Source organism: Protopterus annectens, chromosome 4.part0 (assembly GCF_019279795.1).
Source record: "Protopterus annectens isolate FY-2018-M chromosome 4.part0, PAN1.0, whole genome shotgun sequence".
Classification (NCBI taxonomy): Eukaryota; Metazoa; Chordata; order Ceratodontiformes; family Protopteridae; genus Protopterus; species Protopterus annectens.
The window spans coordinates 1,340,547,048-1,340,619,136 of NC_056733.1; positions in this window are offsets into that span (position 1 = coordinate 1,340,547,048).

Below are 72,089 nucleotides of genomic sequence, written 5' to 3' on the forward strand. Positions count from 1 at the left end.
ACAGACACAGAAACAGGATCAGAAAAAATGAAAAACAACCAAAAAGCAAGGAAATAAAAAAATCATTTTATCATACAGTAAATTAAAACATCTCTGGAAATGTTCAGTACACTGTTCCTGCTTGCATTTTAATAATGCAACTGGCTGAAAATGTCAATGCAATGTAACAAAAATTAAATATAGTCAATTATATTTCATGAAGCATAAATTGATATATTATATACATAGATACATATGTGTAGATGAATACATACTTGCATACATCAGACAAAGAACTGTAGTTCTTGAACTTGTGCCATAATCAATACTAAACATATTTAATACCATCCACATGCATTTCTGTCTTACGTCTTCGTGAATTATTTTAGTTGTGTTGCAGATTTATTAGTATATAGTAGGTTATTCAGCAATTCTGAAACATTATTAAGCAAAGAGTTCTTCTTAACTGAATTTTTAATATTCTATTCTATATTTGTTTGTAACATTTCTTGGCCACTTCAGATATATAAGTCTGAGTCAATCAACAGAAAATAACTTTGGCATTCACAATTTATTAAAACTACAATATAAATTACACTAATGGCACAGACTGAAATAAAATATTTTTCCAAGGTGGCATGACCCACTTCCACAATGGCTATATATATATATATATATATATATATATATATATATATATATATATATATATATATATATTTTTTTTTTTTTTTTCAAATAAAAAAAAAGTACAAGATAACCATTCTGGGCCATATTAATCCTGAATAAGAAAGCATCTCATCATGTTAGAATGCTTTACAAACCATCCATTATTAAAACACTGCTTTTTCTGTTAAATATTATGATCACAAATACAGACCTCTAAACCTCAAGAACATTGGTTTATAGTTAATATTGAAAAAAAATGAATTCCCTTTTCATTAGTTTAAAATACAGACATTATACATGTAACTGTTAAGTAAAATTTTGCAGTCAGACCATCTGCAAGCATGCTACTCAGGACAAGCTTCCCAAATGCACACCAATAGGACATTTAGAGGAAGACACTCAAACAACTTTTTTGCCCGATAGTTTGCTCAGTGCATCCACCATTTAGGGAACTTTGCCCCCAAGCACCTGTTAGTATATGTGCTAACTCTACAGTCACACACCATTAGGGAAAATAGAAAACACCCATTAAGAAGGAAACATCACAGTAGCGGCAAAGCTATAAACCACTCCTGGAGTTGCCACTTAAGGGAAATTTGTCGCTGGTGCTATGCTTGTAGATGATCTACAATGAAAAGGATAAAGATTGCCATTCCATTATATTTAGAACATTTATATATAGGTCACATTAAAGCATACTCTAATTTGAAAACAACTGAATAAAATAACAGTTTATAATTAGTAGGCATGGAATGAAATGCAAGCTGTGAGTAGTGACTGGAATAGGCAAAAACTTTAAATTCCATTTAATCTCGTGTGTTTTTTCAGTTAATCAAACAAATAGCAATAATACCCCAGATGGTAAATGCCTTAATATGCAATGCACAATCATTGATTCTTCATTACATGCTTCCTATGCTTTCGAATCCACTCTCAAATTTTCTTTACTAATGTTTCTTAAGTGCAAACATTCCACTGCAGTTTCCTTTATTTCAATTCCATTACATCATATCCCATAAAAATATAAACAATCATCCATTACACCTTCTAAAAACAAATGCACCAGCAGCATACAGATGCTATACAAATGGATTTAATGAACTCAGATTTGACCAACGTATAACAAAACAATTTATGTGTTAATAGTACAGCTTCATAGGGGTGTCCAAATGGCTTCTTCTAACCCAATTAAATAAATCTCATGATCCAGTTAAAAATGTGTAATGTAAAAGGTGCTTAACATAACACAGAGAAAACTGTCTCACAATAAATACTTGCTTCCTGAACTAAAGATTGCATCTCTAAAAAAATATTGCACAACAGTATTGTCATGAAGACATGAAAACCCTTTTATGTCACCCTACTGGCATCGGTCATATATTTGTTTGCTTTTGTTGACTAGGAAAGCCCTACTAGGCAGAGACCATTTTCAGTAGAGGCCTGTGGAGAAAAGCTCCAATAAAATTATGTTTTATACAAATGAGATATAGTACAGAAAAACAGGCAAGTTAACATAACATTCAGTATGTGCATTCTAAAATAACATGTGCATGGTAAACATTAATTTGCATTATATATAATAAAAAAAAAACACTGTGTGGGACTCACAGTTATGTGCAAAGTGGGCAGGTGTAAGGCGCAAAGGTTAACTATCATAACAGAAAAATGTGTCAGTGAGTAGGCTTTTGATGGTTATTACATTTTTAAGCATAGACATAAATTTAGGCTTGAGATAAAAGGATTGTTATCTGTTCTAATGGGGTGTTTGGTCTGATTTCTCAGTTGTCTAAACTTATCAAGGTATTTTTGTGTTTTGTGTTAGTGCCATGCTTTCCATGCTTTGTCATTCTGTAACATGAGCCTTTGATCTGTTTTAACAACAAAGGTCATGGGTTTGAATCCCTCTTTTAATGCTTAAAGTTAGGGTGAATGTTCAGTTCCAAAAGTTGGTGCATTTGTAAAACTTGGTTGGGTTTACATGTAGTGAGAAGGATTTCAAGCTGTTATGGCAATAATTTTATACTGGTAATAGGCAAGCATTACAAAGAAAAATATTTTCACCAGAATCGAAGGGGAAATGTGGAAAAACAGAGGGTAGTATAGCACCGTGAGAGGATGTAAAGATTTGTAGGAGAAATGCATAGGACTTTATAGCATTTTGAGGGGATGAACAAGATTTTATACCAATAAGTAAGTTCTAAGCAAAGCTTTAAATGTCAAGTAATCATGGTATTAAGTTTGTACAATCTGCAAAGTAGATAGTTTTACTGAAGAGCTTTATGCATGTGGTAGGTGTCTGGATGTGGGTATGCAGGCTATCCTGGTGAGGAATATGAGCATAGCCAGATCTTTTAGTTTTGAAATGGATGGGTTTCTCTGCCTGTTTTAACTGTGATTGAATATTAGAGATTTTAGACATAATGTGAGTACAGTTACTCTCCAGCTTTATTGTTTGATTTAGTAATATTTTGATAAAATTTGGCACTTGAGCATAGGTACCTAACAAAACTATAATATGCAGGGCATTTGTCAGGTGTATTAATTAGGTTGTAGGCAGTTACTATTTCTGCATTAGCTAGTAGGGTTTACTATCAATATGTCAAATGACAAAATAATCTGCATCTGACATATTGAAAGTAAACCTTGACATTAAAAAAAAAATAGAACGAGTCACAATGTTGAATCCGCTGATCGAATTCAGCAGATTCAACATTGTTTTCGAAAACATCACGTGATATCTGTATAGGAGCTCATGTAAACTCCTATAATGAGAATTCCGTTTTTGCAGGGAGTCAAGCCCCCCTGCACCCCTCACACCCCCTGCTAACTATTCCAACTCCAAGATTGCACTACAGTGAGGAAAGGGATGAATTTCCCTAACCACACTGTACCGTGATCTCTGTACAATTCTTCGAATTTATATTAGAGAATGTACACTGCATTTGCTAATATAAACTTTCAAACATTGAGATGTTCACCCATATGAAAAGTCAAACATCTGTACTTTGAAGTTTTCATATGGGTACATATCAACTCGAAATTTTAATAGTAAACCGGCTAGTAGTTATGAAGTGTAAGCAAATTTAGTTCTTTTAGTTGCAAACAGTAATGTGTTTTATAGGGAGCATTGCTGGCAAATTTAAACATTTTGTTGTAGCATGTGCCCAGTTTTACTTTAAAGTTGTCATTCATGTTTGTTAGAACTGGGGATGTAAAAAGGAAAAAGAGTAGCCGGTAAGTTGATGCAATGGTTGTCCTAGCAGTATCTCTGAGATGCTGTTTAATTTTGTATATTAAACCAAACTTTTGGTATGTTTTGTATGGCTTGTTGGATATGATGGTCAGATTTGAGGAATTATCTCTCTGAATGTTTTTGTATGAGCTGAAGTTTTGCATTTGTGCAGTCTGATGAGGTTATATTAAATGTCTTTTCCTCAATGAGGTGTATTATATTTTGCGGAGGGTTAGAGGCAATTGAGCATTTCCAAGCCAAGATTTGATAGATGCAAAAGTGTCTTGGGTGATTTGCTGAAGTTTGTGTAAGGCAGGGGCTGAACAGATGAGGGTTGACTCATAAGCATATTGTATTTTGGTGCCAAGTTCATTGCAGCCATATGTTTAGTTATGAAAATGCTAAATAAGACCGGGCCTAGGATTGATCTTTATGAAATACCAACAGTGAAAGGCCGGAAGGATAGTTTGTGTCTTTCGGCTTTTCCAGGTTAGGCAGTAGAGTTTTATGTGCTGGCTTGCCGGGCCTAACGCACAACCTTCAATGAAGGAACACCCATTCACGCATGTCGCCACACAGAAGACACTCTGAGAATCGAATGGGCAACGTCTAACTGTGAGGCGACAACACTACTGCAGCACCACCACCGCAGTGTGAAAGGCTGGAAGGATAAGAAATGTTACTTGCATTTAACTACCTGCTCTCTCAGAGATATGTAGCTATAGGATCAGGAGAGAGGTGACTAGCTGAAGCCATGGGAAAAGAGATCATTGAGGAGGTTTTGTGGAGATACATTGATAAAAACTTTGTAAAGTTCTAGAAAAAAAAGGTGAAATTAGGTAACCTTCATTCCTATTATGGCTAATGATTTTGATGAAGTTTAGCAGAGCAGTTATATTAGTGTGGTTGGGTTGGAATCCATGTTGGGTTTTGGGGAGAAGGTTATTGTTGATGAGATATCTCACAAGTTAAATCTGTATATGTTTCTCAAGGATTTTATATAGCAGTGACAGAATTGCAATGGTTCTGTAATTAGCAAATTCTGTTGAACCTCCTTCTTTCTGCAGAGGAATGATGAAAGAAAAAAATCAGATGGGTGGGACAATAGCTTTCCATGACAGACTATTTTATGAGGATGGAGATAGGGTAGCTTAGAGCAGCTGCTTCATTTTTTATATATTCTGCTACTAAATTGTCAGTGACTGTGTTGTCTCTACTTTAGACTAAGTAGATACATTTGATTGGTAGAGGTGGGGGAAAGGGTGAAAGTTTTGTGAAGGGTATCAGTCATCTTGTGCTGTGGGGACATGGAAAGGGGGAGAAGGAGGAGGTGTTGTCTTTTCTTAAAGACAGAACTGTCCATATAAAATGTTGGTTGAATTGTGAAGCAATGGAATATGTGTTATTTGTTGAGTTATTTGAGGATGTTATCATTTGCCAGGCTGTAGTACCTTCTTTAGTGATGACTAGAAATGTTTTGGGTTGTTAAGAGTATTTGTGTTGGGGCCTGAGACAGAAGGATTTCTTATTCATTCCAATCTTGTATTTGGTCTGTTTTTGAAGTTTTCTGATATTATCAAAATTGTTTTGTATTTTGATTTTGTGCAAGTCTTTCCATGCTTTGTCTCTCTGTAACATTTTTTGATCTGTTTTGACAACTAAGGTCTCAGGTTTGATTTGACTCTTCTAGTTCTTACAGGTCTCTTTTCATTTAGTTTATTCAAGGAGGTTCTTTTGAAATGGCATACAGCGTCATCTAGAAACATGATTTTTAGAAAATTCCAGTTACAGTGAAATAGGGTTTAAATGAATGATTGTCTTTTCAATTTGGAAGCATTACATAGCTGATTATATAAGTACCTGTTTTAATTGAAACTGTTACTTGCTTATTCCATATGTTGGAAAGTATTCAGTAATACTGTGAGGCAATGAAACATAGGAAGTTAACCTGTTTATTTTGTTTGTAAGAGTCCAGTCTAGTACGGACTTCCTGTTGCTATCTGTATTGAGCCTAGTAGTGGAATTAATTATTTGGTTGAAACCACCTAAGTTTAATGGGTCAATGGGGGTTGGGGAATTGGTGATGTTCTAGACAATATTGAGGTCTCCTAGTATGAAGGTTTCTTTGTGGATATTGTGAGCTACCAGTGGACAAAATTTCTTCTGTTCTCATTAATGTTTTTCATGGTGTAATGCATAATGCTGTAATGTATATAGCCTTTCTGTTGTTTATTTTTAGATAGGGTACAAGTAGTTTGACAGTGTTGAATATGGGTATATGTAATGGGGCAACATGTTGCTTCAAGAGTGTTTTTATATATGATGAAAATGCTGCCTCCTCATTTGTTTTTCTTGCCATTTCTGTGGTTATTTTAATGTGGAAGTATGATTTCATTATCACTTAGTTCCTGCTTTTGTGAAGTTTATGTGGCAAACACTATATCTGGAGAGTAAAATGCCATGGATGCACGGATGCCTTGTATCTTATTACAAATACTTTTTGGGGTTCATATTAAGAATGAGTAAGTTGGGTACTTTATTTGAGTGGGATCATGGGATGGGGGTTTTGTACATTTACCATGGTTCTGCATGTAGATATTGTTTTATGGGACCAATGATAAGGGTGAATATTTCCATTGAGTTTATGGATAGATATGGTGCACTGATAAACATAGTTTAAACCCAAAGGAAGTACTCTGGCAGTGCACGGTATTCCACACATTTAGACCATCAGCCACACAGACAAGGACTAAAGATGGAGATGTCTTGATCTTCATAAGCAAAATGTATACCTCCAGTTTGGTTAAACAGGGTGATACCCTGAAATTCATCCATGTGCACATCACCTTAGATAAACTCCCTTACCATATCTTAGCACTTGACTTGGGTTAAGGAGGAACTCTGCTTCACATAGATCGGGATCCTGTTCCATAGATGGGATCTCTGGGATACATACCTGTGTTTCCAGCATGTCCTGTTTATATCACAGCAAGGTTTAAGTCTTTAGAATGGGTAATTCCTGGTGCTGTTTATTTTATGGATATGCAGGAGGTTCATCAGAGTGGAGTTTGTCAATGCCTTGTATGCCAGGCATAGATCTCCCCTCAAAAGCCTGTAGAAGACTGAATACAGGGATAAAGCCTTGAGTTGGTCTACATAGGACATTTTACTTATGCTCTGTATTGTTTTACTGAGTAATCCCTGTGGAAATTCTAATTCTTAGATAAGCCTGGTAAGGTACATACCAAAGGGGACATTGTACTCAATGACAGGTCTGATGAATGCCAAATACAGTGGAATAGTGACTTCCTTGGACTTAAACGCCATACCTTTGTTTATAAGTTGCACAACATAGAATGATTTTCTCACTACTGTAGACACATGATGGTTAAAGGCTAGATTACTATCTATGAGTGTCCCTAAGTCCCTGATTACTGGGTCAAGATTAAGGGGTGTGTTGTCAATATGATAGTTACCAGGGGTGGATGACTTCACAAAGGATACTATTATGCATTTCTTGGCATTTAGTTTTAGTCCATAGCTCTGACATTAGATGTTTGTGTCAGCCCCTCCTGGAGAACATTTGTGTCAGTGTGGAAATCATTGACAGCTCCTAATTTGCAACCATCTGCAAATTTAGTCAGCCAGAGACTACTGACATTGACCTCGACTTCAGAGAAGTAAATGCCAAAAAGGAAAGGACCAAGGACTTATGAGGGACTCCACCTGTGACTGGCCTCTTTGTAGAGGTGGACTCCCCAATTCTAACTTCATGGGTCCTGTCTGTGAGCCAGTTTTCTATCCACTGGGTGACATATGAATTTGTGCCTAACCTCTTCAGTTTCTCAATAATTCTTGAGTGGGTTATCATGTCAAATGCCTTGGCCAGGTCAAGGCAAGCAGTGTGAACCATTTTCCCTCTTCTGTTGCATTGGTTACCTTCTTAAAGAAGTCCACCAGGTTGAGTTGATATGATCTGCCCTTGATGAAACCAAATTGGGTTGAGTCCAGTGTGTGGAGGTTTACTATATCTCTATTGATCATTTCCATAATTATTTCCATGGCTTTACATATAAGACTACTGAAACTTAAGGGTCTGTAGTTGACAGGATCTGTAGATGGCCCACCTTTGTGCACAGGGTTGACTGTTGCTGTTTTCCATTCTTGAGGCACAAAGCCTGTTTGGAGGCTACAGTTAAATAGTAATTCCAGAGGCCCTAATAGGTCATGTTTCATGCTATTTAGAAGGCATCTTGGGATGCTGTCTGGGCCTATTGATGCAGTGTTCTTGGTCTTAGAGAGAGCATTAAGGGCTTTTTCCTTAGTGATAGTAGGGTAGTTATATTTGATGGTATTTCATGATGGGAGGTTGAAGAGGAGAGAAGAGTAAAGTTGGAGCTGAATTTATCAACCAGAAAGTTTGCTATATCTTCTGGCTCAGTATAGGTGGCTCCATTTACACTGAGCACTGTACACAATTGTGCATTACCTTTGAGGTTGTGGACATAGCTAAAGAATGCTTTGCGGTTGTCCTTGGCCTGGGAGGCCAAACATACCCTCCAGTATGGCTTTGGTAGACTTTATTTGCCCTCTGAGTTGTTTATTTAGTTTGATGTGAGTGCTTTTACCCTGCTGGGTGCTGCATCTCCTAATTTTTGCATGCTTTTCTTCCTTCTGTTATACATCCTATTGATTTTGTGATTCCACCAGGTTGGCTTACTTTTTGAGTTACTTCTGCACTTCTTCCTGGTGGGTACAGCTGCCTCTATGCAGCTATTAACATACTTGTACAGGGTTTCTCTGAACAGTTCTGCATAGGCAGCAGTGTTCTCAGGGTTTATGGGGCTTGACATTTTGCCAGATTATCATTCAATAGTAGGAACTTAGTCTTAGAGTAGTTCCTGAATATTCCGGGGTTAGCTGGGGGTCCAGGTTTTATTTTTAATTCAAATCAGACCATTTTGTGGTCTGACCTTAGCAGGGAAGACATTGCATTAGGGGGTGTGCAACAACTCTCATATTATCAATAACTACCAGTTTGGCACAAAGATGGGCCTTCCCTTTTAGGTTACATATGTAACTAAAGAATTCCTTATGGTTGTCCTTAGCTGAGGAAGTTAATTTGGATTTGTACTTTGCTTTGGAGGACTTCACAAGAAGTCTTACTTGCTTGTTTAAGCTGAGGAGGGAGTGTTTCCAGTTTAGGGCTTGCTCCTTCTTACTCTTAGATAGCAATTTCTTCCTCTTATTGTAAAGCCTGTTAATGGCAGTTGTCCACAATGCAGGTTTTCTCTTCCTTGAGAAGCTTGTTTTGGTCCTGTCAGGCATATCCACGTCAATGCAGTTATGAAAGACATTTATATAAAGCACTGGGTGTAGAACTTGGCATAGTTGCCAGTTCCATCTTAAGGGGAGGTGCAGTGAAGCTATTTATACCATCTCATAAAAGGTTATTATCTACTTTGGAGAAGTTTTTTAGTTAAGTTGCTGCTAGGGAGGGTCAGGTGTGATAGTTACTTTGAATGAGACTGGTTTGTGGTCAGATCTCTCCAGGAAAGACCTCACAGTGGGGGGAGGACGCTACAGTTGTCTCCCATACTGGTAAACACCAGATCCAAGATGCTGGCATGCACTGTGGTGTGTCAATCAGCTGGTCCAGTGTACTGGAATTAACGAAGTTGAGGAACTTTTGGGCAATTGAGGTTGAGCACGAGTAATTTATCCAGTCAATGGATGTGTAGTTAAAGTCACCCAAAACCATGATGTTCAGATGTATCTTAATAGACTCAGTTAGATCCAAGTAGGCAGAGTGGGTGTCCTGATTCATGGAGGGGGGGGGGGGTCCTGTAGCTGGCAATGACTTGAAAAGGTGTCCTACCAACAGTTAATTGCACCTGAACTATCTCCTGGGAATCATACTGTTTAAATAATCTGGAGGTGTATTTATCTTTAATGGACATTGATACACTGCCTCTTTTAGTTTTCAAGCTTTCAGTTTGTTGCCTGAACATGTGGAAGGTGGTATAACCCAATACAGATGGGGTGCTCTCCACAGCTTTGAACCAGGTCTCCATGACTGCACAAATTCTCTGTCCTCCATGGTGGGGACTGCTTACAGTGACTGTAGTTTCATGTTATGACTCATATCATTAAGCAGCATAACCATGAAGCTGTTTTTAGATAGAATTTTTATGTTGGAAATTCTTTCCTTGAGACACGGTTTAAAAAAGGCACTATAGGTTGTGTCAAGACCCTTAGCCAGTAGTCAAAATCCCAGGGGTGAGAGATGAAGACAATCTCTCGCAAAGCATTGAGGTCTGTCGATCATGTCATCCCAGGCTGACAGATACTGGATCCCCTTAGAATGACACTAGAAATTAAGCAAATTATTGAAGTCAATCATTTCTTATTTGTATTGAGGCATCATCCTAGGTGAAGATAAAATGCTACTTAAGGATAGACGCATACCACCCTGAGACACATAGTCTGAGAGCTCAGTCATATCTCTCTTCATATAGTCCAGAGAGGTACATCTCAAGTTGTTCACACCAACATGGACTATGAAAGAATCATAACAGTAACTGTTGTTCAGAGACTTGAGTGGATGTGTGATGTGGTAGATCCTGGCCCCTGACAGACAACTGACCATGGCCTTTTCCTTATCCAGCCTGGTGAGAGGGACATATGTGTGTCTCTCAATGGAATCAGCTATGACTAATATGTTTGGTTTTGTGTTTTGCCTTAAGGATATGACATGTTAGACACTGGTGGGTGAGATATTATGTGCATTGTGTTTTGCAGAGGAAGTGTTATGTGTAGTGTGCTTGTGTTTCTGTTTGGGAGATCTCTGGAGTTAGGTATGTTTCTGGTGAGGACCTCCACATATTAGGTATGTGTGATGTGGATTTGGGTGGAGTAAGAAGTGAGGTGTGCATGCTGACCTCCCGCTCATTGTCATTTGTACTGACTGATGTGTGAGAGAGCATGGATTCAAGATTCTTAATATAGTTGCATCTCTCACATGTTGAGTTTGTGTGGACTAGGAGTAGGAGGTTGTCAGTGAACATGAGGCAGTTGCTACACTGCCTCAGCATGCCCAGGTCAACCAAGCTAGCTGGAGAAACTGTGGGAAATTGTCTGTCCATAGTGTTAGGAAAATTGATATGGTCAGGAAAAGAGGTCACATTTAGGAATGACTAGTGGGTGAGAGGTGTGTTGGTGCCTCTGAAGCTAGCCTTAGTGTTGCACCTGACAGTAGAGCAGGGCTGTGGCAAACCTATGGAGGACCACAAGCAAAGTGCTAAGGAAAGATTTAACAAGTAAAACATTTGCATCTATAACTACTAATGGTAACCACTGCTACACGGCAGTGCACAATGGTGTGCTACATGCAAACAAGTGCAAAAAATAGACTTAAATAATACAAGAAATAACACTTTTAACTCAAAATAGCCAATAAGGAGAGTCTCTATGAACTCTAGTCCAATCACACTTGATTAGATGGGACCCAGACAACACTCTCCTCTCACAGGATGCAGAAGGGCCTTCATCAACAAAGACAGCTTGAATTTGATCTCAGATGTTACAAAAGAGACCCCGAAACAGCAAACCTAGAACTGGGCTATGCTACAGCTTAACTAGTACAATATACAGTAAAATGTGACAAAAATGTTCAAACAATTCAAACAGACAGTAGAATGCAAATACAATTTAAAAGTGCAATGTAAGACCAAAAACAGGCACTTACAGTTAGTTGGAAGCAACAGATGCTTCAGATCTTTCAGTATCTCAGTGAAAAGCTGGCGTTAGTGCTCAAGTGATACCAGTCTAGATTCAGCAAGTCTGAATTTGGCCTATGCTGTAAAATGCAGAAGTTCTATACATTCAAAGTGCATAAAATCAGTCACAACAGCAAAAAATCTGTTTAAATAAAGCAGCAATTCACCAGCAATTCCCAGTTTAGAAAGGTGTAGGCCACATTCTCCCACCACAAGAGTCTAGACAACAAACCTTCATAACTGGTTTTCTAGCTTAAGTGCTTAAGTCAGGACTAAGACACTTCAGAATAACAGATACAATAGACCTTCAACCAGCAATTTCCTGCTTAGAAGAGTGTAGGCTATCATCTCCTGCCACAAGAGTTTAGACCACAAATCTTCCTAATGTAAAGTAATTGGTTTGGCATCCAAGTTTTCACCAGCAATTCCCATCTTAGAAGGTTGTAGGCCACACCTCCTGTCACAAGAGTCTAGACCACAACCCTTCTAAAGTAAAATAACTGGTCTGGAGCCCACATGCTTAAATTAGAACTAAGACACTTTCAAAATAACAGACACAATGAGCCTGCAACCAGCAATTCCCAGTTTAGAAAGATGTATGCTATCCTCTCCTGCCACAACAGTTTAGACCACAAATCTTCATAATGTAAAATAACTTGTTTGGAACCTAAGTGCTTCAACCAGAACAAAGATGCTTAGAACAACAGGCACAATAAGCCATCACCCAGCAATTCCCAACCCAGAAGGACAGAGACTACCCTCTCCTTCCACAAAAAGTATAGACCACAAACCTTCTTAATGTAAAATAACTGGCCTGAAGCCCAAGTCCTTAAACCAAAACTAAGAGGCTTAGAATAACAATTACAATTTTCTTCTTGTGCCTGTGGCTACGAGAATTAGATTGCTTCTAAAACCATTTGGAAATACAAAGCTTTTATAAGTATGTATTTTATTTATTTTATTGCACTTGCTTTAATATTTCAGTAAGATTTAATAATTCTGGGAGAATTTATCATGGTTTTTCAGCCTGCAGTTGTTAAAGAAACTCCATCTGCTTGTTACTATACTGCTTCAGCTGTTTTTTTAAACAGTATTCTACAAAAGCTGTTCTGAGTTTGCCAAAATATTTCTAAATTTTGCAAAGGTTTTGGGTGTTGTGAAGATTTATCAAGGTTAGTGAACTTATTTCCAAGGACTCTTGATATTGTAGGAATCCTTACTTCTTGATCTCTGTATCCATTTTATGTAAGTGGGAATTACTGGTCAATAGCTTTTTGTATTTTTATCTGATTGGTACGAGCTGTTTCCACATGCACTACCTGCATACACTACGCCCACACTGCTCCCGGGCCCTGTATGCTAATTACCCCAGTTGCAGCAGTGTAGCATGCAAATGAAGGTATTTAGCAATACAGGAAGTGGTGCAGGCTTAGTGTAAGCACGCAGAAATGTAAACCATAAAAAACGTATTACATTTTTGCAAACATAAAATCGGAGCCATGACAGCCGGCCAAACACATGTATTATATCATTAATATATGCCAATGGTTAAATACATAGCCACTGACATAAAAAAATGTACAAAATATAAAAAGAACATTTAATTTCATTTTTCGCACTATTGCAAAGTTTAAGTGCATGGCAGCTGCATGCAAACCGGATCACAAGAAAAAATAGAAAAATATAGAATAAAACTGCAATGTAACATATATCATGATTTTCCCATAATAGTCAATGGCAGGCACGTAACACTACACCATGGTGCAAGGACTGCTAAGGGGCTGTGACAGTGTTTTGCACGGTAGCTAGGAATTAGTAGACAATGCCATGCAAATGAGAGGAGTAATAGTGAATCACAGATTCCCCTCTGGTGTAAGGATGCACCTCACAGTGTAGCGTTATAACACCGAGGTGTGCCCTTGAGATAAAGATGACATCAAGAGAGGGGTGTGTCACCTTTGCTGTAAGCACAGTGGAACATTGCTAATCCAGTTTGCCCATAGCTAAGCAAAGCTGCAGGATAGGGGTGTGTCGAACTGGCTATAGCTTGGCTGAGAGTACACAAGGTAACCGAGTATGCATGTGAATGGAGATGAAAACATGCTTAAACCTGGTAAACGGGTTTGCGCGCCATGCACCGGAGCTGAAACAGGAAGGATAAAGGAAAGAAATAAGGAAATGCTGCAGCAGGGAAATTGGAGTACAAATGACAAATTAACACCTAGGAACCTACAGTGGGCCATTGACAATTTATTTATTTATTTATTTTACATTTGTTAACCGGGCTAGTCTGGCTGGATACATGTCCATTTTCAGCAGAGGCCCGAGGAGAAAAGCTCCACTATCAGAATAAGACAATACATTTCAAAAACATTTCTAAAATAAAAATTTTTTACCAAAAGTGTACAGAGACAAAAATACAGTTTGCCTGGACTAATTTAAGTGGGTAACAAACAGAGTTCAGATTAAGTGGCTAAGGAGTTAAGCTCAGGCATAAAAATACAAAGTTGAGTTAAAGGACATCACTAGTCTAGTTAAAACAGTTTAGTCGTCGGTCAGTAGACATAATGACAGAATAGGTAATTTACATAAGGAAGGAAACAGATGGTAATAAATGTTTAAAGAGCATGTTAGAAGATATAACAGGTAGAAATGGTAGTTAAAGTTGAAGGATAAAGGGAAAAGATAGACAGAAAGTGGGGAATAAAATATAGTTAGTTGGGTATTAGTATTATGACAAAGTTACAGGTTGGGGATGTCAAATTTGAAAGGAGAGTGAGGAAACAGGATAGAGATGCAATGCCAAGGTAGTAGGATGAAGATGGTCAGCTATGGGTAGAAAGAGAGTAGAGAAGATAGCTAGAAAGGAAGTAAGCAAAAGAATGGAAAAAAAAGGAGTGAAGGTCCAGTAAAGGGGCTGCGATGTTAGTCTCAGTAAGAATGGGAGTGGAAAGAATTACACAAGTAGCAGACTGGAGAGTAATGAAGAGTGCTGAGCTCAGTCAGGATTGGAGCAGGGACATAGCCAGTGAATTAGTAGGTAGGTTTTCATCTGTTTTTTGAAAAGGTGACATGAGGTTAGGGAGGTCAGTTCACTGGGAAGTTTATTCCAGTAAGAACCGATAATGTTTGCAAATAGGGAATCACCTGATTTGTTATGAGATTTCACAGTAGTAACTAGTAGCTTGTTGGCTGATCTGAGTGTTGTAAGATTTTTATAAGGTGTGATAAGTTTATTTAGTATGGGTGTACTGGAGGGGTGGTGAAGAATTTTGAAAGTGATGATTAGTTGTTGTAGGAGTATAAGGTTCGGGAGTTCAAGCCAGTTGAGTTTCTTTAAGTTAAGACAGTGGTGAGTTTGGAAAGGTGAGCCAGTGTCAAATCTGGCTATACTGTGGTAGGCAGTATTCAGTTTCTGAAGATTAGCTTTAGATAAATTGACAAAGGAGGGGGTAAGTTAATGTAGAGATAAGGTGAGTTTGGGCAAGGGCTACTTGGGAAGTTGTAGTGAGATAGGGCTTTAGTCTGTATAGGGCACCAATCTTTTATTGACAGTCTTGATAGTTAAATCAATGTGATAGTCAAAATTTAGCTGGTTATCTATGGTGACGCCTAGGAGTTTAGTGCAGTTGTCAGGTTTGATGACAGTGCCATTACAGGATGTTATTGAAAAGAGATTGGGGTGGATTTAGAGGTAGGGGTAAAGAGTAGTAGTTTGGTTTTTTTGGGATTTAGGAGGAGACAGATATGTTGAAACCATTTTTCTGCTGCAGTGAAGACTACTTGGGTAGTAGAGTGGAGTTCTGCTGGGGTAGAGGCAGAGCAGATGAGAGTGGAATCATCTGCATATTGTATACATGTGGATGTTGGTAGGGAATTGGGCAGATTATTGATGAAAATGGAGAAAAGTAAGGGGCCTAGGATGGATCCTTGTGGGACTCCAATAGTAATTGGGAGTTGAGTGGATAGGTGGCTGTCCCATAGGACAGCTTGTTTTCTATTAGTCAAATAAGAGTTGAACCATTGCAATGCTTGAGAATCCAGTGATAGGGACTTTAAAGTGTCAAGGAGAAGTTGATGGTTGACCATATCGAATGCTTTTGAGAGGTCCAAGAATAGTGCCGATGAGAACAGATTTTTATTTCGATTTTTATTTATAGTGTCAGAGAAGGAGAGCAGGGCAGTAGTAGTACTGTGGTACGGTCTAAAACCATGTTGAGAGTCCACAAGCAAGCAGCTACCTGCAGGACAGGAAAGGGGAGGGGCTGTACTGCAACGAAAACAGTAAAGTGTCACAGCAGAACAAAGCGGATTTGCAGTACATCAGCTACAAGACACATTTTGCAACACATAACTGGGTAGGGAAAGTACAAAACAAGAAAGACGGCAGGTGGATGCATGCCTGATAATGGGAGGGGATCCAGGTTTAAAAGTGAATCTAAGGGCAACAGATTAATCAAGGCAGGCAAACATAACTCCACACTAAAGGCCCCACACTTGCAGTACTCACTGTAAAACACATAAATAAGATACCCTGCAGATGGAATTGCTGATACACACCCAATGACATCAGCAGCATCCATAGCAAAATAGTATAAAGTGTGAAAGCACCTCACACACACTTGTGTATTCCCATACACTCTGCACCATTGGTGTATAGAGATGGGGAACTTTTAATATGTACATGTCAGGGGCTGCCATAGCTTTGATCCACCAGCATGTGTTGGAGACTGAAGGTGGTGTGGAGGATGATGCACACTACCACCTCAGGCACCAGAGGAGGAGAAGAGTGTTCAGACCCAGGGTAACCTACCAGGGGCTACATGATCTGGAGATAGTAGAGCATTACAGGGTGGACAGAGACACCCTACAGCAACTTGAGGAGCTGTGCCTGCCACACCTCAGAGCCAGAACAAACAGAGGGGAATCCATCCCAGTGGATACGAAGGTATGTGTAAGCCTGAAAATAATAGCTATGGGTACCTTTCAAAGGCCAACTGAGGATATCATGGGAATCTCACAGGCATCAGCATCCAGGGTACTTCACCAGTTCCTGGATGTTATGTTACCACATGCCAATGAGCACATATACTTCCCCCGAATGCAGGAGGAGTTGGCCAGCAATATGCGTCTCTTCCACCATGTGGCAAAATACCTGGAGGTACCGGGTGCAATAGACTGTACACACATATACATCAAGTCACCACCTAGTGAGTAGGGTAGACACTACATAAACCACAAGGGATACACCTCCATCAACTGCCAGGTCATGTGCAATGCCCAGGGCATTATCATGGATGTGTGTGCTGGCAGCCCTGGAAGCTATCATGACTCCCACATCTGGCATGCCTCACAGCTGTATCAGGTATTTCCCAGGGGGGACATCCCATATGTCCACCTGGTGGGGGATGCTGGCTATGCACTGGAATCATGGATGATGACTCCCATCAGAAATGCACACACACCCATGCAGGAACGCCATAAAGAGGCACACACACAAACCAGAATCATCACAGAGAGTGTGCTTGGGATGCTTAAATCACGCTTCTGTTGCTTGGACATATCTGGTAGAGCCTTGCAGTACTCTCCAGGCACATGTGCCCACATCTTCATAGTATGTGCCATGCTAAACAATATGATCCTGCGGAAACAGCTGCAGCAGGGACTGAATGGTGAAGGCCCTCACAGCCCACCACCATTGCCAAGGGCCCCACAGGCACAGAGGTACTCAGACCATGCACACCCTGAGCCAGCCCCAGTAGGCAGACAGAGGCATGCCCAGTATGCCTATACATTGGCAAGGAGGAAATGTATAGCACACACACTGACAGTGTAGGCACCTAGGGACTGACACCTTTCTCCACCTGCACACACAGTAAAAATGGATGGCACACACACAAGACTACCTGTAAATTGTCATGTATAGGCAGTCTACTGTGTGCATCCAACATAGGCAGCCCTCAACTATTGCACACACAACAGCTATTGGCACAAGGTAAGTTAATACCTGAACAGTAAATTAAACTATCAGCATGTGCTGATACTGTATGTATAGGTTTATAGGTTCATATGTAGGTACTTGGCTAACTGCCTGAGGGCATTCATAAGCCTAGCCAAAATGTTTCAGCTTTTGCCCCCCATTGATTCATTAACTGTCCCTAAGTGGAGCAGAGCCAATGACGGGATCCCTGGGGTGTATCTGCTGTTCCCCATCCACTCTTCAAGGTTTCTCTTGAAGAGTGTTAGTGAGGGGCTCTGTATAATGTAATTAGGGATGTTGTTTCAAAGTATGAGGAGTTTCTGTGACAGGAATCCATCCCTCCAGCATCTTACAGTTATTGTTGTGGCAAGGTTCAGCTCACTACAGCGTGTGGCTCACTGTGACATGGATTCCCATAGGTGGAGCACATCCATTAAGCCGGAGTTCGACATGGCTTTGTTGGCCAGCAGAGATCATCTCCAAGTAAACGAGATGCCACTGAGTAAAGTAGGAGTTTATTCAGTCTGGCTGCATAGGACATATGTTTGAGGCCAGTAATCCTCTTGGCGAGGTACATTCGTGGAATTTCCAGCTGTTGGATGTGTCTTCTGAGGTACATCCAAAATGGGTTACTATACTCTATGATGGGACTGATGAGTGATGAGTAAAGGGGCACTATAACCTCAGTATGTCTAGATGTGAACCCTTTAGTAATCAGATGGTTTACATAGAAGGATGTCCTAACTACTTTGGAGATATGATTGTTAAAGGAGAGATCACTGTCTATCTTAGTCCCCAGATACCCTATTACCTCATCTGTATTTAAGTGGCTGCCACTTATGTGTTACTATGTGGGTGCTTAATATTCCACAATGGAATGACCATGCAGTTTGTGGCACTTAGCTGGAGGCCATGATTTTGACACCCTGTGTTGGTCTCTGTGAGGCCCCTTGAAGGATGTCTGTGTCAGCTGGACTGTCGAGTATGGCTCCCAGTATGCCGTCATTGCCAAATATGGTCTGCCGTAGTCCACCTGTGTTTGCCTGTACCTCTGAGAAGTATAAGCCAAACAGTAGGGGTCCCAGGACAGAGTCCTGTGGGACACCAGTCATGACTGGTTAAAAGTTGGACCTGGAGACCGCTAGTCGTACCATGTGGGTTCTGTGTGTAAGCCCGTTGGTAACCCATCCGGTGATGTATGGGTGTATGTACAGGCTGGTGAGTTTATCAATAATACCTGAGTGGAAAATGGTGTCAAAAGCCTTGGCGAGGTCCAGGTAGTATGTGTGAACAACCTTTCCCCTTATCTAATGTTTTGGTGACTGTCTGTAAGATATCAAACAGGTTCAGTAGGCATGACCTGCACTCAACTAAGCTGACTTGGGTTGGGTCAAGTGTTTGAAAGTTACAATGTCTTTGTTAATGAGTGCCATGAGGATGCGCTCCATAGCTTGGCATACCAGGCTAATCAGGCTTATGGGGTAGTTGTTACCATGGTCAGTTGTGTTTCCACCTTGGTGGAGTGGAATACCCATTGCCACGTGCCAGTGTATGGGCATGTAGCCTGTGGAGAGGCTGAAGTTGAAAAGCTTAATTAGGTGGGGGGTCAGTTTGTCTTGTAGTGTTTGCAAGATGCAGTCTGGGATACCATTTGCCTCCATTGAACCTGTGTATTGCTGTTAGAGAGGGCCATTTCCACCTGTGTGTCTCTGATGTCTGTGATACTGTACTTTTTGGGTATTGTTGTGGGCTCTTTAGGGGGTGAAGTTTGCACTGAATGTATCTGCAAGGATGTTGGTGATATCAGTAGGGTCAGTATATTTTGTGCTATATTACACCGGCACAGTGCAAATCTGTGTGTTACCACTTAGATCCTTGACATAGCCAAATAAGGCTTTGTGGTTATCTTTCGAATCCTTGCCTATTTTCCTGTTGATGTTAGCCTTGGATGATTTCATGAGGGACCTACGTTCCTTACTAATACTGGTCATGGATGTCTGTCCTTCTTGGGATTTGCTGTTTTTATGGACTACTGTCCTACTTCTGTTGTATAGGCTGTTTATTGCAGGGGTCCACCAGACTGGTGTCCTTGTCTAGGAGGAGTGAGTTTTGGTTTACCAGTGATGGCACAATCCATACATCCTTGTAGGTGCTTATAGAATGCATTTATAAATCTGTCTGTATCTTGAGCAGTGTTTTCCCTTAGCGTGGGGGTTGCAAAACCCCCCACCCTTGTCTCTAGTAGTGTGAAATTAGGTGTAGGAAAGATATACACTGCGGTTTCCATGGGTGAGGGAGATGGCTGGGTGTGGAAAAAGTGAATAGTTCATGGTCAGATCTAACCAGTGACCGGATTACCTCCACTGTGATGCACCTGTCATCCATGTTGGTGATTACCACTTCTAGTATGTTTCCACCTCTCGTTAGGGAGTTTACCATCTGATACAGGGCATATGAGGTGATAAATTCCAGGAAGTGCTGGGCCTGGAAGTGAGTACTTGAGTAAGTTTCCCAGTTAATGGTAGGGTAGTTGACATCGACCAATGCCAGGGTGTGCGGTAGACTGTCATGTTTTCAACTGTCTCCAGGTAGTGGAGTGGTGGTCCTGGGTCATGGAGGGTGATCTGTATCAGGCCACAGTTTGCATTGCAGTTTTGGCTGATGTTAGCTGCACATGGATGATCTCAGAGGTATCATGCTGCCCCACTAACCTGGAGGTGTAGGTATCCCTGATGAATATGGATACACCCCCTCCATGTCTGTGTCAGTCCATGTTCTGTTTCCAAAATGTGTGGTATGGGTTGTAGTCTGGTAGTGCTGGTGTGCTCTCAGGAGCCTTAAAACAGGTCTCAGTTACTGCACAGATGTTGACGTTGTCCATACTGAGGAGTGCTGTGAGTGCGTGCATGCTGTGATCACAACCCCTGGTGTTGAGTAGCATAACCCTCATTGATTCTACTATTGTGCTGTTTACAGAGGTGGGATTCACATTTGAGACTTCCCTAAAAAAGGCACCATGGGGGGTGCAAATAGCCTTGGCCAGTATTCCAAAGCCTAAGGCTGACACATAAGCCAGTATGGTAGTGTTGCATGCATGTTTCCCATTTGTGCTTGTTTCTCATCTTTCCTGTAGATAACCTACTGGTAAGCAATAGAATGCCTTAAACTTATACAAGTCTTCTAGCTTCCAGGATAGGCTTTTGGGGTGATTAAGTATCAGTGTTCTGTATGTTCTTGCTGTACTTAACTGTTTTCTGACTACATGGTGATATTTCTCTGTATATTGTGATCTGAAAGCTCTGTTTATTCACATATTATGGCTGTGATGGCCTGCACTTTAGAGGTTCACAGATAGGTAGTAGGCTATCTGCCCAAGGGCAAGTAGAAGCATAGCTACAGTGTGGTGACTTTCTCCACACCATTGATGATGTAACTGAGCCTCTGTCAAGCATAGTCAATGAAGTGATTACAGGCAGACCTGCCAGAAGCTGTTGAAGACTGGGGTAGTGGAGGGTGATGGGGCACTTAGTGATCTAACGAGGGCATGTTAACGTGAAAAATCAACACCATTCAATTTACCCAACAGGTCTTGCAGCTATAAAACTGGAGGGGCTCCCCCACCCCCTGGCTGTATGGTTCTGGGACATATGATCCCAGGGGTGTATATTCTGTTACCCATTCACACATCAAGATTTCCCTTGAAGTGTGTCAGTGAGGGGCTATGCCTAATGTAGTTAGGAATGTAATTTATAGTCTCTCATTTCATTTGTTATATGTTTTTATTTCAAGAGTAAGTGAAGCTCAGTGGGTTTGGGTGCCTTCGCCATTTGCTTAGCCTAATTTACACATAGAAATCATCTAAATAGGAAATAGGTGGAAACAAGGTTAATGTCAATAGTGTAATGGTTACAGCATTTGCATAGTATCTGTGCATTTGAGGTTCAAATCCCAATAAAATCAGGGATGTTTATCATGTTAAAAAGTATACCTTAACCACAGCTTGCATAAATAGGTAGTATTCATCAGTATAATAAACATTTGAAACACCCATATAAACCACGTGCGCTGGAGACTAAAGTCAACAGAAAATGTAATGTTATGTAAGCACATAGTGAGATGTTACTTCACTGAAATGTATATATCCTGAGTAGTTAGCAGATATGGCCATGTTTGCGTGCACAAGTTATACCTTTTAAAGTTTGTTTAACTGTTTAACTGCTGCTTTAATGTCACACAAACACTTTTAAACATGCTTACAACTGCTTACATGTGCCTTATTCCGAAGTAAAAAACAATTTTAAAGCATCACAGGTGTTGAACCCTGGACCTCGCACACTATAGTCATGGGACTTACCACTATGCCATCTGAGCTGTATACATGTTTCATGGTCTTTAGACTACACCTTATACTACAGGCATTCCACAGTACTGATCACAGATGGGATAGTCACTTTGTGTACATATGTACAGTACATTGTAATCTACTGTAGTTTGTGAATCAACATATACAAGTCTACATATGTATAACTGTTACAAAGTAATACTAAATATATACACATATATATATATATATATATATATATATATATATATATGTATGACTGTCAGTGATGTCTGCACATAGATATAAACATATATATATATATATATATATATATATATATATATATATATATATATATAGTTACATCTATAGCCATATATATAAACATCTATGAACACACTACGTGACACAGAAGCAATCCAAAGGAATTGAAGTGTACACAAAACACATGCAGCTCTGGTATTATAACTATTAATATTAACCTAATTCACCATAGAAGGGATGGTTGTTGTGTATGTGGAGATTGTGGTGGGGGAGGAATGATGGGTAATGAGATCATGCATCAAGGAGAGCTTGGGTTGGATGTTCAATAAGTGAACTGGAGGGGTATACATGGAGTATGGGGACAATATAAAAAGGACACAAAACAAGAACCATTCTCATCCATAATACACCCAGTCATGTCACTTTGCAACACCTAATTCCACAAACATATGAACATTAACATGTATCATACATATGTGCACCAACTGACTGTCACGTTTGTTTTCAGTAGTGAGGAATGCCTGTAGTAAAATGTATATTCTAAACACCATAACATTTGTACATATCTCAGATGCCTTAGTGGCAAAGTCTGTGACTGTGGTATTCATGGTCCCAGTTTCAAGACCTTCAAGAGATGGTAATTTATTTTGAGGGCCAGAATAAGGGCTGTTGAATGCAGGTGGAGTAAAGCACTTTTAAGCAGTTGTAAGTGGATTTGCATGGGTTTGCCCAATGGTAAGCAGCGCTTAAACATGGTTAAACAGATAAGTGCTTCACAGGTTTAATCTTTGCTTAACATTGAGCAGTCCATGGGCAAACCTGCCTACAACCATTTAAATGTGCGTTATTCACACTTTCCCTACCAGTGCCTACACTGAGAGGTAAAATAATAACCCCTTCCAGGATTAGAATCCGCAACCATGTACACCAACCTACCACTAAGCAACCTGAGATGTACCTATGCCAATTGTGTATTCAGACAGCTTAAAACACAAAAAGGAGGATTGTGTGGAAATAGGACAAACCGCCATGTACCCAATGAAAGGTGTATGCTGGATATATATATATATATATATATATATATATATATATATATATATATATATATATATATATACAGAGGGAGAGAGAGATACATAGCTACATGTCAATATATAGAGATATACATATATATGTAAATATATATCAATAGGTTAAAAACATCTACACATCTATGGAGGTACAGATTAATGTATTCAATAATATATATTATATATCTATATTATATCTAAACACATATATATATATATATATATATATATATATATATATATATATATATACATACATACATACATGTGTGCATACAGCATCTGAAGTGTTCATATCTGAGTATAACATGGACCATAGCAATCACACATTCTGCCCCCCAAACAATATGAACATAACATATGAAGAGTATATGCCAATACACTATTACAAATATGTTCTATGGACACAGTCACCAACACAACTACAGTGACTGCAAATATCCATGACAGAAATACACAGACAGCTTTCATTTAGCAAAACTTTATTACATTCTGAAGTATTGCCAAAAGGATTCAGGGACTAACAGTGCCTGCATGCTATACAGGAAGCATTTAACAGTTTCTTAATGAATCAGCCTGCAATTACCATAGTATTAGTCCACTAAGGGATAGGTGTTCACATAGGGAAAAAAAACCCACACACATATAGAAGATGTATAAGAGCAGTTCCTACACACCTGCATCTGCTATGTACACCCACCAACATCTCTCCCACATCCAAACTAATTACAATAATACATACTGTCATACCATAACCAATTATTCACCCATTGTACGACATCTGCTGAAACCTTAACATACCTGGACACAGACATACTAACAGCTGCTGATGCTACAGGGTTTGTTTGAACTATTCCCGTTTTAGGCGGTTAAAAAGTAATTACACTAGGAAGTGTTACCGAGTGCTGATTATCAGCACAGTATGATACACATTAACACTAAAGATGCCTGGTGAGCACACTGTAAACCTCCTAACATTATATGCATAGCCATGCAGCCTTGAGCTGGACAAACATCCTGGCCAGACTGAAACATATGCAGAAGTATTAGGTACAGACAAACCCTGCACAAGTAGCAATGTTCAGAAATATAACAGCAGAACTCACATTTAGACCAAATCTTCTAGGCATTACACCCAATATATTAGTGTTTGTCTCCATACAGCTGTTGCAATAGATTTCAAACAACACTTCCAGGCTGTCTTCCTCACAAGTAAGGCAAAGGGACAATGCCCAAGTTGAGTATTCAGTTATACTCCACTGTTGCCATGGTATTGGCTAAGGCAGTAGCTGCACAACTGATGTTCATGTAATTAACTACTTTGGAACACCAATTGGTTATCAGGATAGCACATGTTACTGATCTCTAACTATAAATGGATGCCTTGTCACACATTTAAACCATCTGTATCTACCTGTAGAACAGTACAAAATGCTGAAACACAAACCGAAAACGAGTAATATACCAGTCAATAACACCTCCAATTACTAAGAAGGTATGTATAACATTTAGTATGTCTGTGTATGTAGTACCTGTTCTGTAAGAATTACAGTGTAATCAATGCATATAGTGGAAATAACAATCTTGTAGCGATGTATTGTTGAGCAGTAGTAATGCTTGTAGTATTCTATGTGTGTACTGCTGTGGCTCACAAGGCAAACTCATCATACACCACAAGGGATGATATATATATATATGGGCTTGGAACTCACCAATTCTCTTCCAGCCACTGTCAGTGTCAGGGTTGGTCCAACAAGTATGTGCTATAACAGGGGATAGTATATGTCAATATATTGTAACAGTAGACATATGTATGGGAGTATAAGTAAGATGAACATGTCTAAGGTGGGCTTACTGTGCAAATATGGTTTGCATTGTGGAATATTGTACCAATAACTGTGTAATGTACAGTATTTTAGGAAGATCTGTATTCCATTTTACATAGCATTTCTGTTATGTTATGTTATGCAAGCATTAGTTATGTCTATTGGCAATTACAATACTCAGTAACAGGATACATATGACTTGTTTTCATCTGACAGTTTAGCAGCATGATAGCAAAGATAATTGGAAGAGATAGGTAACTATCCATGCACATAACACATGTAATATCCACCTCTTTAGTATTGTTAGCAAGCAATAACAACTGTGCATGTGTACATGTTATTCAAATGTGTAGTGACCCTTGTTACAGGGCTGGGCCAAATGGCTATGCACATGCCTACATAGAGTGGATATTGAGAGTAGCGACACACTGGTTGAACTTTCAGGTTTGTATAGCCTAACCTCTCATTGCCAACCTAACAGCCACTTGCACATACTGTTTGTAAGGTAGTGCACAGTACTGGTAATGAAACAGGCTGCATATCATCTTTAACTCCAGTGTGACATCTGCAGTAGGAGTGTAAGATGTAGGAGACTGCTGCCCATGTGTAATAGCTGCTTCATAGGTGATGGCTTACACTATCTGATTATATCCTGATCATGTTGATATTGGCAGCAGAGTCTATTGATACATGACTCTGTTAGGGGAGTGGGTGTCTGTGCCCAACAGAGCTCATGGTTCTGGTGGATATGTGAGTATATACCCAAAAAAGGAAACAGACCTGTAGACATTTGCATCATCTGTAATCAATTATCAGGATGTGATGTGCTCCTCAGAGGAGGATTGCTGCTAAAAGTAGCTACTATGTTTCTGTAATAGCCAGTGTTGTCACGTCCATAACACAAATAATTACTTGTGAGCATCACTGTCTCAAACATCTTCATAAGCAATAAGTACACTAAATACAGTACTTGGTACTTGCAGTACTGAATGCTCATACAGGCATGTCCACTAGTCAGCTACTGGTGTTTACTAATGTCAGCTTTGTGTATGTGGCCATCCTGGGGGAATGTAATCTCTATGCCATGTGCATTGCCAAACCCACCTAACACCACGCCCCACACATTGTCTGGGATGCAGCTACAGAGATAAGCTGGAAGGCAGGCAAGTCTACAGCCATGACTGGACTGGACAGTCATGAGATGTAGGTTAACACATGCATCTCATCATCACAACCAACACATACCCTTACCAGAACACAGTAAGGACACCCACACATACTACCAGAAATCGCACACATTCACAGAGGCTTCTAAGTATCTGGCCAAGCAAGTGACCTCCCAAGCTGGAATAGACAGACAACAAAATACACAAACTGTATGACATAGTTTGCATAATTGTGCTACACCTCAGAACACGTGGCTGGAAACATGCCCAACAGTACTCATTTGTGAATGCAAACTCTAGCACTATGTTACACGCCAAGCTATACGAGGGCAAACATACTATCAGCTGTCTGTCTGCCATGATTAGCCACATACCCATACACTCAGACCACCGTTTGAACTATACACATGGCCCTGGCATATTCCATGTTGTTGTGCAGGACCTGTGATGCAGTAGCCTGGACTGCATGGAAACACACATGTAGGAACTGTCTGGTCTTGTAGCCCATGCAGGTATGTCCCAAGGCCTGGGTAGCATTCTGCCATTGGCCAGAATGATACTGCAATACAGGGACAAAAGCATTATATTCCACAAATGTCTAATGTACTGGTGCAATGCAAAGGGTATCCAGTATCTCTCTGCCTGGGATAACATGGTTGACAGACCATGATAGGTTCATAGGTTCATAGGTAGGTACTAGGCTATCTGCCCGAAGGCATTTATAAGCCTAGCCAGAATGTGTTGGCTTTCACCACCCCCTTAGATTAGTTCCCTGTGCCTCTGTCCAGCAGAGGCATTGAAGTGACCCCTGGGGTAAACTTTCTGTTTCCCATCCACTCGTCAAGGTTTCTCTTGAAGAGGGTTAGTGAGGAGCTCTGCCTAATTTATATTGGAATCTTGTTCCAGAGCATGGGAAGTCTCTGGGAAAGGAATCTATCCCTCCAGCATGTCCTATTTATTGTTGTGGTAAGGTTTAGATCCCTGGAGCGTATGGCTCAAGGGGATATGGTTTTCTTTAGGTGGAGCATGCCCATCAATTCCGGGTTGGACAAGGCCTTGTATGTCAGGCAGAGATCACCTCTGAGTAGGCGGTATGCAACCGAGTACAGCTGGAGTTTCTTCAGTTGAGCTGCATAGGGCATCTGCTTGAGGCCAGTGATCCTCTTGGTGAGGAACTTCTGTGGTCTTTCCAGTTGTTGCAGGTGTCTTGTAAGGTACATCCCAAATGGGGCATTGTACTGTATGATGGGTGTGATGAGTGATGCGTAGAGGGGCCCAATGACCTCTTTGATCTGGATGCAAACCCTTTTGTGATTAGGTGGGCCACATAGAAGGATTTTCTAATCACTTTGGCAATGTGATTATCAAAGGAGAGGTTACTATCTACTTGGGTCCCCAGATCCCTTATTACATCTTCCGTATTTAGGGGGCTACCACCTATGTGGTAGTCTGTGGGTACTTTGTTTTTTTCAAAGGGGATGACTATGCACTTTTTGGCGTTTAGCTTGAGACCATGGTTTTGACACAAGTTATCTGTCTCAGTGAGACCCTTTTGGATGATGTCTGTGTCAGCCGGAGAGTCAATTATAGCCCCTAGTTTGCAGTCATCTGTGAACTTGGTGAGCCATAGTCCTCCTGTGCTTGTCTGTACCTCTGAGAAGTATATGCTGAACAGGAGGGGTGCTAGTACTGAGCCCTGGAGAATGCCATTTGTAACCGGTTTAGAGTCAGACCTAGCTCCTGCAACTCTTACCATGTGGGTTCTGTCCATGAGCCAGTTGGCAACCCATCTCATGACGTAGGGGTTTATGTTCAGGCTGGTGAGCTTGTCTATAATACCTGAGTGGGGAATGGTGTTGAAGGCCTTTGCGAGGTCTAGGTAGGCTGTCTGGACCACCTTTCCCTCATCTATATCCTTGGTAACTATCTCAAAGAAGTCAACCAGGTTTAGGAGGCATGATCTGCCTTTAACAAAGCTGAACTGGGTTGGGTCCAGTGTTTGGAGGTTTCCAATGTCTCTGTTAATGAGATCCATGATGATGCACTCCATAGCTTTGCAGACCAAGCTGGTCAGGCTTATAGGGTGATAGTTCCCAGGGTCTGTTGTGGCTCCACTTTTGTGGAGCAGAATAACTGTTGCTGTGCGCCACTCTGTGGACACATAGTCTGTGGAGAGGTTGAGTTTAAACAATGTGTTTAGGTGAGGGGTTAGTTCAACTTTGAGCTCATGTAGGACACAGCCCGTGACACTGTCCGGTCCCATTGATGCTGTATTTTTGGCTTTGGAGAGGGCTGTTTTAACCTGAGTGTCTGTGATTTCAGGGGCACTACATTCTTCTGGTATAGTTATGGGCCCTTTTGGGGGTGAGAGGGGGGTGAAGTTTGCACTGAACCTGTCTGCCAGGATGTTGGCTATATCGGTCGGTTCAGTGTATTTTGTGCCATTCTGCACTAACTCCGAGCAGATCTGAGAATTGCCACTTAGATTCTTGACATAGGTAAAGAATGCCTTGTGGTTATCTTTGGAGTCCATGGCAATTTTTCTTTCAAAGCTAGCCTTGGATGATTTTATGAGGGAATGTAGTTTCTTGCTGATACTGATCAGGGATGTCTTCCCTTCTTGTGATTTTAATCTTTTCTGTACTAGTTTCCTCCTTCTATTGTATAGCTTGTTTATGGCAGGGGTTCACCAGACTGGTTTCCTTTTCTTGGAGGAGTGAGTCTTGGTTTTGTTTGGGATAGCACAATCCATGCATTCTTGTAGGTGCCCATAGAATACATTAGTAAAGGATTTTGCAGCTTGGACAGCGTTATCCTTTAGCATGGGGACATTGAAACTACCCACCTCGGTCTTAAGTAATGTGAAGTTTGCTTCTGAAAAGTTTTTCATGGTAGTTTCTCTGACCAGGGGTGGTGGCGGAATGTAGATATCCAGAGTGATTAGTTTATGGTCAGATCTAACCAGTGAGGGGTTGACCTCTGGTGTGGAACACTGGTCGCCCATGTTGATGACCAGGTTCAATATGTTGTCACCTCTGGTGGGGGTGTTAACCAATTGATCCAGGGCGTTTGAGTTTATAAATTCTAGGAAATGTTGGGCCAGGGAGTTCGTACTTGAGTAGTTCTCCCAGTTAATGTTTGGATAATTGAAATTACCCAATATCATGGTGTTTGGTAGGACCTTTATGTTTCCCAGTGTTTCCAGGAATGCGGAGTGGGGGTCCTGGGACATGGTGGGTGATCTGTAGCAAGCTATAATTTGAATAGCAGTTTTGCCTGCTGTTAGTTGCATGTGGATGAGTTCTGAAGCATCATGCTGTAATACTAACCTGGAGGTGTGGGTATCCTTGATGAATATGGATACTCCCCCACCTTTTATATTTCGGTCTGGGTTTTGTGGCCGAAATGTATGGTATGAGTTTTAGCCTGGTAGTGCAACCCATAGAGCACCCCAGCTCTATGGAGCCTTAAACCAGGTTTCTGTTACTGCACATATATCGATTTTTTCCATACTGAGGAGTGCCTCGAATGCGTGCATTTTGAGATTTAGATTTCTGGCATTGAGCAGCATTACCCTCATTTTTTTGTTACTTGTGCTATTTACGGTGGTGGGTTTTCTTTTGAGCCTTGCCTAAAAAAGACACTATTGGGGTGGCAAGAGCCTTGGCTAGTATTCGAAAGCCTAAGGGTGACAGGTGCAAGCCGTCTCTAGCAAAGCAGCGTGGCTTATCGAGCATGGCATCCCAGGCTGACAGACACTGGATCCCCTTTTAATGACACTAGAAGCTTAGCCAATTGTTGAAATTGATAATTTTTTCTCTATACCATGGTATCATTCTTGATGAGGGCAGGATGCTACTCAGGGTCAGGGTCATACCAGCCTGGGCTATGTGTTCAGAGAGCTCCTCCATGTCTCTTTTCATGTAGTCCAGGGAGGTATGACTCACCTCATTCACACCAACATGGACAATGACAGAGTCATATTTGTACTTGTTCTGGAGTGACCTGAGTGCTTGTGTTATGTTGCGGATCCTGGCACCCAACAGGCAACTAACAGTAACCTTCTCCTTGTTTAGCCTAGTGAGTGGGACGTCAGTGTGCCTGACTATAGAGTCACATATTACTAGTGTGTTGGGTAAGTTATTTTGCCTTAAGGGCTGTGATTGTGTGGCACACTGGTTTTGGGAAGTATGTGTTTCATGGTTTGTGTTGTGGGGGTGGAGGTTGCTTGGATGTCTGCTTTGAAGGTCTCTGTAGCTTTTGCAGATTTTTATTTAGAGCGTCCGAGTACTTTTTTGTGTATTTATGTGTGTTTTTTGCCAGTGCTGGTTTCATAGGTCTATGTGAGACTGGTGGTGTGATGCAAGTAATTCCCTTCTCCTCTTGACTGCCTGGTCCAGTCTTGGGTTGAGAGAGATTAGCCTCCAGATTTGATGTATAATTGCATCTCTCACATGTATTAGTGTTTGGTGGAAGGAGGAGAGGGTTGTCTGTGTACATGAGGCAATTGTAACATTGCCTCAAAATGCCCAGATTCACCAGTTGGACTGGAGAGTACACCTGAAACTTCCCTTTGGACATGCCTGGATAGGTACAGTGAACTGTTTTACTGATTGGCTGGTAAGGTCAAATAGAGAACCTTGTCCTTCTCTACAGTATAGGGGGGTTTAGTGCTAAGGTTTATTAGTGCTTGCTATGGGTTCTGGGCAAGTGCAGGGATGAGAAGTGAATGATTTGAGTGCTTAAGTTGAAGGTTTGTCTAGTTCCAAGAGAAAAATGAAGAGTAGACTTTGTGGAGCTGGGAATAGTTATACCCTAGCTAACCAGTGCTGCCTGGTGTGCAAAACCATGCAAATGTGGGTTTTATAGCAGGGAAATGAAAGAGATAGAAATTAACCTAAAATGGCCAATAAACTACTAAATACTGGGCTGAAACCACTCCTCCAGGGACAAATAGGTTGCTCAAAGCTCCCTCTCTCACAGTGAATAGAGAAACTTCCTTCTATCCAAGTTAAGTATGGGCAAACACAGAAACTTGTAACACAGCCCTGGATTCAGCAGTAACATGAAAACTGGACTAAACTAGCTTAGAAAGGTGGGAAAACAAGTTTTTTTTTTTGTTTGTTTTTTTTTTTTCAGAAAATAAAGCTTTGCCAGACAGGGCTTGCACCTGTCACCCCTGGGAATCTGGATACTGGCTAGGGCTTAAGCTTCCCCTATAGTGCCTTCATCATGCAAAGTTCAAGTGGAAGTCCACTGCTGTAACAGGGACAGCCAAGCAATAAACTGTGGGTTTCGCTACTCAGTGATGCATTTCAGAAACTCAATATGGACTCACTTATGTCAATCCCTAACATGGAGAACATATCTGTGCAGTGGCTGAGACATGTTTCAATGCTCTGGAGAGCACACCTGCATGACCATGTTATAACACATACCTCACCTCTTGCCCATTATCCTTTATTGGAACACACGGGCCACAGGTGTGTCCATATTCCTGAAGGATATGTACACCCCCAGACTAGTTGCCCTTGCATAACTTCAGATGCATTATGCTGAGCAACTACCTTTGTGCCAAAGTGGTATCCAAATTGCACCATGTGACAGATCACCCACCATACCTCAGAATTTCCAGCTGTCATATTGTGCTGTAATGGGGAATATTAGGTTTGAGACAGAAAACCATAATACTGGCTACTCTCAACTATTCCATTATGAACTGGGAAGACCCCTCATGTACCAACACCTGCGCTCAATGCATGTTGGATTTCATCAACCCCAATGACCTGGATCACCATAGTCACACAAACAGGGCTAACAGTATGCTACACATAGTCAGTCTCCAAAGCCAATGTTATGCTTCTTAAGAGCGAAGTGGTGACTGTCATGGCACCCATGCAGATGGGCAACGCATGTGCAAATGCTGAATCCTATACAAATGAACTTTAAGCACTCACATAAGTGCAGTGATTGTGCCATTGAAACAGAACCATGATTCAACCAAACACAAACAAGAAGGCAAACTGGTGGTACCCTGCCTTAAAATGTACCACAGAAGGTAGTAACTGTTGCAAGAGTGAACACACATGAGTGGTGGTGATCCCTGATCAGCCTCAGTAAGATGCAGATACACCATATAAAACCACACAAAGCTACTGTGAAACTAATCAGCCACATATTATAAGGCCAGCCACAAAGCATTCTATAGCTGTGTCATGAATCGTAAAGGCAACAACAAGACCTGCCGTGCTTCACAGCACTATGGCATCGGAAGTACTGTACCTACAGAAATGGCACCTGTTCATCCAGATAGGGTCTTGGAGAATCTAAACCCACTCCCACCTCCCCCTCAACAGGTACACATATTTATATATCCATGTACACTACAGAGCCCCTGTAATAACAACTATGCAGGTACAAGCTGCACTCTCTAAAGCCATACATACAGCTTTCATGGGACCTATCAACATCCCAGGGTGTATCCTACAGAAATGTCAGAACAATTTGCTCTCCACATACACATCATGTTCAATCATAGCTTCATGTCAGGCTGTGTACACACTGAATGGTGCACAGCAACAGTTATCACATCCCAAAAAGGGAGAGATACCACTAATAATGGGAAATAGTGCACTACTACCCTGCTGAGTCTGGTCTGTAAGGCCATGAACCGTGATCAACTTATTTGATGTAGTCAGTACAGATGTAGATGACAGTAAGTTTGATTCACACAGCATAATATGACCTTGCCAGGTCTTAGGACACCATCACCCATACTGTGTTCCAGCCACACACAGTATACTAGGTGTATATTCCTATGTCACAGGAGTGGTTGGCAACTGGACTGCTGGCAGAACAAACACTACAGAAGGTGTCTGACTAATACACACACATCAAACCAGCACCAGCTGCAGTAATACAGGGTTAATTCCTGGTACTACCCCTCTTTGTTATCTATACCACACAGACAAACACAGAAGGCATCTGCCTATTGATGTTTGCAAATGACTATGAACTAGGAGCAATAGTTGACTCAATGTGTGCTGCGGTCAACATACAGAAGAGCCTTTGTGGGCCGATGTGTGGTGTGTGATGTATGGCCACACTCTGACAGCTAAGCATTGCATTGTCATCCACTATGTTAAAAACCCTGTACCCATGAACTACCACCTAGGTAGCGGTCAACATAATGGAAACTGTGTGTGTATGAGATGCAGCTGGATAGTAGTCTTTCCTTTGATAGTTACTTCACCACACCAGACAGATAGTCATATGTGGCACCCCTGATCATGACAGGGTGCCATCCATGAATATAGAGATCATTGTTCAGCCATACTCAACACTCAAGTGACCCATAATAGATCACGTATCTCCTTTGAGGGTTATTGGCCATGTTCAAATGTCCTACATTGGCCTTCCCAATCTATAGCTCCACTATGTAGCATGGTGCCTATCCTGAATAAAACCATGTCCAACCCAGAGATGTAGGACATGCTACATTTACACATCCTGAATTCAAATAAACACATACTTCATGGACATCCACCTTTCTAGTACAAGGAACACAACATGCCTGACAGATCTCTGTCCCATACACTACATACTCCTGCCATACTATGCATCCCTGTCCAGCGAAGCTGCACATTGCCCCTCTTTGTGACATGGTGTGAGGACCGCATGGCAAATATATCAGTAACCCTGTGGATCAGTTCTGTGGCACTGCTTGAACTGGGCACTGAAACCTACCTGTCTGTTTGCTACAGCTAGGTAACCTTTCAGCCTAGGCTCATAAATGGCCCAGGGCATATAGCCTACTAGTTCACTATGACCATACATGCTATAGTTGACATCCAACCCTGCAAATACCATCGGGTTAGCCATTGTCCCATGTGCTTCACATGTGCAACACAGGTAATACATGGCAGGATGCTAAACAGCTGTACAGTGCCATGTAGATGTATATGGCAAAACACATACATATAAAATTTCTGTGAGCAAGTCTGCAGGGTCACAGGTCACATTCCTTAATGCTGTGTATGACTATATATGTGACATATACACAGCATTAAGGTCTATTGCATTAATGTGAACACATCCAGGCATGTGCTGAAAGGTAAAGACATCAGTACAGGTAAACAGACATGCCCACATCAAGACATCCACATGGAGTATGAGCAATGTCATCACTTGACACACATATATGGTGATAACATCAAATCACCAGTAAGTGTCAGATGTATGTGAGTTAAACATGTCAGTGGTGTTAGTGTCATGTAGATTTGCGAGTAATCTTAATAAATGTGATACACATGTATGTTCAGCTGTAGTTCTGTACTTCTCTATGAGTTACTGTGACCTGTCTCCATCATTATGTCTTCCAGGTATGCCTCATGCCAGGCTGCCACCATACACCTGCTTGGAGGATGAGGTCCTCATCCCATACCTCTTCGACAACCATGTAACACTCTTCAGCCATGTGCCACAGGATGCACAGCAGCGGGATGCCCAGTGGGAAGAACTCCCCAGGAGGGTAAATGATGTTGGTGGCCACAATTGCACCTATCAGTAGGTATGCCGACACTGCACAGACCTCATAAGATGGGTGAAACAGTATGCTAATGCATTCGCCAGGGAACGAGGTGCAACAGATGGGGGGCGACTCACCCAGCCCCCACTCACACGTACCGAGGAGCTACTGGCAAACCAGGGGACACCTGCAGACCTCCATCCACAAGCTTTAGCTGGTATTGTGGAGGTGGGTTTCTCTCAACCACCGAGCTTGGAGTTGCCTGGTAAGTCACTACTGCACATATAACGCACCTATATTTCATATAGTTACATGTGTTACTTTACAATATGTAATGTAACATCATATGTAAGGCATGTATGCACACATGCCACATACTATATTCTGCTACTCTATGTATGCACAGATGTACATACTCCATAGTATAGTCTATTGTACTGGCTTATGTGCTAACATGGACATTGCACCCTGTAGCTATCACACAGGTGTGGATAATTATCTTACTGCTGTGACACTCCTATTTAGGTACCTCTGGCGTTTGCAGCAACACCAGCCTGTTGCAGGTGAGATTGTTATTTACCAGGCTTGATAATGCACAGATCATATTAATTGCATGCTATCTGCCATGTGGCCATTTAACACACGTACACATAATGTATGATGGTCCTGTTAATATACACTGGTCAGACCCACAATGCATCACAGTGGTTACCCATGTGGAATGATTGAAGACTATATGAAACACCTACACTAAACCTTACATACTGTCATTGCAAGATGTGTGGACAGCTGTGAATACAATGGTGGAGGTGTGGTTCACTGTAGGGACAGGTACTACAGATCAGCATTACACATGTGGGGAATGCAGACAGTACTATACAGAGAGCATATGTGTGCACACACTCTAAATGAGTTGGAGCTGGTGTATGACCAGCCCACAGGATTCACCCTTGTGGATTATCCCTGTGCTATGAGTGTCACACAATGTCATGTGCTATCTGACATGTCCATGACATGTAGTGGGCTGACTGCAACACTGCTCAACTATCCTGCAAAACATGATATCTCACATCCCAAACATACCTCCCTTTGTCCGCATAACCCTGTCCTCAGTGGAGCATATGACATCTATAGGTGAATGTCATATGGGATAACACTGACATGTGACATAGATGCCCATCACAACCATTGGACAAAGCATGTGTACACATGGCCATGGAGAATGGCCAGAGACATGAAGCAACACACACAGTAGAAGTGATGTACATGTGTGTACACCCTGTTATACATTGGCTCGACACAATACAACTATGGCCTTTGTGTAATGGTGATATTGCAGATGTGAAACACTAAACATCATACAGGCCTGTGCAGAGCTTGTGTAGGCATGACATCAAAACCACCACATAGCATGTCTTGAACATCTTGAGTGTGTCACGACATGAAAACATTCACCTATACAGTATCCAAATACATACATGTGTTGCACAACATACACATACAACCACAGCAGACCACAGATACAGTACATTCACCTTGTTTGTGTCAGACATCACTGTCATACTTGCTCTTCATGTGTGTGAGGTACATAGATGGCATGTGGGATATGGAGTACTGCTAAGTTAGCCATATCTGGGCATAGTTGCCAGGCATCGGTAATATGGTTGCAGATGTGCAGGGGTGTCATCTGTATACCCTACAGTGACCTGTGTCACACATTCCACATTAGGGTTTAGTGTGTATACACCTCAGTGACATGGGTCACATTCCACATTAGATATGTATTGTATCTGAACACAGTCATGGCTATGAACTGTGTCTGTAACTCACACTGTATAGCAATAGTGAAGCCACATGATGCCCTGCAATGGCTATTCACATCATATTTGTAGGGTGGACTGACAACATTGTGTCAGCTGAAGGTCCATGTTAGTATAACATGCCCCTGCATTGGGACACCATTACCTTACTGTATATTTGAAAGAACACCATTGTGTTACTCAAGTATGCATGTCATTCAACACATCAGCAGAACATACTACATGTGATTCACAAGGTCATATGCCAAACATCAGGCTGGTGTACTGTTAACCTGTGCTGGTCTGTAGCAACACTACAAATCAGGGACAGCCATGTCAAACATGTGTGTACAGCAACATGCACATTGTCTGTAGACTCAGCTCAGGGGTAGGCAGAATAATGTTAAACAGACATGCACTGCTTTAGGGGAGATATGCAAGCTAGGGCCCAGGCAAACATAGTATTCACTCCACATTCCTTTCTGTACATGTCCTCCTCACACATAGGGGCAATGGCCAACACAAAGCATCAGTGGCAGATGTACAAAGGTCAGCCAAGGTCTGTTAACATGTGGGGTATGTTGCACAAAACATGGCAGTGCAGTGCATGGTGCATGCATTGTGTTGCAGGTATGGGGCGTAAGCTGCTAACACAAATGGTGCAACACAGGGATGTATGCTAATTACTACTATAAATGTGTAAGGTGCATGCTTTCTGGTATAACACATGCATGCTGTTGTGTGTAACTCAGTGATATATGATAACTACCACTATAATTGTCTAAGCTGAATGCCATCTGCCATATCACATGCATGTTGCATGATGTTGGGTGCCATAGCATGTGTCTGTCTGTGTGCCTGCCTATGTGTCTGTCTGTGTCTGTGTCTGTCTGTCTGTGTGTCTGTCTGTGTGTGTGTGTGTGTGTGTGTGTGTGTGTGTGTGTGTGTGTGTGTGTGTGTCTGTGTGTGTGTGTGTGTGTGTGTGTGTGTGTGTGTGTGTGTGTGTGTGTGTGTGTGTGTGTGTGTGTGTGTGTGTGTGTGTGTGTGTGTGTGTGTGTGTGTGTGTGTGTGTGTGTGTGTGTGTGTGCGTGCGTGTGCATGTGTGTATGTCTGTGTGTGTGCTGTGCTGTATAACTTGCAATGTACAGTTCTTGTCTGCCCTCACAGTTGTTGATGTAGGTGTGTTTCCCTCCTGTGGTCCACCTGATGTTAGTGTCCCCACAGACTCTAGCAGTGATGATGAAAGTATGATTGAGGCACAGACAGGGTTATCAGGGGCTGAATCTGTGCCATTGGTTGCCATTCCTCCTGTATCCCCCTCATCCCTGCATGCAGTTCTCCTGCCTACACATACCACATTACCAGTGGCCATAGAGGAAGGAAAGTTGGTGGATGGTAGCATGGAACAGGAAAGTGTGGAGAATATGGAAGGTGTGCCTGCACACCATGATCCCAGCCAGCTGACTGGTGATGTCCCACACAGGCATGTGCCCAGTGCTGCTAGTAGGAGGACCACTGGCCAACATGCCCCTGCAAGACAAAGCACATCAGCTGGTGTCACCAGACACATGTTTCAGGCTGTAATGAGGCACAGGCATGTGCTGAATGGCACAGCAGAGAAGGTCTGAGGCTTCAGAGGGCTGCTGTCTGTTCTTTAACTGACAACATCCAGGCAATTGCAAATGCTCACTATCATCTTTCAGATGTCTTGGATAGACGATTGGGTGACATGGTGGGAGTCCTTGACCATGGCATGTCAATCCTTGAGTGTGGAATGTCTGTGCTGGAACATTTGGTGGGAGTGAGGCATCGGGTACGTGGATGTAGGCCAGCTTTCCAAAGAGAAACCACTTTTTGCACTGGCCTTTATTCTTGTCATCTGCTAAACCACCCTTTCCCCCCCACCCACTGCAAGTAATCAGTCCTGTGATGTCACCCAGCTCAGAAGCAGAATCAGAGTAAGTGTAATTGTATGGTGTCTGTGGCCCATACCCCAACTGCATACCACTCTACTTGTTACCTTTACATACGCAAGACATGTATGCACAATACTGGCAAGTGTGTGTGTTTGTGTGTGTGTGTGTGTGTGTGTGTGTGTGTGTGTGTGTGTGTGTGTGTGTGTGTGTGTGTGTGTGTGACTACCCTGTAGCCAGGCATTCACATGTGTTATGTCTTTTAATATGCTGCATGCCATGGTAGTCATCTGTGGTGAGTGGAGTCTGCAAATTATTACATAGATAGGAATAGAAAAGAATAGACAGTCAAGAATTACTACAGTTGGGTATGTTGATTTTCTGTGCCACTGTTGAGCAGTGACACAGAAGTGGTCGCCGGGGTGTATGTCCATACCCATCATCCCCCCCCCAAACTTCACAATCCCCGGGGTATATTTCCTTAGCCATCATTCCCCACCCCAAACAACCATCCCTTCTCTGGTGAACAGATAACGATTTAAATGTTATAAAACAAGAGATGTCTCTGTTTTGTGTACATGTCAGTTCCTTTGGATCCCTTCTGTGTCACAAAGGGTGTTCAGACATGTGTGTGTATATATATATATATATATATATATATATATATATATATATATATATCTATATATATATGACTATAGCTGTGTCTGTGTATATGCGTATATAAATATGTGTGTACACATCCCGTAGGTGCATATATGTATTTAGTTATGACAGTTGTACAGATGTAGACTTGTCTATGTTAGTTTCACAGAGTACAGTACATTCAAGGGTACTGTACATATGTACACAAAGTGACTGTCCCATTTGTTTTCAGTACTGTGGAATACCTGTAGTAAGATGTGTATTATAAAAATGATGAAACATGTATACACCCCAGATGGCTTAATGGGATGTCCAGTGAGCTCGGTGTTCATGGTTCAGGGTTCAGGGTTCAAGACCTGCAAGGCTCATTGATAATGTCATTTACGACTGAATAAGACACTTTTATGCAGATGTAAATGTGTTTTCGAGACAGTAAGCAGTGGTTACACACAGATACAAGACATGTACAATTTGCAGTACACTAGAAATGCCCTTCTTTGGCAAACCTTCTGATGTCACCCACCTAGAAATACATCCTTGTGACTGCTGTAATCCAGTAATCTTTGTAGCGTGTCCTGTAACTGTGTAATGCTGTAGTGTGACAAGCTAGTTTGGTAGATGTTCTAATCCAGATGTGCTGTGTGTCTGTCTGCCTGAGAAGGGAAAAATGCTTTTTAGAGTACGCACACTCATTACGAATCACATACTCACCTTTGGCAATCCTGCTGATGTCACCCACCTAGGAATACACTTCTGTGACTACTGAAACCCAGTAATCTCTGTAGCACGTCCTGTAACTGCATAATGCTGTAGTGTGGTAAGCTAGTTTGGTAGGTGATCTAATCCCAGACATGCTAATTGTGTGTGTGTGTGCCTGTCTGCCTGAGAAGGGGGCATTGCTTTTTAGAGTATGCATACTCCTTACAATTCACATACTCACCTTTGGCAACCCTGCTGATGTCACCCACCTAGAAATACACCTCTGCGACTGCTGTAACCCAGTAATCTCTGTAATACCTCCTGTAACTGCTTACCGCTGAAGTGTGATTTAGAACTGCAGTATGGATCCATCCACAATCATGGCAGTTATGTATGTTTTCTGTGTGTTTCACCCTACTCACTTGCAGGGCATTTACAATGCTCTACTTTGGTACTCCTGCTGATGTCATACCGTATAAAGTACAGCTCTGAGGAACAAGTTTTCTAATAATCGTTGTGGTGCGTCCTATAACATCTCCATGCAGTAGTGTGATATAGATCTTGATCATGGGTTCTATGCCCCCATGTGTCAGTTGTGGACGTGCTGTGTGTGTCTCACTGTCTGTTTTGTGAGCAATGCATTTTGGGCTACTCACTTGCAGGAAATCTGAAATGCCCTACTTTGGTAAACCTGCTGATGTCATTCTTTGTGAAATACACTGTCGAGGATGGAGTAGGCCACTAATCTCAGTAGTGCGTGCTATAACTGCGTAATGCTGTAGTGTGATGAACTAGTTAGGTAGGAGTTCTATTTCAAGACATGGCAGGTGTGTTTGAGAGTCAGAGCTTGTGTGGAGGTGGCTGTGAATGTCTAACCACTGGACATGTTGAGGAGCAGGTTTTATAGTTTTCCTATATGGTGGCCATATTATATGTCACAATGTCCACCTCATGAGGTTTACAGATTTCAATTGGCCAAGAGACTGGGTTAGCAAGCCATACTCCTACATCTGGCAACAGGCCTGGTGAACACAGTAAGCAACCCTACTATTACTGAGACTATGGTCTGAACCCATGTGTCATACATAAACATACTTGCCTAGAATATCCCGCTATGTTGCTAGTACCCTGCACATTGTTGACAGATAGTAGGCTTGGTGTGATTGCAGTGGGCCACAGAAGGCATGGCACCCTGTCCAACAGTACAACAGGCACACAATTGTGGACAATGCACCTTCGTTATGTTCCCCACTGGACACCTGCAACATATGTGGTGCCATCAAATGTGATCCACAAAGGACATACAATGCCTTACACACACGCTTTGTATGAACAGATGCCACTGACACCAGGGAATACCTGTAGCATGCTATCATTGCAGGTGCAGGGTCATCCTGCTGTCTATTAGCAGGTCCTGCCACACCAGGCCAGTATTGGCACAGGCCAGTATTGGCACATCTGATGATAACAGTCAGTGTACACAACATATGCCAGGCAAAACAGGTACACATAAACATGTCATTGTACATTATTGTGGGACATGTACATCCCAGGCATTGTCCATGTCAAGGACTATTAAACACAGACATGGCATGCATTGCAAAGCAATGGCCACACACAATGGTAACCAGGATGACAGGACAGGTCATACAATACCCATCTACCCATCTGTGTGGGACATTGCAGACAATACATCCCTGAACCACACTGTAGACCATTGTCACATGGCCTGATGCCAAGGATTAACCCTCACCCAGCCTTGTACAGCCATCTTGCACAGCCAACCACTATACACCCATGAAGCAATGCACACATGCATGACAGTACTGGCACCTTGTATTTGTGCGTGGGGTATGATGTTCACAACCACAGTCACACCCAGTATAACTCCCATTGGCATACTGACTGTCAGACACATTCACATGCCCTAGCCCATAGAACCTCAGGATATCCTCTGTGATGCATGTAATACCTGTGCATTACTGCAGTGTGGCAAACGTAGTAGTTAGGATGTGTATTTGTGAGCCTGCCAAAGTGTGCCAATGTGTCAGGGTCCCTTACAGAGTGTGATTGTGTTGACAATAACATCTGTTCATGTGGACAGCCATGTGTGCTACACCTAATGTATGTCTACTATATCTCTGTTGCAGATGTCGCTCACCAGCACACATGTATGTTCTTACAGCACACCATCATGTCAGCTATGTGGTACATGGAGTAACTGCATACACTTGTAATAGTAATGGCTAGTCAGTCAGGGGGTTGAGCCCCTGTACTGGTAGGTGTGTGACAGAAGATGCTTAGGTTTTAGTCTCTCAGCCCTTCCCTGATGTACTTTGCTCTGTCTGTCCCTCCCACACACCCTCTGGTGGATGTGGAGATGTACAGCTGCTCAGCAGCAGCTTGTGTTTTGTACATGATGGTCATGATCAGGTGATGGCCTCTTCACCTATTGAAGTCCCCCTCTACCTGATTGTATGTGGAACAGCTGTGGTGACATTCCCATAGCCAATTGCATGAAAACACAGTACAATATCTAGGAACATCATGTTGGTGTTTGCCCATGACAGCCACTGTGAGTGGAACCTGGATCTGGTGTTTGATAAACAGTATCACAGATGAAATCTGGATATTCCTCAAACAACATACACTGTGGAAAATAGCCTAAAGACAGGAGGGTGATGTGCCAGACATGACTACAGCATGTAAGTGTAGCTATGCTTCATTCAGACTACTGCCAGTTTAACAGGTTGTGTGTGGTAATGGCTAGTCTACATGTTTTAATAACTGACAACATAGTGCTCTGTTTGTGAGGAAACCCCCATCTGTAGGGTCATCTGTGGACTGGTCAGTGTGTGGAACCATTTGTTTTTTGTGTTACTCACAGAACACACATCTGTGAACTGCAGAAGCATAGTGTGAGGATCGCAGTTAGTACATGGTGACAGCGATGAGAGTTATTGACATTGCATCCCTGATTAGACGTACATCACATGAAACAGTGGTCTGACAGTCACTGTCTGAGGTTATCACAGTGACATGCCAATAATGTATGACATCTGTTGTCTTGGATTAGTGGTAATAACTATGCATGCTGTTGTAAGTAATCCTGCATTCTGTTGGGTATTACTAAGCCTTATCTGTGTTAAAACTGCAACACCCTAGGCTGTATGGGATGGCAGGTCCCGGTGGAACCATCTGTCCCACTTCAGCTGGCCATGGCACCGGCACCAGCACATCTGGGGCCCAGCCTTGGACCTCCACCTCTGTTAGCTCTGCACTACCTTTGGGTGGAACCACCACTGAGGATAGGGCTTGCCCCCCCTGGGAGCAGGTCCAGACAGAAACTTGTCAGCCATCATACGGTCCAGGCTGTGGTGTGTAGGGAGCTCAATAAGGGGTTTTCAGGCCAGATACACCAATTTGAAGGCAGAGTGGCACAATTAGAGGGTGAGCCTGCCCCTCTTATACAGCCCCCAGCACAGCCACCTTTGGGACTCTGAAGGTGCAGTGGTGGCTGCCCATCGGTGGGGACCTCTGTACCACTGTTTCCATTTGGGGGCTCATGGCTTTGTGACTGCCAAACACCCCTCCCCATCCAAGGTGTCCCCCCCTACATGTCATATACCACCCCTGTATGCTGTCTTGTCTGTCATCCTATCCAACCTATCCTCCACGAGCATACCTACTCTCCTTCCCCAACATCCCACTCTCACCTTATAAAAATGGAAACAAAAGGCCAATCTGTTCCCAGAACAACTGTCGCCCCAAACATAGCTGTCCATTTCACACACACGTCCACTGAACACATGTAACCTTTTTAATTTGCATCACAACATACTACTGTTGTCCTCACCCCTCTCTCAGGCACACGATCCTGGTATGCCCATGACTCCTAAAGGTTCCAGGTACACGTGATGCAGATGACCCCAGTATACACATGACACTACCAGTCCCTCAATGGTTACCCCATTTAACTTTTTAATGATGATGATGTTGCACACAGCACCTTGCAAGAGTACTGTTCTCACATTATGACTGGACAGGAACTGTTTTGTTAATGTAAATAAAATGCTCAAAGTAATGTATTTGGGCAATGTACAAATGTTTGCGTGTATTAATGACACATGTCTGTCTGAGGGAGTCTTGATATTACATAGAACAACACCACTACATAATACAGGAGTTGCTGGTGTTTTCATTTTCATTCTTTTTTTAATGCTTTGTTGTCACGTGGTTTGTTCTTGATATATCTATATATATCTATATCTATGTATGTAGATATATCTGGACATAAACACACACACATACATTTGCATAATGAAATACATTTCCTATACTGTTGGATGACTGTGCTGGATGATATGTTTGTGATAACATCAGATGTCTGTATATCTGCCATGGCTTAGTGGTAAATCACATTAGCTGTGGTGTTCAGCGTCCTGGTTTGGAGCGTTGCAGAGGCCATTTATTTTGTTGCTGGGCAGAACAAGGGCCATTGGATATGGAGTGATTAAGGCACTTTTAAGCAGTTGTGAGGGGGTGTGTGCAGGTTTGTGCAACAGTAAGCAGTGGTTACTTTTGGCTACAGTTCCTTACACTCAGTTACCTTCCTGATTGCTTAACTTGTGTAAGCAGTGCTATCCCCTGCGCAAACAGGCTGAAACCCACTCACTGATGCTTAAAAGTGCTTACTCCCACTTACCCCCGTGCTAATTTTTTTAAAAGAAAAAAGGGGTGATAAGAAAGTGGTGAAAAAGGGCCACAAAGAGGGAAAGACAGTAGGCAAGGTAGCTAGGTATGTGCAGGAAGGGTGTAGGAAAGGTCCATAGCTGTCCATTTCTTCTAAAGCAACGGCTGTGCATATGCAATAAATTTGGCGGTACATTTGCACACTCACAAACCTGAGTGAGGGGTGAGGACAACAATAGTATGTTGTGATGCCAATTAGAAACTTTTACATGTGTCTAGTGGACACGTGTGTGAAATGGACAGCTATGTATGGGGCATGCTTTTTTTGCGGAAACAGATTGCCCTATTTTTTTTTTCTTTTTAGGTAAGAGTGGGATGTTGGGGAAGGAGAATAGGTATGATCAGGGAGGATAGGTTGGGTAGGATTACAGACAAGACAAACAAGATGCATACAGGGGCGGTATATGATACATGTGGTGGGGGACACCTTGGATGGGGAGAGCTGTTTGGAAGACTGAGGTCCCCACCCATGGCCAGTCACCACTGCACCTTCACAGCCCAGAAGTTTTCTGTGCTGGGGGCTGTGTAGGAGGAGCAGGCTCACCCTCTAGTTGGGCCACTTGACCCTGAAGCTGGCATAGGCGGTCTCAAATCTCCCTGTCAAGCTCCCTACGCTCCATTGCCCGGACCATGCCACGGAAGACAGGTTGCTGTCTGCTCCCGCTCCGAGGGGTGGCGAGCCCCATCCCCTGCAGTGGTTCCACCTGAATGTGGTGCAGGGCCAACTAACGAGGAGGTCCCAGGCTGGGCCCCAGATGTGCTGGTGCCCAGTGCCATGGCCAGCTGAGGTGGGACAGGTGGGTCTGCAGGGACCAGCCTTCCCATACGAGCTATGTTGTTGCATGTTTAAGGCAGATATGGGTTAGTAATAGTCAACAGCATTCATGATTAGTTATAACAGCATGCATAGGTATTCCCATTACCCAGGGAACCAGATATAAATAGTTGCAGAGCAGGCAGAACACATGCATATATGGGTAAATAGTGGCCATTACAACAACATGCAGGTTTCATTGATGGCAACAGGCTGCCAATATGGGAGTATTTTAACATGGCACATGCATAGAAACAGATGTCAATATTTAAAAACAATAGTACATATGTCCCAACAAAGGTTAGGAGTGTAGACATACCAAATGAGTTGTGTAAACCGGTTATTTTTGCACATATGGTAGGGGTGAGAGTGAGAGAAAGAGCGTTCACTTAACAACTAATAAATCCTTGTAGTTTTCACAACATTTGTAGTCACTGCAGTGGTCTGTACCTTGCATGTTTTATTACGCTACCCAATGCCATTATATTGTACAATGGTATGTTTGTAGAGTTGTAAAAATAGGCTTTTTGAGTTTTTAATAATATCAACTATCTGAAAGCCATATAGCGCATTTTTTAGAATAAATTATCTCCTTTCAACACTAGATGGTGCTATAATGTAATATATCAAATGCATTTCTCTATGTATTTTTAAAAGCAGTCTTGCATTTATTGATATTATTAGTAAATAATATAGGATTAAAATGCAATAAATGTGGATGAACATATTAATTTAATTTAATTTATTTAATAATGTTAATACAATATAAGTTTTTTATTAGAAAAATGGATGAATGTGTAGGTTGTGTTTTAAATGGTTTTAAATGATTAGTAAAAAGCTTTTTTAATGATCATCAATTAAAGTTGAGTGAATTTAATTGCCTAATTAATGTATGTATATAAAGTGAGGTGTGTTCTGTAATTAGTATTCATTTACATCTGAGGAAGTTATCAAACGAAAATGCAAGTGTGGAGACATAGCGTTAGTGCTTTGAAGTTCGTTTTTGTTGGTATTTTGTTATGCTGGATTGACTTGTCGTGCTTTTTGACATTAAATTGGATTTCATAGAAAGGACTGGGCTTTATTTCCTCCACTGGTGCTTTGTACTTGGTGAGTTGTGAACTTTGTGCTAGCCTCCATTGTACTGTGGTTCGTTTTGTTATGGAGGAGGAGGAGGGCTCTGTAGCACCCACTGAGGGCGAGATACGATTGGCCAGCAACGATAAGCTCGACAAGCTTTCCGACCAATTAACTCAGCTCATTGAGTTAATGGTAGGAAGAGGTAACGCTACCTCAATAACAACAACGGAGATACCGGGCAACCAGGAAGCTCTTCCTAGGAGGGAAAGGAAGGGTTTGAGGGTGAATAGCAGTAGCCCGTCTGAACGCGATTCTGAGCTTGGCGTCTTTGCGAATAGTGAAAGGACTCAAATCGATTTGGGAATACCAGCTATCTTCAGGTCCAACCTAGAAGAAGAAGCTATCCCACAAACCAATTTGTGAGACGACGACAATAGAGTGGTGAGACAGAAAAACACTAGGACTTTTTTGAAAGGCTACAGCGAAGCAGTAGCGAGCAACAGGGCAGCAGGTAACAACAACGGGGACAATATATAGGGTCCCAATCAATACCAAACGGACTTTGATAATGTTTTGAATTTTAAATACAGTTTTAATTTGAAAAATGCGCAAAAAGTGAATGTTAAAGAAGTTAATTTAACTTTCAAACACAACATGAAGTTATTTGATGACATGTTATTTAGATTTAAAAGTTTGGAGCTTTAGAATGCATATTTGAATGAGTGTATAAATTTAAATATTGTGCCAAAAGGTTTAAGGGTATGCAAATACCCTAACAAGGTCAGGGCAGGAAGTGAATTTCACCAGGAACTGTTAAACATTTTTGACAAGTGTGGTTTAGAGATTTTGAAAGCTATTATTAAGGAAAATATAAGGGTAATGGAGGGTCTGAATATAAGATTAAATGAGGTAAACGTTTGTATTACTAAAGACCTACTTTTTTCTGTGGAGGAAAATCAGTTAAAATATCAGACAACATTGAAAAGTATTGAGAAAAGTATGGGTAATGTATTTGAGAGAAAATGTAGGAAACTGGATAGGGACATTTTGGAATATAAAGAAAAAAACAATTATCCTAAACCCAGGGATGTTTTTCCCCAAAACTACAATATAGCTTACAATCAGGACAACATGAATGAGGAGTTAATTCTTAATGAAATGATGGACAATGGGGAAATAAGTGATGGTCAGGAGTTTCCAGAACTAAGGAGGTCTGAAAGAATTAGAAATAATTACCAGAAAAATTTCCAAAAAAACTATCAGGAGGGGGGGGGGGACAACAGCAACAGTACCAGTACAGGAACAGGGCATACAAACAATGGTAAGGTATCACAATAAGGGTGATGGATGTGAACCCTTGGTGAAAAGAATAATAAATGAAGGTGTAGTATGGAAATTAAATGACTATAGTATTTACAATTATAGTGGTTTAGAAATTACTGAAGTTTTCTTTCAATTATTTACTAAGGGTTTAAAATTTGTTCCTAACAGAAAGGCTGACCTTAGCAAAGTGTTGATTGATTTAAAATTGTTTATTAGAAAGAAAAACCTAGACCTTATGTTTCAAGGGCAAAATGAAAGCAGCAACAATGTGAGTACCTTAAAGAAAAGAAGTATATATAATCCACCTTTAAATCAGCAATTAAAAAACTTCGAAGTAATGATGGAGAAAAAAATTAGGAAGGAATTATCCAACAACTGGGTGGGCCACAATATAACCAAGGATAAAAATGATCTATTACATCAATTAACTCGAGATCCCACAATAAGAATACTTAAACCGGATAAAGGAGGGGGAACCATTATTATGGACCAAGTATATTATGAAGCTAAAATGTTAGAGGTGTTAGACAATGAAGAGCGCTACATGAGATCCTCTTTAAATGAAATTAATATTGGTAATAAAAAGGTATTTGTGGCATTGAATGGTCTATTACTAGAGGGGTCAATAGATGTGAACACCTTTAGATTTTTGTATGTCGAAAAACCTAAAGTTCCTAATATATTTGGTGCACCGAAGGTTCATAAGAATGTTACAAATCCACCTATGAAACCCATTGTGTCATCAGAAGGGTCAGTGACAGCCCCTATAGCTAAATGGCTAGACAATAAATTAAAAGAAGTTCTGAATGAGGGTGTTGGTATTGTAAAGGATTCTTGGGACCTACTGCGTAATTTAAAGAAGGATCTTTTTGAGGAGAATATAACTTTTATGACATTGGATATAGTTGACCTCTTTTCGTCCATCCCCTATAAGGAGGGTATGGAGTGGTTTGAGGAGGCCTTGATTAATTATGGAAAATTTTCCCACAATGAATTTTGTTTGATTCTGACTTTAATGGACTTGGTCTTAAACAATAATTACCTGCATTACGAAGGAGAGTTTTTTAAGCAGATTAAGGGGGTTGCGATGGGTGCCCGGTGTGCACCCATATACGCAAATATTATTTTGGCAGCATGGGAACAAAAATACATTTTGAATTCTCAGTTTAAGGTTTGTTGGAAGCTGTATAAGCGATATCTGGATGATATCTGTCTTTTATGGGTTGGGACCGATGCAGAGTTTACATCTTTTATGGAGTACCTATCCAGAACTACTAATTTTCTCTCCTTCACCTTTTCTCAGAGTAAAGAAAGTCTAAAATATCTTGATATTTTTGTAGGCAAAGGAGAGGGTGACTTCTTTTCAAAGGTGTTTAGAAAGGAAAGTTATTCTAATTCATTTCTAGCATATGACAGTGCCCATCCCCACCACCATAAGAAGGGTATAATTAAGGGACAATATGTCAGGGGTAGCAGAATGACTTCTAGAGAGATTGATTTTGAAGAGGAATGTGGAAGACTACGTACAATGTTCCTAGATAGAGGCTACCCTGACAGGCTAATTAAGGAAATAGAAGATGAGGTAGCCAAAGGAAGGCTGGATAAATATCAGCCCATTTTAGGAAAAGAAGAAGGACAGAAGGTGGACAACAAAAATGACCAATTCGAGGGTTATAACAACTTTGTATTGGATTTTAGTGGGGAGGCAAATTTAATTAGAAATTTGGTAGAAGATGAATGGCAAAAATTTGGTGAAATTTCGGACCTTAATTTTTTGTTCAAACAACCTTTAAAATGTACATATAGGAAAGGCAAAAACCTTAAGAATTTTTTTGAGGTTAAAGGAAAGGTGGATAGACCAAAGAAAGGAAGAGTAGGCACATTTAAATGTGGAGGTTGCTCTCAATGTCCTTTTATATGTGCTAAGGATACAGTATATATTAATAGTAGGGACATATTGATCAAGAGTAACCACTTTGCTAATTGTCAAACTAGTGGCATAGTTTATTTGAGTATGTGTAAAAAATGTGCAGCATTTTATATCGGTAAATCGGAAAGGAGGCTAAGAAATCGAATATATGAACATAATTACGACATTAAAACAAATTGCCTTAATAATGCTCTTTGTAGACACAAAACTGAATGTGAGGAGGCAGTTTTCTCCTTCTTTGTGTTAGAGGTGGTGAACAAAGATGTCAGAGGGGGTCCTTGGGAGGACACTATAGAATACAAGGAGTTGTTATGGCAACTCCATTTAGAGTCCTATAATCCGCCTGGCTTGAATAATACAGTGTCTTTGGCTCCAGTGTTAAAAATGAGGGTAGCTAAATTATGAATTAAGAAGTAATGCCTTTCATGTATTTGATGGTAATGGTTAAAACATAAAATGTTGTTCTTGGAAATTATTGTAACTTTTTACAATTTTTTACCATTTCTAGTATTTTTGACAGTTGTAAAAAGAGGTTTTTTGAGTTTTTAATAATATCAACTATCTGAAAGCCATATAGTGCATTTTTTAGAATAAAATATCTCTTTTCAACACTAGATGGTGTTATAATGCAATACATCAAATGCATTTCTCAATGTATTTTAAAAGTAGCCTTGCATTTTTTGATATTATTATTAAATAATATAGGATTAAAATGCAATGAATGTGGATGAGCATAATTTAATTTATTTATGTTAATAGAATACAAGTTTTTTATTAGAAAAAAGGATGAATGTGTAGGTTGTGTTTTAAATGGTTTTAAATGATTAGTAAAAAGCTTTTTTAATGATCATCAATTAAAGTTGAGTGAATTTAATTGCCTAATTAATGTATGTATATAAAGTGAGGTGTGTTCTGTAATTAGTATTCATTTGCATCTGAGGAAGTTATCAAACGAAAATGCAAGTGTGGAGACATAGCGTTAGTGCTTTGAAGTTCGTTTTTGTTGGTATTTTGTTATGCTGGATTGACTTGTCGTGCTTTTTGACATTAAATTGGATTTCATAGAAAGGACTGGGCTTTATTTCCTCCACTGGTGCTTTGTACTTGGTGGGATGTTTGTAGAGTAGTATGTACAGGACCTGTGTCTTACGTACAGGCTTGACAAGATGCAGGTGTTAATGCAACATGTTTTGAGACTGCTCTCAAACACTTTGGTTGAGATGCTGGGATGACGGGTATGTTTGCATGTACATTCTCTGACTATCAGTTATATGTCATTAACAGCTGCCTACATTTCTTGGATCATCACACTAATTTATCAGTGGAACAGGGGAAAGGCAGGTGATGTGGGATATTTATCAGGACATACTGGGCAGATTGGAACAGTTGAGGGGTATGAATATGCATACCACTCTCTATTTGAGCATTCTAGCAAAATTTGTACAGTTGTTAAGTGTAAATATGCATACAGCTTTCTCTCTGAACATTCTAACAAACTGTGTGCAGTTGTGTGGAATGATTATGCATACAACTTACTAACGGTCCTGAGATCCAAAGCCCTGCTGTGTGTGACAAAAGCATTACAGTTAAGATCACTGTACACTATGCTATCAAGTAATTGTTGTGAGGCTTTGCAATGTATTTTGTCTAATATGACTGACCTGTTTGCACTTCCAACATTGTTATACAGCACTTCATACACATTTTATCTGCATACCACAGTGTGGGTAACACTGCTTATTACAACAGTACTATTTAATAACTGCAACAGTTCAACAACATATGACTGCAGAGTAAACAGAAGCAATGCAAGGATTACACCTTTATTCGCAGCATATTACACAATTCTGTATACTGGTACAACACTTTCTGAGGCTCTTACATTTATTTGTTATGACAGTACATGCAGGCTGTTTACTAACCTGCCTCATGATGTATCCTTTGCAGCCTAGAATCATAAGCTTGCTGGTTCACAGCAAGCTCATCTGCAGCTGTCAGAGAAGTGCATTGATATTTAGCCATACCTATCCATGGTATACAGAAGATAGGCAATTATTAACTACATTGTGGAAGGAGTACTTACTCAGTTCTGGGGCATTCTGCATCTGCCTTGCTTCCTGGATCCACTGTTCCATGACATCCCCCCTCTGCCGCTGCAGGTCTGCATGGTGGTGCCTGACCTGCTCACCAGTCCAGGGGATACCTGTGGTACTAGTGAGGTCACAAGTGAGACTGTTCCAGGCCACCGTTTTGTACTGTGAGCCCTGGTATTGGCCCTGCAGTAGTCTTCTGTCATGGTGCTTTACCAGGAGTCATACCATGAATTAGGACTCCTGGATGCCCCAGCGCTGCACTCTGAAGCGAGTGCCTTCTTGAACTCTAGCCATTCTGCCTACAGGGGGATGCTACAACCAGTTATGAGCTATATTCCCACCTCTTCGGTTTAAGTAGGGCCGGATTCCTGCACTTTTCCATAATTGGCCGGTTTCAAAAAGGCTAAGCTATGGGCACACCTGCTTACTTCAGGTTGGCACTGCTTAAAGAAGTTTATCTGTGGGCATATTGTATTGGCTTCCCTACACATTGCTTACAATTACTTAGTTGGGCTGTGCTGCGGTTAGCATTGCTTATTGGTTATCTTGCATTATATTTGCCTTTTGTCAACAACGTCTTACTTATTAAAGGTTGTATATGTGTCAGGTATCAGTCATTCATATGTACATATACTTTATGGGGTCCTGGAGACTTTATATCTTTATTACAGTGACACCTCAATTCTATGTTTACTGCAGTACTCCAATTGACATATTTATGGTCTGTGGCAGGTTATAGCACATTACACTGTACATAGATTCAGTTCACATATTTGATTTGATTTCCCTGTTGTGAGGATTAGTTTGCTGATACCTCCTTTATATGCATTGCTATCATGACGTAGTGGTTTACTACTATGACTATGATGTACAGAGTCCAGAGTTCTAGCCTTGCAGAGGCTGGTTATTTTGTTGCTGGCCAGAACATGAGCTGTTGGGTACAGAGTGATTAAGGCACTTTAAAGCAGTTGTGAGCTGGTGTGCGTGGCTTTGCACAGAGCTAAGCAATGCTAACCTCCCAATACAGTTTCTTACCCTCAGTTAGCCTCTACATTAGTTCACCAGTGTGATACTCGCATACCAGCACCCAAACAGGCTTACACCCGCTTGCAAATGCACTGCATTCGGTGTTTGCATCTGACACTCACACCCCTGGGTGGGGGTGAGGACTATGATAATACCTTCTGATGCCTATTACATTGGCTTACATGCTTACAGTGGGGTGTTGCGACCATGTGATCGTAGTGTAGTGGGTTATGCAACGACACATATGGTCATACCGTACTTAGCCATTTAAACTGGACTGTGCTGCGGTGGGACCCATATCGGGAATGACTGCCCATTAGGCGTAAGCATGCCGATCAACTGTACGGAATCCGTGGCTTGGCCAGACTTTGCTTCATGCTATTGGTGTGTTCCTCTTACAATCTGCACCTGTCTGGCAAATACCTGGGAAATTACACCATTAAATAAAGACAAGTAATTGGGTTTAGGACCCCACATCCTTCAGCCAAGTCATGCCAATGCATACCTATTATTCTATCAGCTTTCTAAGGTTATAAGTGGCATATGTGCTTTTTGTCCCTATCAGACCTCTCAAACAAGTGGGGACAAATTTCAACCGAATAAGGAACAAGTCAAGAAACACTCAGGGACAATCAGGGACACTTTTAAAATATTAGTGCTATTAACTTAAAACATTGACCAAATCAGAGCATGTGAATTAATACACATTTTCTGAAGTAAAAGGAGTTTATAACACTTAATTATTGTCATTATTCATTAAGTGTAATTCACCACCTTTCCTCCAAAAGTCACTAGTTTTAAGAGGGATTAAGAGGGACAGAGTTAAAATATGAGTCAAAATCACGGACGTCCCTGAAAATCACAGACAGTTGAGAGGTATGGTCCCTATTTGTTCCCCTAATGGTTTATGCCCTGTCCAGTGGATTTGCTCTTAGGGGTTGAGAGGTATGGGGGTAAGCTCTGCCCATTTCGGAATATTACTTACATCCTCGGGGCAGTTCTAATACAACTGTGCCAGCCAACATCTGCACGCCTAGGCCCATAATTGCATACCCATATTTCCCCTACCTGCCCCTCCTCTACAGCACTCATCCTTACTGCTGGTGCAGGTGGAGTCTAACCATACCACTACACACTGCCCACTCTCCGCTTGTCAAGACCCATCTCATACGTTGTGTCAACCCATGGGTTATCAGGCTTTCACAACCTACTGGTCCATGTACGTCTACAGCCTGGTTAGATGACTCATGACAGGAACTGACTCCAATGATCAGTAATTTTTGGGGTGTCCCACAAGGGACATTGATGTCTTTGTTTCAAGATTAGACCTGGCAGGTCTCTCCCACTGGTAGTATCCTGCCTGTGGTCTGGGAAGCAGTGGTGTGTTTACTTTTATTGTGTGTCCATATGTTTCACCGGTGTAGCTGCGGGGGTGGGTTGATGCTACATGTTATACGTTTGTTGATTGGACCCCTCACCCCCATATGCATGGCCTGTGAACATATGTAATTCATAACTGCTGTATCATATCCTTGCTATATACATTACATTTACACACACACACACACACACATATATATATATATATATATATATATATATATATATATATATATATACATTACTATATACAGATTTAGCTGTATATGTATGCATACATGTATATATTTATATATTGCTGTCTATATATATCTAACGACATATGGGTGTATGGGTGTCTGCATATGTATATATCTATATGTGGGTATGTATATGTATTCGGTCTCTGTATGTATACATTTGTACTACGTAGAAGGAGAGGTATATCTCCATGTAGCTATGCGTAGATATACACACACATACCTCTACATATATACATCTACATCTGGTTATTCCGTTCCTTGCCATGTAGATTACACTTTGCTGCAGTGGGACTTGTAGTGGGTGTGGCTGCTCATTGGGCAATGCCTCTGCCTAATGAACACTTTTGCTTACATCCCTGAGGCTGTCCATATAGACCAACATCAGCCAACACCTGCACACCTAGACCCATAACTAGCTACCCATAGTTCCCCCATCCGCACCTCCTCTACAGCACCCATCCTTACTCTGGGTGCTAGTCGGGTCTGAACACACCACTACACGCTGCCCACTCTCCACTTCATGGGACCCATGTCATATGTTGTCTCCACCCATGGGTCATCAGGCTTTCCCACCCTTATATTTTGGGTACGTACACACCCTGACCAAAACGGTCGGCGTATCACCTTCTTTTGGTTATATGTCAATTATTGGGGCATCCTGCAAGGCACGCTCCTGTCTGTGTTCAAAGATTAGATTTCACGGGTGCACTGTGTGCCCCCCTGGTTGTATCCTGCCTGTGGTCTGGGGAGCAGTGGACGAATTACATTGTTTGAGTTTGTGTGTATGTTTCCTCTGTCTGGCTGGTGGGGGGAGGTCATGCTACGTGTTATATGTTTCTTGCTTGGGCCCCTCACTTCCATTGGCATAGCTTGTGAACATATGTCACTCTTGTGTGCTGTTTCCTATCATAGCTGTATATCTGTGTATGTCTACACACACGCACACACACACACACGCACACACACACACACACACACATATATATATATATATATATATATATATATATATATATGTGTGTGTATATATATATATATATATATATATATATATATATATATATATATATATATATATATATATATACATATTTATATGTCTGTAAGGCTAGGGTTGCCACCTTTTCAGATGGCCAAAGTGGGACAATTGTGGTACAAACATCAGATTATGCAGGCCAAAACATACCCACGGCCAGTGCAAGGGACAGAACTTCACTTTTTTTCCTAAATAAAAGCTTCTTCTTCTAGCATGTTATTTGCTTATTCTGTTTCTTATAACATTTAGGTGTTTCAGATACAGAATAACTGTTTTATGCAACTATTACATAAAATATAGGAAATAATTTTGCCCTAATATTTCAGGACAATTGCCATTTTTACAATATTTTTGCAGGACACAAATGCCCAAAGAGGGATTGTCCCTCACAAAGTGGGACAGGTGGTAACCCTATGTAAGGCAATGCATGCCCCTGTGCAGATGCACTTTAACATGCTTACTGGTGCTTATTTATGCTTAAACCTGCTTACTAGTGCCTTATTCATTATGTCACTGACACTTCGCTCCAGTTCACTTTTAATTGTTATTATGCAGGTTTTACAGCAGACAGATGTCGAAATATGTTCATATACAGATTACCAATGGAAAATGGTATATGCTGCAGTGGGATTCAGAATGGAAATGTCTGTTCGTTTGGTGGATGCTCTAACCACTGCACTATTGCTGTGCTGCTTCATTTGCATATATACTAATATACCCATGACTCCTTGTTCCCCAAACACCCACCCCAACACTACACTAACACAACAGTCATCCATTCTCCAGTTGGATACACGGTGTATCCACACCAGTACACATTGGCCACTCCCTACTCCTGTAGACCCATCCCATGGGTTGACTCACTCCACATATCCTCAGACATCCCAAACTTTTAGTCTACAAACATTGCTGAAATGAGTGACCAATAAGACACTATTCACAATTTTTGGGTTGTCCCACCTGGGACACACATGTCTTTATTTCAAGATTACACTCTATAGTTCATTACATCATTACTCCCGTTAACATGACGCTACAATAAATGAATAGGTATGACTATGTGGTAACACACATGTTACACTTGAGAGCTAATAATGTACGGGTTCGGTGAAATTATTTTACAATTATGACCGGTTTAGTGGTTGGCGTTGCCGTAGCAGGCAGATCACAGGAATGATTCCATATGTGAGAAAGTCCTCAGATTTGATTTTTTGAGAACAGCACTGACCTCAGGCATTTATACACGCTTCTGCATTTTAGCAGTTTCGTCCCTTCCCTCTTATGCACATACTATTATTCTATCTACTGTCGAGGTTTGTAGGGGCACTTTCATGTTATTTATGTCTGCGAAAAGAATGAATGTGTTACAGGGAATGTACTTCTACATATAGATGCATGCATGTGTGTATGCATATATACGTATAACGAACTCGCTGACCTCCACGAGGTGGGCCAGTTAGAACCAGGCTATCCATCCCTGACATGCCTGGATCCATAATTTCATATCCATAGTTCCTCCACCACACCTGAGTTCGACATACACGCAAACCATCCATTTTCGGGTTGTTATCACAGCCATGACACACCTCCACACATTGCCCTCTCCCCAGCATTAGGGGCCCTACACATATGTTGTCCCAACCCATGTATTATCAGGCTTTCCCACCATTTAGTCCTTGAACATACCTGCCCTTGCTTGTGTAATGGTCGGAGGTCCAACCATCCTAGTAATTTTTGGGAAGATCCAGCAGGGACTACCCTGTGATTGTTTATAAAATACTTAGCAGATCGGCACTGTTATTCCCACTGGTAGCATTCTGCCTATGGTGTGAGTAGCAATGCTTTGCTCACCCCTGCCCAGCTGGGTATGGCATACACTGATGGCATTAAATAATACAGGAGTTGCTGCTGATTCTATATATTTATTTATTTATTTATTTATTATTTATATCTGTACATACACATGCACATACATCTACATAATTATATGCATTTCCTATGCTGGACACTGCTTCCACCCATGCAAGCACACTCAGACTTGCTTACTGGTACTTATATATGTTTTCTACTGCTTATGTGTGCTTACACTTGCTTACTAGTGCCTTATTCATTATGACACTACCACTTTGCATGACATTAGTTAAACATTTCATGAGGTATTCCAGTTCACATTTACATGTTATTATGTAGGTTATATAGCAAAATGACATTCCACATGGAAAATGATATGTGCTATAGTTGGCCTCAAACCATGCATGCCTGCTCGTTAGGTGGATGCTCTAACCATTACACTATTGACATTAATGGTAATTCTGCATGTTTTTCTCTATTTGGTTGATTTTGAAGTGTAAGCTATGCTAAGCAGGGCGCAGTAACGTGCAAACACGCTGCGCTTTGCTTACACTTTCGATATTGAAGCAATACAAATGTAAAATAGGGACACGGGGAATCTAATTGTGAAAGTTCTAGGGACGGCACTCAACATTCCGCTACGTGCTTGTGTGTTTACTACTTTGATTTTATTTCAGTGTTCGTGGACACTCTTGTATGCTTAGCATACATTTCAGTATCCACGACACTGAATTAATTGCTTACTATTAGAAGTGAGCTCTAATAGTAAGCATAGTAGGCTGTGCAACTGTGGGGGCATGTTTCCACCTCCGTAGAGCACTTGAACACATCCCCTGCACTCGCACACGTTTCCTGTGCATGTCGAGGGTGCGGCAGCACGCCCTCATAATTATTCATATGGCACTGCTGCACCATTTGTAATGGTGATGCTTGGTGCAAGGCTAAAACCTTCCTTGTGCTGAGCTTCATGAATCCGGGGGATTAGGTCAATAAGGTACCAAGAAGAGATACTTTTCTCAAAATACTGACGTGGCATAGATCCACTAATTTCTAATGACCAAATGACACAATCTATTCAAATGACAAATAAATATATTCCCTTCAGAAAACTAAACTACTCACAGTTCATGATACTAAATAATGCGTACCTTACCCTAACACTAATAAACAAATTTAAACCTGCTTCATCCCCCTTATGTCCACATTGTGATAGCCAGAATGCTGACCTACTTCATATATTCTGGAGCTGTAAATGCTCATACAAACTCTGGTGTTCATTTAAAGGAAGATTAAGCAAAATGGGATATGAGAAATTACATTATTCTAGAAATTTGTCCTATTACATGCTTTCCCTGTGAAGCTAAAGAAACAAGAAAGAATATTAATTACACTATTCACACTTATAAAATAGTATATTACACTGAAATGGAAAGACAGAACTCAGCTGTCTTGGAATGGATTCAGACAAATAGTTATTAGATAGGTAACAGCACACAGATTTTTAATGCATACTCAAAAACAAAACAAACATTTTGATGAATTTCGGAACTCTCTAATGGATAATATAGTGAGATAATACCCGCTGACTCCTGCCAATGTCTAATTATTAAGGAATAAAACTCTATTTTTTATCTACACTCTGTCCCCGATACCTCTCCCCCTTCATCATTCATTTATAATCAATACAATTTTGGGCTACTTTTTATAACCCAGCCTAATTTTATACTCCACCGATAGAAATCATTACATACCAAGTACATTTACAATGTCATCATATTGGTTGTGTTTTACTGGCAAGTAGTACATATGTATATATGTACATATGTATATATTTATATAGTTTATTGAACAATTTAATATTTTTTCTCAACTTTTTTGCTAATCATATGTGATAACATCATCCTGTCACTCTATTATATTTCATTGTACTTAATATTGTTATCTAGCTATAGTTGTTTTCCTGTCTGTGATGTCTGCTGTTGGTTTTGAGCTCAATGGAAATGTCATTTAAGAAAAGTCAATAAAGAGATCATTAAAAAAAAGAAAAATCTTTCATCTTACTGATATAAAAGAATTACATTTTGTAAGATTCTGTTCGGAGTCTCCTTGTGCCTGTGTCTGCAAGATTTGGATTGGTGTGTGTGTGTGTGTGTGTGTGTGTGTGTGTGTGTGTGTGTGTGTGTGTGTGTGTGTGTGTCAAACCTTTCTTAATCTTTGACAGTCAGTAGTACAGTTCAGTACATGCCTACTCCTGGGATTAACAGCTAGACTGATAAATGTCAATGCAGCTTACACTAGCTACTCTGACAGCTGGCAAAATAACTGCCAGGCCACAAGTGCATAACTGCTAGTTTTTTCATGTATGGGATATGTGAATAGTGGTTTTAAGTATGTAATAGTATGTGTATGTGTATGTGTGTGTGTGTGTGTGTGTGTGTGTGTGTGTGTGTGTGTGTGTGTGTGTGTGTGTGTGTGTGTGTGTGTGTGTGTGTGTGTGTGTGTGTTCTGTCACTGTGGGAGGGATCTATGCCAGTATGCAGTCTGTTGGACCTGTGCTGTGCAGGCTGGTAGAATATTCAACTGAACAGTACAAAACTGCTCAGTTGAGTGGTTCATTGTTATTGAAACTCCCTTGGTAATGAGATGTTGACATTCCAGGAATATGCATGGCTATGAAGCTCAAAAAGTTACAGAGGTGCCAAAGAACACACTGGCATAGTGCAAGTTGTGTTACTACAATGATTTCTATGAATCTTGGCTCAAGTTCTGATTTAAAGTCCATTAGTGCATTGTTAAAGTTAATATGCCAAATGTGGGACATTACCCTTAACATTTCACAAACAGTCTGAAGGACCTCATGGAATATACATCCAACCTTGGCTGTTAAACTTCACACATGAAAGAATACATATTAGCTTCCAAATACCTTGCTTCCTAATTGTGTCTGCCATTAAGATCTTAACATTAACTTGTAAATATTGCTTCTTCTTCATTCAGCTTTTTCCCAGTTAGGGGTCACCATAGCGGATCACCTGTCTGCTCTTGACTGGCAGTGGAGTTTTACAGTGTCAATTTGCCAGCCCGGCACCAAACCTTCTACAGAAGGCACACACACATGCACGCACTCACGTCTAGGGCCAATGTAGAGTGTCCAGTCTGCCTACAGCATGTCTTTGGGATATGGGAGGAAACTGCAGCACCCAGAGGAAACCCACACGACCACAGAGAGGACATGCAGACTTCGCACAGAAGGCACCCCAGCCAAGGATCGAACCGGAGAACCTGTTGCTGTGAGGCAGCAATGCTAACCGCTGCACCACCATGACCACCCTAACTTGTAGATATTGCTAATTTGCATAATTGTAGGAACACAGCTAAATGAGTCAGGATGTATGCATGTGACCCACCTCCTTGCTGTGTTACTTTTTACTTTCTGTCATGTTTTACTAGCATACAGCACGTGGCTGTGCTTTTACAATCTTGCTGTCAAGTCCATTAATGCATTATGAAAACAAAAATGAAAAAGATTGCATATTTTGAATATATTTTCACACACAATCTACATTGCATCATGGAATGCCGGTCTCAAGTTGCATCTTCCACAGTGCAGACACTCAAATCAGGGAATTCAAGGTAGCTTGCAGATGGCACCTTGAGCAGTAATAAAATGCAATTACTATTCATGAGGTATTAGCATTAGGAAAATAATGCCGATACCCATAACTGTAGGTACAAACAGCGCTGTATAAGTCAGTGTGTGTGCATGTACTTATGTTCATTTTGTGAGTATGGTATCCCTGAGTGGGTAGTGGAAAGAAAAACTGTCTACATTATGGCATTGCATCAGGCTGACAACAACAGTGAGTGGCATGAGCCCCCCAGCAATGAAATCCGAACAGCACTGGAGAATGTGGGATTAGAGGACTCACTCCACTATTGTTTGCAACCAGCTGAAAAGTACTACTGCTGACACTTTTCTTTCAATTGGTCAGCTGGACAGGGTAAGCATACCCACCGCAGCAGGATGGACACTGTACCTTTCAATTATTGCTGTCAGCAATAGCAAAAGTGTAAGCCCTAACCTCTTCACACACACACACACACACACACACACACACACACACACACACACACACACACACACACACACACACACACACACACACACACATAGCATCCTAACATTAGACGTTGTCTATATAGTTAAGTATTCTTGCTTGTTGTCACTATTAGATCAATGGGTTGATGACAGTAGATTCATCTTACCTGCTAAGATCCATACCCATTACCTCCACCGTTTCCAAGGATTCAGTTGGCTATTAATAACAGCTACTTTATATCTTACTTGTTAAGGCACAGCACTGAGACAGCCTTCATGACATCCTGGATGATTTAATGGTAGTGAGAAATCATTGTTATTATTCAGTTCTTGTCCTTCCTGATCTATTATCACTGACTAACATGACAGGCTAGCAGATGTTTGGAATGCTTTTCAGTATTAGTGGGGTCACTTGAGTATGATCCTGGACTGCTTTGCTTCCAACCACAGATGTTAGTCTTTGATGTCAATTTATTTCTTCATAAATGCTTTTGTGGCATTCTGTGGAGTTCTAGTTTGGGACCTTTGTTGTTGACAATGTAAATACTCCATCATGAAGACATTATTGAGTGGAGAGGTCTGCAGCATCACTTGCTGATGACATGCAGTTATGTCTCTCACTCCCTCAGAAAACTGGATGCTGTAAACTCACCTGTGGGTGATCTGGAATATATCCTAAACTAAATAATATGAAACCTGTTAAATTCCAGTATCTCCACACTTGTTGTCATGGCAATTCATGCTACTCTTTGGAATTATTACACTGCATTCTTGTATTTCAGTGTCATCTAAAGTGGTGACAGACTTTAACTTCAGGTTAACAGTTCTTAATTTTACTGGATATTATTGAAAAGAAGTTCACACATATCAACCAGGTTTCAAAGCTGTCCTTGAGTCTTCTTACACTTTCTTGGGAATATTGTTGGATAATGCTGGACTGCATGAATGCTGGACTACATAAAAAGAAACATGGAAGAGCTCTTTGATCACATAGCCCAGCCCGGTATGACCCTAACCCTGAGTAGCATCCTGCCCTCACCAAGAATGATACCATGGTATAAAGAAAAAAAATATCAATTTCAACAATTGGCTAAGTTTCTGGTGTCATTCAAAGGGGATCCAGTGTCTGTCCACCTGGGATGACATGCTCGACAAGCCACGCTGCTTTGCTAAAGATGGCTTGAACCTGTCACCCTTAGACTTTCGAATACTGGCCAAGGCTCTTGCCACCCCCATAGTGCCTTTTTTATGCACGGCTCAAAAGACAAACCCACCGCCATAACTAGCACAAGTAACAAAAAACTGAGGGTAATGCTACTCAATGCCAGAAGTCTAAACCTCAAAATGCACGCACTCGAGGCACTCCTCAGTATGGAGAAAATTGATATATGTGCAGTAGCAGAAACCTGGTTTAAGGCTCCAGAGAGCACCCCAGCACTACCATGCTACAACTAATACCATACATTATGGCCACAGAACCCAGACCGAAATACAAAAGGCGGGGACGTATCCATATTCATCAAGGATACCCACACCTCCAGGTTAGTGGCACAGCACGATGTTTCAGAGATCATCCACATGCAACTAACAGTGGGCAAAACTGCAATTCAAATTGCAGCTTGCTACAGATAATTCACCATGTCCCAGGACCCCCATTCTGTGTTTCTTGAAACACTGGGATACATAAAGGTCCGACCAACCACACTAATATTGAGCAATTTCAATTACCCAAACATTAACTGGGAGAACTACTGAAGTACTACCTCCCTTGCCCAACATTTCCTAGAATTTATAAACTCAAACACCCTGGATCAACTGGTCAACACTCCTACCAGAGGTGACAACATATTGGACCTGGTCATCATCAACATGGACGACTGGTGTTCCACACCGGAGGTCAACCCCTTGCTGGTTAGATCTGACCATAAACAAATCACTTTGGATATCCACATTCCCCCCACCCCCAGACAAGGAAACCAGCATGAAAAATGTTTCAAAAGTAAACTTCACATTACTTAAGACTGAGGTGGAAAGTTTCAAAGCCCCCATGCTAAAGGATAATGCTGTCCAAGCTGCAAAATTCTTTACTAATGCATTCTATGGGCACCTACAAGAATACATGGATTGTGCTATCCCAAGCAAAACCAAGATTCACTCCTCCAAGAAAAGGAAACCAGTCTGGTGGACCCCTGCCATAAACAAGCTATACAATAGAAGGAGGAAACTAGTACAGAAAAGAGTAAAATCCCAAGAAGGGAAGACATCCCTGATCAGTATCAGCAAGAAACTACATTCCCTCATAAAAATCATTCAAGGCTACCTTCGAAAGAAAAATTGCCAAGGACTCCAAAGATAACCACAAGGCATTCTTTAGCTATGTCAAGAATGTAAGTGGCAATGCTCAGATCTGGTTGGAGTTAGTGCAGAATGGCATAAAATACACTGAAATGACAGATATTGCCTACATCCTGGCAGACAGATTCAGTGCAAACTTCACCCCCCTCTCACCCCCAAAAGGGCCCATAACCATACCAGAAGAATGTACAGCCCCTAAAATCACAGACACTCAGGTTAGAACAGCCCTCTCCAAAGCCAAAACCACAGCATCAATGGGACCAGACAGTGTCCCAGGCTGAGTCCTACACAAGCTCAAAGATGGACTAACTCCTGACCTAAATACACTGTTCAAACTCAGCATCTCCACAGGCTACATACCCATAGAGTGGTGCACAGCCACAGTTATTCCACTCCAGAAAGGTGGAGCCACAACAGACCACAGGAACTATCACCCTATAAGCCTGACTAGCCTGGTCTGCAAGGCTATGGAGCGCATCATCATGGAACTCATTAACAGAGACATTGGGAGCCTCCAAACACTGGACCCTACCCAGTTCGGCTTTGTTAAGGGCAGATCATGCCTCCTGAGCCTGGTGGACATCTTTGAGACAGTTACCAAGGCTATAGATGAGGGAAAGGTGGTACAAACAGCCTACCTAGACCTCGCAAAGGCCTTCAACACCATTCCCCATTCTGGTATTATAGACAAGCTCACCAGCCTGAGCATAAATTCAACTGGCTCAGGGACAGTACCCACATGGTGAGAGTTGTGGGAGCTAGGTCAGATTCGAAACCGGTTACAAATGGCATTCCCCAGGGCTCAGTCCTAGGACCTCTCCTGTTCGGCATATACTTCTCAGAGGTACAGGCAAGTATAGGAGGACTATGACTGACCAAGTTCACAGACGACTGCAAATTAGGGGCTATAATTGACTCTCTGGTTTACACAGACATCCTCCAAAAGGGTCTCACTGAGACGGATACCTGGTGTTAAAATCATGGCCTCAAGCTAAATGCCAAAAAGTGCATAGTCATCCCTTTTGGAAAAAACCAAGTACCCACAAACTACCCCATAGGTGGTAGTCCCCTAAATATGGAAGACATAATAAGGGATCTGGGGACCCAAGTAGATAGTAATCTCTCCTTTGATAATCACATTGCCAAAGTGGTTAGAAAATCCTTCTATGTGGCCCACCTAATCACAAAAGGGTTTGCATTCAGATCAAAAGAAGTCATTGTGCCCCTCTAATCATCACTCATCAAACCCATCATAGAGTTCAACACCCCATTTGGGATGTACCTTACAAAACACCTGCAACAACTGGAAAGAAGACAGAAGTACCTCACCAAGAGGACCACTGGCCTCAAACAGATGCCCTATGCAGCTCGACTGAAGAAACTCCAGCTGTACTCGGTTGCATACCACCTACTCAGAAGTGATCTCTGCCTGACATACAAGACCATATCCAACTCAGAATTGATGGACATGCTCCATCTAAAGAAAACCATATCCCCTTGAGCCACACGCTCTAGGGATCTAAAATTCACCACAACAATAAATAGGACATGCTGGAGAGATAGATTCCTGTCCCAGAGACTTCCCATGCTTTGGAACAAGATTCCAATCTATATTAGGCAGAACTCCTCACTAACACTCTTCAAGAGAAACGTTGACGAGTGGATGGGAAACAGAAAGTTTACCCCAGGGATCACCTCAGTGGCTCTGCTGGACAGAGGGACAAGGAAATAAACTAAGGGGGCGGCGAAAGCCAACACATTCTGGCTAGGCTTATAAATGCCTTCGGGCAGATAGCCTAGTACCTACCTATGAACCTATGAACCTTTGAACCTATAAGATGCTACAATAGTTAGGTACAGCATGGTTTCCTGTTATTTGTAGAGCTACAACTCCATGTAGTTGGATCCACTTGAATCCGGTACAGAACACATGGGTGCCGAACTATAGGGCGAGGGATGCCCCCCCCCCCCACACACACACTTTTGCAGCAGATCCAGCAACCATACCTCCCAACTGTACTGATTTACTCGGTTTTTACCGAGTTTTGGGGTCCAAATTATGGGGTGCCACGACTCCCGAGTGGAACCCCTTCATTTCAATTTTTTTTCACTTTTTTTTTAATTTGTTTTTCTTTCGCGCTTTTGAGTGATGCCATCTTGTGCATGATGACGTCAGCTCCATTAGCCTGTCCAAATTGAGCTCAAGGGCTCGCATGCATTTTCGGCCGGTTTGAATGGATCTACAAGCACGGAAACATTTTTTTTTGTCTGCTTGTCTTTTCTGTGTATTACGATGGAGTGTAGAGAAACGAATGGAGTATTTTTTTATTTATATATTCCTCCAATGGATACTTAAGAAAGGAAAGGAGTATTTTTCTATATATTATTTCCAATGGATGCTTAAGGTATTTAGGTTTGGGGTTATCTGACTGCATATTCCGATGGAGTTATGGCTGCTGCACGGTATTTAGTTTAGGAATATTGGTGGAGTGCAATTGCTTTTCGCTTGCTAGCTAGTGTGTGTGTGTGTGTGTGTGTGTGTATATATATTAGGGTTACCACCTGTCCCACTTTGTGAGGGACAGTCCCTCTTTGGGCAGTTGTGTCCTGACAAAAAATTTTAAAAATGGCAAATGTCCTGAGATTTTAGGACAAAATTATTTCCTATATTTTATGTAATAGTTGCATAAAACAGTTATTCTGTATCTAAAATACCTAAATGTTATAAGAAACAGAATAAGCAACTAAAATGCTACAAGAATAAGCTTTTATTTAGGCAAAAAAGTTAAGTTCTAACCTTTGTACTGACTGTGGGTATGTGTCAGCCTGTAAAATCTGATGTTTGTACCAAAAATGTCCCACTTTGGCCTTTTGAAAAGGTGGCAACCCTAATATATATATATATATATATGTTGGTGGAGTCACTAGCGGGACTTAGCCTTTATTGGGGCAACACTATTAATGTGACAGATGGTAGTTGCAATCATTGCACAGCTGCTTGTATAGGTAGTAATAGCTGGTCTGAGAACCAATTCTCCTTCTTAATTGTCCAGTTTTCATGCTCAGATTTTTACCTCATATTTTTGATTTGTTCCTCATCATTTTGTGATTTCTCTGGCAGATGCCGCTCCGTCGGAATCCTCGCACACCTGTTATCCGTGAAGCCGTTTTGTTTGGAATCTTGAATCAGCTGTTATCCTTGAAGTGTTTCTTTTTTTAGCTGATGCTTTCAAAGAGTTGCTGTGACAATGTTAATACCAGTGTTATGAAGTACCTCAGCTGTGTTTGAGTTAAACAGTAGATTGCTTCTGCTTGTCAGGTATGTAATATAAGAAATTCACGTAACATCGCATGACAGCCACCTGCACACAGGGCCGGTGTTAGCATTTTGGGGGCCCCCAGCAAATGTCAAGTTGGGGGCCCCCTAGGCACTTCCAGTATAAGTATCATCCTAACAATGCCATCCATCCTAAGCAACCTTTTATTTCATGCTGCAAACTTTTAGGAGTAGTATCCACAGACAGACCTGCAGCTACAAGCTTTTACATTACAACAGGCCTATGTATCACACTATCACTATGTTGAGCTGTCTAACAAAGGGGCAGTTAGAGTTACTGGCACTTAGTTGCAACAGTGATACATTGCAACAAGTCTATGTACAGGTCTGGACTTAAAGTGAAATGATGACTGGACCTACATTTCAACCCCCCACACACACGCACACACACACCCTCCAGTCTTCACCTCTGAATCCTTCTCCTTTTGGGCTCCCCATACCATCCACGTTACTTTTTTCTTCCTTTTCTCACATTTTGCCTTACTCTAAGCTTTTACAAGAAGCCATAACTTTCTATATGCTCTGAAGTGCATTTTACACAACCTTTTCATCCAATAATAGCTTGAACAGAAATTATGATTAAGGAAAGAATTTCACTGTTGTGGTTCAGCTTTAGTTTTCCTTGCATCCTTCAACATACCGTTCCTGAACAAGACAGCCCAGTAATAACCATTTAGGAAATAACTCAAGTCAGGGCCCAAGAAGCCACAGGTTTACAGATGGTCTGAGATGCATTTTAGAGCATTTCCTCAGCATTTTACTTCAATGGTTGCCTAAATAAAATTATGAAGAAAAAGAATTTCAGTCTTATTTTTTTCTTTCAAGGCATAATTTGTGCCCAAGGCTTAATTTTCAAAGCTGACAAAATTGTAGCTTACAGTAAATTAACAAGTCAGTAGTTGTGAGAATATTTAAGTCTTATCTGGAAATACTGCCTGCCTCCTAACCCTCTAAAAAAGACAAGTCACTGCCTATGCATCCCTCTGGTGTTAGACTGGGATGAAAGCAGAGATTTAAATTGCCTTTGTCATATATTTCAAGTGACTGATGATATACATATACATAGCATGTTGTTTACCCCAGTCGTCAAAGGTAGCCACATGTATATGTGCCTAGTACGTAATTGTGAGAATGATTTCAGTAATATTCAAATTTGTTGCTCCTAGACAGTACACCTCTCTTACACAAGCTATAGTAACCTTCTTTGTACACCTCTGAGGTCTTTGAGAAACACTGCCCTCAGCTCAAACACAAGCTATAATGACTTCATATGCACCTCTAAGGTTTGACTGTGATGAAAATTAAAGATGTAATATTCATACAATCTCCAGCCCCTCATAACCCGTAGTAGCTTTATGTACACACACACATTTGAGCAGGGCTGGTTTTAGAATGGGTGTGGTTGTAAACAGAGGCTATTATTAGCTTTATCCTAAAAGGGTCACATCTCAGCACCATTCAGGTTAAACAGCGTATTCTGAAAATTGATACATTTTTCTCCAACAAGCAACAGCTTTGGTGAGGGCCCCCACAGAGTCAAGGATGATAAAGGGAGTCCCCATTATCCATTTAGACAGTCTGGTGAGTGGCGGGAACCAGACTTCAAAAATATCTAAGTGTCTGAATGTTCTGTGATATATGTTATGTCTTACTTTCAAAATATAATTACTTATTAAGTACATTTTTTACTGATACACAGAAGAATAATGTCTGTGTCCTGGCATTATTGGGTACATGCACAGATAAAAATTAGTGATGTTTTTTACACACACACACACACACACACACACACACACACACACACACACACACACAAGCCACAGCAGTACTAGTTATGTACTTATTTCAGCAAACAGAAATGCCTTGTGCGACACTGGTACTGCCACACCAGAATAGTCACTGCTGTTTAGCAGTCGTCAAACAGCAGAAGGGGTAAGATTTATCTCATTGAGGAGTAATGTATACTTGTCGCTGTCCCTCCTTTCACAGACCTTCCCTGATTTTGTTCATACTTTTTCTTTATCCTTCATAAAAAGTCTGATTTGCTGGTAAATCATTTAGGATTACAGTCAATCAATCCAGACATCTGAGTTTTATACTTATTGTCCAAAATTGATATTGATGCAAAATATGTTATTCTAGTAACTTTTTAAGTGAATTAGAGAAATATTTAAACATATTTATGATTCTGAGCATTTATTCTATTATTTTTGGGATTGTACTGAATTCTTAAGCAAAGAAATTGAGTTATAGTATCTGGTGTTCTGGTATTAGTTATAAAACTACCTGAAAGAGAAACTATCCCTGATGATCGGAAGCATCAGTTCTTCTTAAAATCCAAAGTTTGCACTGAGGTAAGTCACTCTGGGCTGCTGATCCCTCTAGTGCTTACCTTGGTCACTCTAGGCTGCTGATCCCTCTAGTGCTTATATTGTTCAGGTTCATTATCATCTTCATCCTAACAGGGTCATATCACAGCGCCGTTCATGTTAAAGAGCATAATTAGGAAATTAATGCATTTTTCATTCCTCATTTTCCCCAATCAGCAGCAGCTTTTGTGGGGCCCCCACACAGACAAAAATGATTAAGGGGGCCCCCAGCAGCCATGGTTTTGCAGGGACTAAAAGCTGGCTATGTTAGTTAGTTTTAGTGGAGAAACTGTCCAACAGCAGGGTTTAACTAAGCCAGGAGCACTATGTCAGTAGTAAAATATTTAATGGAATTCTGATGCCTGTTACTTGACAAAACACCGTTACTACAACCAGAAATATCTTTGAATTTTAAAGGAGATATAAATAAGAGTTATTACACTCATAGTTTATTAAGTATGCAAGACTGCTGTACTAGCTTTTGTTAGTTTTACAGATGTGACAAAATATCAGGATAAGATAACTTGCTGTGGTTGGGGGCCCCCAGGGAACAGGGGGCCCCCAGCGACCGCAGGGTTCGCTGGTGCCTAAAACCGGCTATGCCTGCACAGTAAAAGAAACACACATGGTTCCACTCGTTTAACTGGATGCTGTTGCAAATATTTTAGAAATGAACTCTGGATAAGCTGCTCAGCAAATCTCCTGCTCTATTTAAACATAACACACAACATTTTAAATCCAGAGATATTCATAAAAGACAAGTAGGAATAGTTATATAGCTACAGATAACAGGTTTTGTGTTAACATGACTTTTCAGAAAGTTCTGGAGTGTGAAAGTCAAATGTTTATCATTATTTTGGTGATTTCAGTTTTTAATAAATTGCCAACAGTTTGTCAGAAAAACACAATTTAATGGAAAAAAAGGACCAAAAGCTTGAGGCAAAAATCTGGACATTTTGCGAAGATCTGTACAGTTAAGAAATATTGCAGCTGCAGCCTGTTCACCATAGTTTGTGTTCAGAGTGCCGTCTAGCTGCCATGGCAGCGGTAGCACCATAATTTTCAACCTGCCATCTCCAAAATGTGTAATCAAAGGATATGAAGTGCCCCTTACTAACGACTTCAAATAGGAAAGTCTGAAAACTGACACAACGAGCTTATGCTTAATGTATTTAATTCCAACTGTTGCCCCGATAACGGAAAAGTACCTCGCTCTCTAGTTAGTGTAGTATATTCCTTCCTTTGGTGGCGTTATATCCAGTGTGTGTGTGTGTGTGTGTGTGAATTTATAGATTTATGCATAGACGTGTGTGTGTGTGTGTGTGTGTGTGTGTGTGTGTGTGTGTGTGTGTGTGTGTGTGTGTGCCTGTATGAGATACGCATGTAAGTGTGCATGTGCCTTTAGAGGGATATTGATTTGTAGTACAAGACTGCTTTCTACCTTATGCTGTACTGGTAAAGGCTTCTGCTTTCTGTAACTCTGAAATGGACATGGTGAAGATGGGTTGATTTTTGTATTTGTGTATGTCTAAAATGTTAAATGGTAAACATTTGGTTGCCAAAGACTTGCCGGGGTGATTTTATTTTTACAGGGTACTGACTAGATTTGACAGGAAGTCAGTTAGCAGAAGCCCAATAATAATTCCTTTTAATTTCAGGATGCTGATAGTGAATACAGCCTGTTAGGGTCACCACCTGTCCCACTTTGCAAAGGACAGTCCCTCTTTAGGCAGTTGTGTCCTGACAAAAAATATTAAAAATGGCAAATGTCCTGAGATTGTAGGACATAATTATTTCCTATATTTTATGTAATAGTTGCATAAAACTTATTCTGTATCTAAAATACTTAAATGATATAAAAAATAGAATAAGCAACTAAAATGCTACAAAAATAAGCTTTTATTTAGGCAAAACAGCTAAGGGTTGGGAGGGTGGCCTAATGGTTAAGGTGTTTGCCTTCCAAGCACAAGTTACTGGGTTTGAGTCTCACAAGGGATAATCGGCTAGACTTAAAATGGCTCGCAAGGGTAGTTAGCCTAATACTAACCTGCGAACCTAAGTTCTATCCTTTGTACTGACCATGTGTATGTGTTGACCTATAAAATCTGATGTTTGTATCAAAAATGTCCCACTTTGGCTGTTTGAAAAGGGGGCAACCCTAAACACAACAGCAAAAGAAAAGGTGAATATATGTGTTGCTCTTTTATAGGTATTATGAACCATTGTTAGACTATGTTTGACTTTTGTCCATGTACTTCAAAAGTGCTGGACTGCTAAACCTCAAAAGGTCAGACCTGGTGAATTACACTTTGGCCATACGCCATAAACACCTATGAATTGTGTAATAAATCTCTGCAGTGCAAAGCACGCTTGTTTGTTTATGCAGTAAATCCTTGGGAGCCTGAATTATGTTTACAGCGTGTCGGAGACTACATCAACTTTTTCTTCCCTACAGACTATAGCACCCAACACCACACCAGTGAGTCTGGGATATAAATTAAAGAAAAAGTTTCCTTGAGAACGTGGAGGGA